Here is a 72,089-nt window from a genome sequence, read left to right as displayed (position 1 = left end):
ATATATGCATGTGTTTATGGAAGTGTGCATATACATAAATCACAAATATGGAGAAATGCAAGTACATTTATGAAAGTTGACTTCTATATATGTATTTTCATATCTATATGCATATACAATGGTCCACACAAGGAATAAAGTTTATATACATAAATGGAAGCCATATTTCGCATATGTACATGTACAAAAGTTGGGCATATATAGAAGCCATTGCTTCCATATATGTGTGCATATACAGAAGATGACCTCTATATATGCGCAACATCTATATATGAGCGTATATATGGAAGCACATATATACAAAAGATGGATTTTGTATATGCACATTTTTCATATATTTACATAGATATGGAAGCATACATATATGGAAGATGGCTTTTATATATGTACATAGATATGAAAGTGTGCATATATGAAAATCACACATATGGAGAAATGAAAGTTCATTTATGAAAGTCGGCTTCTATATATGTATATGTATATCTATAAGCATATACAAAGGTCTACTCATGGAATATGGTTTCAATATAGATATGGAAGTCATCTTTCATGTATGCGCATATATAAAAACTGCACATATACAAAATTTATCGCTTACATATACGTGTGCATATACAAAAAATGGCTTTTGTATATGCACAATTTCTGTGTATGCACATATATATAGAAGCATGAATATACGAAATATGGCTTACATATATGTGTAACTTATATATATGCACATTTTCAATATTTTCACATAGATATGGAAGCGTACATCTATAGAAAATGGATTACGTATATGTGCAAGTTTTGTATATGCACATAGATATGGAAACGTGCATATACGAAAATCAAATATATGTAGAAATACAATTGTATTTATGTAAGTCGACTTTATATATGTATTTTCATGCCTATATCCATATACAAAGGTGCACACATGGAATATGGTTTCTATATGTATATTGAAGGCATCTTTCATATAAGAACACTTCCTTATATATGTGCATATATAGAAGTTATGCATATACAGAAGATGGGTTTTGTATGTGCATATTTTGTATGCACATATACATGGAAGCATGCATATATGGAAAATGGCTTCCATATATGTGCAACTTCCATATATGAACATATATATATGGAACTCATCTTCCATATATGTGAAACTTATATATATGCACATACATACGGAAGTCATCTTCTGTATATGCACACTTCCTTATCTATGTGAATGTACAAAAGTTGTGCATATATAGAAGTTATCACTTCCATATACATGTGCATATACAAAAGATGGCTTATGTATATGTGCAACTTCTGTATATGCACGTATATGTGGAAGCGTTCATATGCACGTATATGTGGAAGCGTTCATATGTGCAACTTCTATATATGCACACATATATGGAAACGTGCATATACATAAATCACAATATGCATAAATGTAAGTGCATTTATGAAAGACGACTTCTATATATGTACTTTCATATCTTTATGCATATATAAAAGTCCACACACTAGTACAAATAGGGAAAATTTTTGACGGCTATTAGTCGTATATGCGACTTATTGGCATTGCCTATCCGACACATTGGTTCTTATCAAATCGTCACCAAAATTCTGTCGAATAATCAATAGTTTAGTTAACATTGGTTGTGCGATGGTATATATATTGATTATTTGACGCATTAAAAGATTGAAACAGTCATTAAAAAACTGACATTTATTAGTTAGTTTTGTAATGCTAAAAATTGTTAGATGTCTGATGGATAGAATGTCGAATATCCATCAGGTTGTGCACCAGTATGCAGTCAGGTATTCAGCACATAGGTCATTTTTCTGACGGAGTAAACCAATGTTGAGGTGTTAGGTAATCAACAAATAAGTCATTTTTCTGATGGAGTAAACCAATGTTGAGGTGTTAGGTAATCACCAACATAAGTAAATTGTACAATAGAAGTGTTGTCTCTCCGACGCTTTCAAGCCAATGGTGAAGCATCAAATATATGACATACGGGAGTTCTATCTGGCGGGAGTGTTAAGGTACCGATCCTTACATCTTTCGATTCTATCGTCGAGTATCCAACGAGTACTCCAACTGATAGTTATCGAATATTCGTTGGAGTCCTATTTTTTTTAAAAAGACTAGTTCGTTAAACATTTGACGGATATATGCATTTCATATATATATATATATATATATATATATAGATATATATATATATATATATATATATATATATATATATATATATATATATATCTATTACATAGTATTATTTTCAAGACTATATGAAGTGACATCAATCTGTGGTTGTCTTCCATTTCGTCTCAACTTCATTGTCTTTGTCTTTTTGTACGTGGAGATTGAGGAAGAAATGAAGCGTAAACTCAAAGATATTATGTAGAAAACAAGCATAGGTGTAAGGATCGATCCCTGATGTGTATGTACTGTATCATCTTAAGTTTAGCCCACTTGATTGGTTTATCTAGAGGATTGTAGGGTTCTATCACCGATGAAAATTCAACAGGTTATGGGTTTTTATTCACAATTATGGGTGTTAGATATGGAAGCATGCATATACGGAAGATGACTTCTATATATATGTGCATATACAGAAGTTCCATATATACAGAAGCCATATTCCGTATATGCACACTTTCATACAAAGGTCCACACATGGAATATGGTTTCTATATGGACATTGAGTCCATCTTTTGTATATGCATATTTCCTTATATATGTGCATATATAGAAGTTGCACATATACAAAAGTCGGGTTCTGTATATATATATATATATATATATATATATATATATATATATATATATATATATATATATATATATATATATATATATATATATATATATATATATATATATATATATATATATATATATACAGAACCCGACTTTTGTATATGTGCAACTTCTATATATGCACATATATAAGGAAATATGCATATACAAAAGATGGACTCAATGTCCATATAGAAACCATATTCCATGTGTGGACCTTTGTATATGGATATAGATATGTAAGTACATATACAAAAGTCAACTTTCAAAAATATACTTGTATTTATACATATGTTGAATTTTCGTATATGCATACTTTCATATCTATGTGTGTATATGGAAAATGTGCATATATATAAGTTACGCATATACATAAGCCATCTTTCGTATATGTATTCTTCCATATATATGTGCATATACAGAAAATGTGCATATACATAAGCCCTTTTCTATATATGCACACATATATGGAAGCGATAACTTCTATATATGTGCAGCTTTTGTATATGCAAATATATTAAAAATGACTTCCATATCTATATAGAAACCATATTCCATGTTTAGATTTTTGTATATGCATATAGATATGCAAGTACATATATAGAAGTTAGTGTTCATAAATGCACTTGCATTTCTCCATATGTGTGATTTCTGTATATGCACGCTTCCATATCTATGTGCATATACATAAGTTGTGCATATACGAAAGAAATCTTCCAAATATGTATGCTTTCATATCTATGTGCATATATGGAAAATGTGAATATACAAAAGTTACGTAAATATGAAAGTCATCTTCTGTATATGTGCACTTCCATATATACACTCATATATAGATGTTGCGCATATATATAAGTCATATTCAGTATATGCACACATATATATGGAAGCAATGACTTTTGTATATTCCAACTTTTGTATATGCATATATACGAAAGATGAATTCCATTTATATATAAAAACTTAATTCCATGTGTGGACCTCTGTATATGCATATAGATATGAAAATACATATATAAAAGTCAAATTTCATAAATGTACTTGAATTTCTCCATGTGTGATTCATGTATATGCACACTTCCATATCTTTGTGCATATACAAAAGTTGAAAATATATGGAAGCCATCTTCCATATATGTATGCTTCTATATATATGTGCATATATTGAAAATGTGCATATACAAAAGTTATACATATGAAAAATAAATTTTTCGTTTATGTACACTTCCATATACACATGCATATATAGAAGCTACACATATATAAAATCAATATTCTATATATGCACATATATATGTAAGCGATGACTTCTTTATATGCACAACTTTTGTATATGCACATACATATGTTAGCGTGCATATACAGAAGATGGATTCTGTATATTCAAAAAAATTGTATATGCATACCTTTCTATAGAAGTTGTACATATATAGAAAGTTGTGCATATACAAAAGTTGTGAATATATAGAATCCATCTTCTATATGTGCTTGCGGGGTAAAATCTAGTTGAATTGAAAAAGTATAGTTCATTCTCAAGGACTCTATTACAATCCACTAAACTAACGAAGGTGATAGTGAAAAAATCCAAGCATGATATGGCCTTTGATTTTCCATTTGTTGTTAACTCAAGTGGTGATGGATTTTTTGATGGCATGATGCCACAAACCTTTCTAATAAGCATGTTATCCCACATATAGTGTAAATATTCTCTAATTTGATTCGAGAAAATCTCATATTTTAGGTTTATGGAAATTTTGTGTAACAAAGTTCTTAGCTATTTTTTCTAATCTGAGCTCTAAGTTTCCATTTATTTTGTTGTTCTCCATCTACTTTTGGACCTAAAGAATGAATTTTGGAATTTGGAGATTGATTCAGAGTTTGATCTCTGGAAACAATCTTGCTATAAGAGGGAGTACTGCTCCCTCCGCTGGCATTTTCCATTAGGAAGAGCATTAGAAAAGGAAAATATTAAGTGCCACAATTAGGGTTTTTAGAATCTCGGCTAGGGTTTTGCAAATATTGCTTCTTCTCTTTGATATATTTGTTACTTAACATGGAAATGGAAATACTTTATTTATGGTTGCAACTGTTATTTTTTTTGTTATCAATATTTCTTTTTTAAATACCAAATATCAACTCTATGAGCATGGTAATAATTTCATGTCTCCATCATAGTGCATTGTAATACTAATAATATTTTAAATATCACTTGTAAAATCCATGTTTAATAGTGAAGGAATTACACCTCCCTTATATTAAAAAGTAAAAAGTATATATATATATATATATATATATATATATATATATATAATCAATCACTTTCTCTCTCTTTATATAAATTTGATGCAAATTTACCTTTCTATATACAATTTTGATGTAAATTTATGTTATTTAGGGTGGCATAAAGTATTTTATTTATGACTAATATTGACAAAAAAATATCTTATTAGTATTTATGTTTGATATTGGATTTTTTTTATTAACATTTTTTAATGTAGGTAATATTTTATTTATTTTAATTTAATGTTACAGAACATCATATCCACTATAATGGACTATAGAACACCTCTCAGGGAAATTAAAGCTTTAGATAATTTGATTTATATCAAAACATGTGTTTTAAGCATAACAAAGAATATAAATAATTGTATATTTATTCTAACAACTTTTCTATGTTAGAAAATAACTTATATTTTTCTTAAAATGAAATTAAAATATCATCCAACATATTTATAAAATAAATTATGTTTTAAGACCTTTTAATTCTTGCTATAGTTAAAATGTTTTTCCCCTATTTATTTTATTCATTCCACTCAATTAAAACTAGTACACAACAATTCAATCTAGATATTAATGGATACCACGCATACTAACTTTTCACTTCCTCTCTGTTATTTGATTAAGGGTTTCTAAATCTCATCAATATATAGATTTCTGAAATGTAGATTTTCAAGATTCATAGTTATCTTAGAACATTTTCTACATAAAACTGTGTAAATTTTTGATGAAACAAACTTAGAGTACTTGGTATAATGTGGTGTTAATTCTATTCATTTGTGTTCAAACTCTAACAGTGATAATAGCAATATTGTGTATGCTGGTAAACTTGCCTCACAACTTTATAAGGCATTGGGGTAGTTTCATTATAAAATTTCAAGGAGATTGAGGGCTTCAAGAAAGATAATAGATGCCTGCCAACAGAAGTAAACACAAAGTGAATATGGGCACAAGGAAAAGGGCTGGCCAACAATGGTTACAGAACAAGTTGCAGAGTCTATAAACCCAAATTAAGAGCCATGATCAGAGCTAGTTGAATCCATAATAATTTATAATTATTGACAAAGGAAAATGAAGGGAAATTGAAGAGGTAAAGCAGGGAAGCCCTTGACAAAAGGAAAATATTACAATCACTTTGTTGATATGCATTCAATTTTTTCTCAGAAAGATGACGGCATCTTGGGAAGAGGATGGACCCTATATTAGGTGGGCAGACCTACTTATGATTTTGTGCATGGATTTCATACATGGTTTTGGGCACGATGGTTTTTGGTCCATGCTATTTTGTAGATCTGGTCAAGGGAGCGACGATTATGTTCTAATATAGGGTTAATGGATTGGGGTTTATGGATGCTTTGGCATGTATATATATGTATTGTAACATTGAAAGGAATATAATGAAAAATCAATATGGTAGTCGTGGTTTTGGGATCTAGGAAAAAAACTCTGTGTATATCTGGTTTATGTTTTATACTCTCGCCATTGTTTATTTTCTATTTTTAGAATTTGTATGCAGGTAATTTCTATATGGGGATAAAACCTACAATTTTAGGGGTTCACTGGTTGTGGTTCAGGGTTTGTTTTTCATGGCTTGTCTCTCAATGGTTGTGGTGCACCAATGCTTGGTACAATTGTATGTTTTTTAACCTCTACTAGATTTTAGTCAATTAAACTATGGACATGGAGGTTTCGTGCTCCAGTGGTTTTTTATGAGGGTAACTTCTCTTGTGAGTGATTTTTTCATTTATTTTCACTTGGGTTAATGGTTTTTTTCGCAGTTTTTTGAAACTTTTGTGATTTCTGTTGTAGGTAAGTTTGGTTGGGTTTCCAGGTGAGGTATTGTGAGGTGGTGAGGTATTTAACACTTATTCAATGGGGTTTGTGCAACTCGGTGGCTTCATCATTGGTTGTTCGGTAGGATTTTCAATCCTACTAGCAACTAACTCTGTGTTTGTAAACACATTCAAACCATGGGAAGTATGTGCTCTTCAGTGTTTTTATACTTACGGTTCAATGTAAATTTTTCTTAGGGTTCACTGTAAATTTTTCTTGGGGTTCACTATAAATTTTTCTTACGGTTCACTATAAATTTGTCTTGGGGATCATTGTAAATTTTTCTTGGGGTTCACTATAATTTTTTTTTGGGGTTCACTGTAAGTTTTTCTTAGGGTTTTCTATAAACCAATAAATCATTGAGCTTGCACTCCTACCTGCTCATCCTGAGTCACATGAGCGTAAGATACTATAGGCTCCAAACTTAAACCTATTGCATTTTTCTGAGAAAGACTTGGATTTTTTGTTTTTTGATCTGTTAAGATGTCTGCTTTACATACTTGCAATATAATGGATTCTTTTTCTTCGTTTTTTTGGTCTTCTATGTAAAGAGAGTATTTTATCGCCAAAAGCATATGGATCTTCAATATGTTGGTTTGTAGTGCTTGGATGGGATTAGTTATGGTGTCTTTTTATTCTTCAATGATTTATTTCATTTTGGTTATTATATGTTCAAGTATATTTCATGGTTTCCCATGAAAACTTGTGCATAATTTCATGGATAATGAGTTTGTTCATTTCAACCATTTATAGTATAAACTCATTTCCAGTATTGGTATCCATGAGTTTATACAAGTTGTCTTGAAAACAAAAACAAAAAACAAACAAAAAAACCATTAAGGTGCACTGTCATGATAGTAAGGTGCTTATATAGGTTGTTTCTACACACCTATTATTCATGACATGAATTGGTATTTCTTATGGCAGTGAGACTTGTTCTACATGGACTCACTTTGGATCTATTTTCCTTCACATTATATATGTATTTTACCGCGCACGCATATATGGAAGATGGATTCTGTATATTCACAACTTTTGTATATGAGAAACATTCGATATATAATACAACTTCTATATAAAAAGTTGTGCATATACAAAATTTGTGAGTATAGAGAGTTGTGCATATACACAAGTCGTGAATATACAAAATCCATATTCTGTATATGCACACTTCCATATATATGTGCATATACATAAGTTGTGCATATAAAGAAGCAATCAATTACATATATATGTGCATATACAGAAGATGGATTTTATATATGCGTAGCTTTTGTATATGCACATTTTCCATACATGCACATATATATGCAAGCGTACATATATGGAAGATGGCTTCCTTATATGCACAAATTTTGTATGTGCACAAAGATATGGAAATGCACATATACATAAATCACACATATGCAGAAATGCAAGTGCATTTATGAAAGTCGACTTCTATATATGTATTTGTATATCTATATGCATATTTTTTCCAAAGGAAAACTTGTAATCTTTCCTTATGTAGAAAAATTACATATAGTAGATACCCAAGGCATATGCATAGTTGTTGACCCATGGCCATTTCTAAATATATATCAGTAAATAAGTTTGGCGAAAGCCAATTCCTGTACATAAATTCCTTTTAGAGGTATTCATTCTATTGAGCCATATGCGCATATATATTTTCAAAAAATAGACACACTATTTTTATGAAATATCCAAAAATAACAGTAATTTAGGGCCTTTCCACCCTATGATATTCATGATCTATATAGGGGTGGTGATGGTATTGGTACATTTCAACACCCTTCTATTCCGTCATCATCAACAAGCCTCGAGGTAGTAGCGTGGCCTCCTTGGAAAGCCTGTTAGCACTTTCATTATATTCCCCGAGGTACGTGTAGCTTTAGTTGTTTCCCTAGCTCAAGTCAACGACAGGGATGGAGGTCGCGAGGAGCTGCCAGGAGGTTGTTGAGCCTGTTGTTGGCATAGTTTTCTTGGGGGTGATTGAGGTGGTCTTGCCCATCCCACCCTCTTTTTCCAATGGCGTTTCGGGGATTTTTTGCACTAGGGAGCATTCTTTGTAGAGATTCCCAACTTTGTGACAATGATGACATTTGAATAGCATTCCCTCATAATCTAGGATTTGAATCCTTGTAAAATTTTGCCATTGTAGAGTAATCTTCTCCTCCAAGCCCTCCCGAGTATCTAGGTGCACTAGGATGCAAGCTAGAGTGTGATTTTTGGACTGGATGATAGATTTATCGTAGTCCAGAAATGTGCCCAGAGTGTTTCCAATTCGCACCAATACCTCTTCTGACTAGTACTGAAGGGGAAAGCCAGGTAAACGCACCCAAAGGGGTCCAACTCCGATTTGTTCTCTTTCTGGATCAAAGGGCTCCATCGTTTTAGCAGGACCGGGGCCATTTTCATGTGCCAATACCAGGCGAGCACCATGTTCGTATATTCTTTCAGAGCGAAGTGGAGCATGAACCATCCTCGTGGTAGGATCTATGCCTCGGGTAGCTGTATGAAGATTTTCCCCCAAATTTCTTTCACCTGTAACCCCAGATGTTCCACCGAATAGGTTCTTCCATGAACCCTTCCCACCAGGACTTTGCCTGTCATGTTTGCTACTTCTCCCATGGTGAGTCCTTCCCCAAATTTGATGGTGAAGTCCTTCCATGAGGCCTTGACACACTTAGCTTTCCTTTTCCTTGTTCTCGGTGTTGTTGGGTGTTCCAACAGTGGATTCGAAGGACTCAGGGTTTCTTGCTAAGTTTGTTGAGCTGCGGTCCTTACCCTCCTTACAGGGGTTTCAAAACATCCTGATGGAGGGGCCGTAGAGTGTGCCACTGCAGAGCTACTAGTAGTGGTGTAGCTGAATGCCTGAGTCATTTGTACCACAGGAATTTCAAGGCTCGAGGAGGAGGAAGGGTTGGTGGGGAAGAGGTGATACACATGGGGCGAGGGATCAAAGGATGGAGATGAGTAGGTGGCCAAGAGGTTTAGGGTTCCGGGAGAGATCGAGGGGAAGTCAAGGGCTAGGGAGTCAATGGAGAGAGTAGCGATGTGGACGGGGAAGTAGATAGCCCGGGGAGGGAGACAACTAGCATCGAGTTCGAGCACGATGGAGCTGCGGAGGAAGCGAGTGCTGACTTAGGGTTAGGGCGGTAGAAAATGGATTGTTTCAGGAATGGGTCAGGTGAGTAATCAACCGGTTCCAAGTCCATATCCTCCATGCTGAGCCTAGGAACGGAGACTGTAACTATCGGTTTGAGGGAGCAGGTGCAGGCGGGGGCAGTTGGTAGTAGAGGGAGCCAGGGGGATTACGGAGCCTACAGTTAACCTTAATCAAATTCATGGCTAGGGTAAGAAGCTCGGTGGAGTGCCATACTGAAATATTGACCAGGTCGCGATCTATATCTATATGCATATAAAAGGTCCACACATGGAATAAAGTTTCTATATAGAAATGGAAGCCATCTTTTGTATATGTGCATATACAAAATATGACTTCTATATATGTGCGACATTTATATATGAGTGTATATATTGAAGATGGTTTTCGTATATTCGTAACTTATATATATATGCATATTTCCATATATGGAAGTGTGCACATACGAAAATCAAACCTATGCAAAAATGCAAGTGTATTTATGAAAGTTAGATTTTATATACGTAATTGCATATATATATCCATATACAAAGATCCGCACATGGAATATAGTTTCTATATGGATATTGAAGTCATATTTCATATATGCACATTTCCTTATATATGTGTATATATAAAATTTACACATCTACATAATATGGCTTATGTATATGTGCATGTTTTGTATGCACATATATATGGAAATGTGCATATCTAGATGGTTTCTGTATATGTGCAACTTCTATATATGCACATATATATGTATCTCATCTTCCATATATGTGCAGCTTTTGTATATGCACATATATATGAAATTCATATTCCGTATATGTGTGCTTCCATATCTATGTGCATGTATAGAAGTTGCACATATACATAAATCATCAGTCCATATATATGTACATATTCATAAGTTTTGCATATACAAAAATGGCTTCCATATATGCCTAAATTTTGTATATGCCCAACTATTGTATAGGTACATATATATTGAAGTGCGCATATACAAAAATTACACATATGCAGAAATATATGTGCATTTATGGAAGAAGACTTCTATATATGTACTTGCATATCTATATGCTTATATAGAAGTCCACACATGGAATATGGTTTCTACATAGATATGGAAGCCATATTTCATATATGCATGCTTCCATACATAAGTGCATATACAAAAGATGGATTCTGTATATGTGCATATATATATGGAAGTGTGCATATACAGAAGACAACTTTCATATATGAGCAACTTCTGTATGTGCACACACACACACACACACACACACACACACACACACACACACACACATATATGGAACTCATCTTCCGTATATTCGTAGCTTCTATATATATATACATCTATACATAATCCTTATTTCATATATGCACGTTTTCGTATATATGTGTATACATACTAGTAATGAGGCTTTTGCAAGAACATGAAGTAGAACCTAATGACATTCAAAGAAGAATCAATCAACTCATTGAAGTTCAGGAGTTGAGATAAAAAGTCTATGACCAAGCACAACTATTCTAGAAAAAAAAATGAAGAAAGTATTCAATAATAAAGTGAAACAAGATAATTTTCAGGTCCATGATTTGGTACTCAAGTGGGAAGCTAGAATTGAAGACAAAGGAAAGAACAAAAAGTTTGACCACCCCTAGAATGACCCATATAAGATAGTTTCATTCCATGGTAAGAATACATTTATTCTTGATGATCTAAAATGTGAATTTATCAATGGAGGCCCTGTAAATGGGCATTTTCTGAAACCTTACCTATCTTGAAAAAACATACTTTCATTTTTCATCTGTACATATCCATTTTTATTTGAGAGAAATTGCAGGTTTGGAAAACACTTGGAAGGATTTGAAGCCAAAATTGAAGGCCCTAAGATTCAACTACTTGCAACTTGCAACCTACAAGGATAAATGTTTTACAATTCAATGTTGTGTGTGGATTTCATGGTTTTCTGTTATTGTTTGTGCATGAGGAAACCTGCAACATGAAAGGATAAACATTTTGTACAATTCAATGTTTTGAGTGCATTTCGTGGTTTCCTGTGATAGTTTGTGCATGAGTTCATGGATAATGAGTTTGTGAATTTTAATCATTTCCAATATAAACTCATTTATGGTATTGATATCCATGATTTTATACAGGTTGTCTTAGAAGAAAAAACCAGTAAGGTGCACTATCATGACAGTAAGGTGCTTATATAGGTTATTTATATACACTTATCATTCATGACATGAATTGGTAGTTCTTATGTTGGTAAGACTCTATCTATAGGGAATCACTTTGGATCTATTTGGTTTCGCACTAGATATGGATCTATGCCTTGGTCTCAATCCAGGAACACCTAGGAAAGAATTATTTGATATGCTGCCCTGATCGAGGGAGTGTTAAGTCTCTATGGCCTAGTTGTTTCATATTAAGTAGTTCATGAGAAGGAAATCCATTTATATACCAATTTCAAATGCATGTTGAATAACTCATCAATGGTTTCGGTTTTCCATTTTAAATTGTATGCCTTTGCCTTTCTCAGAAATGATTGGGATGCGTTAGTGGACATTGGTACACTTGACCTTATGCAAAACTATTGAACTGTCAAACTTCTGTTTTGAGTCAAAATCAACTTGACCTTGTCCTCCATAATTTCTAAAATGGTTTTGAACAAGAACTTCAGACGCTGATGATTATCACAACCTTTTCTGTGCTATATTACCAAAAATGATGTGGATTAAGCCCTTTCTATAACTCTGATAAACAAATTGATTCAGAACAAATCCCTCCTTCAAGCTCAATGCTAGATGGAATGTCAAATTTAGTTTGTGTCATAAGTTTTATTGATAACCAATATACCTTGAAAATACACAACCCATTTTTCACTTTCACAAGCCTTTCTAATCTCACCAGCACAAAGGAAGGGTTGTCTTGCTCCAAATTGAAGATGTTAGGGTTGAGGTGAAATCCTCCCTAATACCTTATGTAATATTGGATAACTGAAGGAGTTCAATGATTTAATTTTCTGGTTAAGGATGTTCATTCCATGTTTTAGGGTTGTTTTAACCAAGAAAGAAGATTATCTATGGTATTTTATCACTCTCTTAGGATGTCAAAAAAAATGCGAAGATATTATGTATTGTTGGTTGTTCATTCTATACAATGATTGTCCTATACTTTTCCTATTTCATATTGGATTTCATATTGTGGTTATTTATTTAATTGTTCATATAGTTTCACATTATTACTGGGTTGTAATTTCATGGTTGTAATCATTCATCTTGTACAAGAGATCTCACTTGTCCTTGCATCACTTGAAAATTTTGTTTTCAAGTAATTATGGCATAATTATGTCCTCTCCATTATATTCAAACCCTTTTGTTCCTAGATGTTGAGTCCATAGCTAATTGGCTTAGGCATTGGTCTTGGAAAGTTCCATTGCCCTTTTATTTCTAAAGGATATCATAAATGATGTTTTCTAGGGTTTCCCTCCCTTGTTCTAGAAAGGAACTAGGAATAAGGTGGGAGGAAGAGCTATTGTGGTGGCATTGCACAACCTTCCTAAGTGCCTCTATTCTTTTCCTTCTTTGAGCTACTTGAATTTCTTTGAGTGAAGGTTTGAGATAAAAATAACCATTGGATCTAAGGTCTAATCCTAATAGTCAAATTGGGTCAAAATTCAAGGTGTCATTATAGATTCACCACTCTCATTAAACAATATAGTTTAACATAATCACATGAAGAAAAAAAATTTGCAAATGGTATTGATCAATATGAACTGCAATGATATTGGCCAGAAAGATATCAATAATAGTGTGATATAATGTTAACAGTTTGTTGAGGTTTGAAATTAAGTGAAATTTTTGATTCGGTTGTTGATAATAGTCATTCGTTTGTTTATAGTAGTCATAGGAGATCAATGTTGGTTGTTTTCTTTGGATACTTTATAACACTTGTTACTCGATTTAAATTCAATGAATAGTAAGAATAATAACTAAAGTAGGAGTAAATGACGTAGAACAAAGATCGATTAGTATGTAATTTGAAATAAATATTGGTAAGCTTCAATAAGTTTGGATAAAGATCCAACATTATGATAAACTAAAAACAAATCTGTAATTAAATTATGAAAAAACTGAAACAAATAACCTAAATATACAGTAATGGTATGTCTTTGTGGTTGGTGAATAGTTTGAATGTTAAAAATGCTACTTCAACAAGGGTTGAACTTATTTTATAGTTTTTTGCACTTGAATTTGATTGGTAATAAGGATTGGCATGCATTGCAATATCTCAATTTTGAATCTATGATCTGGATTGATTTGGATGTGATCCAATGGATGGGAATTTGTTATGGTTGATCCATGTGCTTTGATATGTTTTAATTGGTTGGGAGTTATTTATTCAATTTAATGTGTTGGGTGTCATTTATTGAACATAGCGGGTTGAATTGTTGAATAACACAACAATTATGGTTGACATACATAAACTTTCTATATGTGTAGGTATGAACTGTAAGGACTCTAGACACCACATATCTCCACAATGGTATGATATTGTCCACTTTGGGCCTAAGCCCTCATGGATTTTCTCTTGGGATTTACCCCAAAAGGCCTCATACCAATGGAGATATTTGTCCATCCTTATATACCCATGATCCTCTCCACTTCTAGTCAATGTGGGACTTTGGTCGTATACCCAACAATCCTCCCCTCGAACAAAGGACCATCGAGCCTCCCCTCAAACGATTATCCATCCGTCCACTCTCTACTAACCAGGATTCTCCACTCCAATGCGTTGGAAGCACACGCCTTACATGGAGCACCACCTGCCTCGAGAGCTTGCTCTATCCTAGGTCAACTCCTCTTCACCGTGTTGGGATCAGGACACGTCCATGAAGAATCCGGAGCACACCGCCTGTCTAACCGAGTTCATCCACGGATCCCATCGTGATATTACCGGGGCCCACCACCTTCATTCGATATTCCGAGGATTCATCCACTTGGCTAACTTCGAACTTTGGCTCTGATACCACTTATAAGGACTCTAGACACCACATATCTCCACAATGGTATGATATTGTCCATTTTGAGCTAAGCCCTCATGGATTTGCTCTTGGGCTTTACCCCAAAAGGCCTCATACCAATGGAGATATTTGTCCATCCTTATATACCCACGATCCTCTCCACTTCTATTCAATGTGGGACTTTGTTCGTATACCCAACATGAACATGCATTTGGGATACATAAGTCCAATTCAATTTAGTGGGGGTTGAAGTGATGGATACCTTGTACTCATGGAATAGACCATTTTGGGAGGATTTATAGTTTTATTTGTTTCTAGTTGGGGACAAAATGTATTCTACTCTTGATATTTAAAAGACTATTTATGGACAGTTGTGGGCAGAGTCAATATTTTGGGAAATTTTGGACATAAATTAAAAGATATTTGCACTTAATGTTATATAGTTTTGTTCAAATATTAGTTACACATCTCTCAATTTTTGGTGGCTTGGTGGGACTGGTACTATAACAACTATTATCCTCTGCAAAACATTAGACATCTCTCCCCTAGACTTGGATAAAATGAGCGTCACAAATTTCACTATGAATCTCTATGTAAGACACTTGAATGCCAAATCCCTTCGTGAAAGACACATACAAAAAGGCTTGTGCCCAACGTCTTTTCCAGTTTCAACACAACATGTGCATAAGCATCACTCTTGGCGACTTGAGTTTCAACAAAACAAAATAAAATGTATATTTAAACCACAAAGACGTGTCATTTAAAATAATAATAATTAAAGTTAGGCAAGCGATATTGAAATTAATTCATTCTCAAATAAAATCCAACATAATTTCAATTTAAACATAAAACCTTCAAATAAAAGAAGAATAACCCTTTGAAATCAACTAAGGTTTAGCGTAACAATTTGATTGTTGTTATATATATTTGTTGCAAGTCAACATTATTTTATAATTAATATAATATAAATGAAATGGTGAGTCAGTGTCAGACATTAATTTACAATAGATATTAAAAAATACATCTCACATTTTATATATATAAAAGAAACAATAAGCCATAAAAATTGAATAAGTTGAATGAGCCTAATTTATATGAGTTTTTTTAATTAAATTAAAATATTGAAAAAAAATATAATTGTATTTAAAATTAAATCTAAATTTTTTTATGATTAAAAAAAAAAAAAAAATTGTTTTTGAAATTATATCTCAACTCTTTATCCTGAAAAAAACGAAAAATATAAAAATATTAAACATAAATTAAATTTTTTATTAATCCACATACTTCTCCATCTAAATATTCCAAATCAAATATAACTCCCTATTATCTTTATTACAACAAATTGATATAACTCCCTATTACCTTTATCACAACAAAGTGTTCCATAAATACAAATATCGAAATCATATTTTAAGTAGTGTAACTTTATTACTGAAACTAAACCGAATATGATACTTATAGTCATTTAAAATAATAATTTAATAAAACATTATAAAAGACTTAAAGTAACATTTTAATGCATTTTTAAAACACAATTTACAAAACAAATAATCACATATGTCAATGGTAACACTTGTTCTTCGGAAGCTCACCCTACATAGAAGGCTTCTATTCAAAACTCCACTGCGTCTGTCTTAAGAAAACCACCACCAACCGTTAAGGGGGAACAATGCATTATATGAACGCATATTTTTATAAAAATGGTAATGCAACGACGTCGACATGTTGTGAAGGAATCTTAATGATGTCGACCTTAGCTCTGTTCACATATAACAATCTTAAAGTGACGAATATGCAAGCAATGAGACTGAAATCCCATGAAATGTGTCGGGATTTTAGAAAGAATTTAGTTGTAGATTCTAAGGGTGATGAAATGAGTACAGAGAGAAGGGGCGGGGAAGGTGGGGTTTCTGTTCTGGGGGATTCAAATAGAGTGAGGTTTTAGTGCAAGAGAAAAAGCTTGGAGATTATATTTTCTACAAATTCGAGTATGGCAATTAAGTCTTCTCAATTTCGAATGTGCATGGATTAAAATACTTTTCGGTGGCATAATTTCTTATGAAGCTTGGCTTAATGGAAATTTAGGACATCGATATTCTTATTAACCTTTAAATGTAGAAAAAATTACAGAATCTAGACACTAATATGTTCTCTCAAATAATGAATGCTGAATTTATCACTCTAAGAGGAAGACCTCGATGTTACTGTGCCTCGGCTGCTAAATGCATAGAGAAGATGAATGTATCTTATACAGGTAAGAAGGTATGGAAATAGGGAAGGAGCTTTATAAGATTCACACATGTTGATGAAGTTGGTAAGTGGCCAAGAGCTTCTTCGGAGACATCTTCAGGAGCAACACTTCAAATATAGATTGGAGGTTCCAAGTATCTGAAACTAAGTAATGGTCCTTGAGAACACTTAGTAACGAATTTGAAAAAAATTATTGCTGCTCCAAATTGAATTCCTTAATAGCCTGCCACAACATCTGTATTATAGGATGATCATCACTATAACCTCCAAAATAATGAACATTTGAGTGCAACTCATTAACATTCATACCCTTACCCTCCTTTGTTGAGCCTGATATAAGAAGTTGGAGCTCATGTTCATTAAACATGTCTACCCAATCAGATTGTATCAACTGTCTAAATCATCGCAAAAAAGAATACCTTCGATTATCTATTTGATCATTAAGACAATTGTTTGCCAAAAGATAAATAAATTTGATAACATCATTTCCACCAGGTAGCATTTCTTCCTCCTTTTGTTAACCATACTCATTAATTTGACTTACAAAATAGATGCCACTTGGGAAACATCACCAACATTTCCTCCTTTTGTTCACCATACTCATTAATTTGATTTACAAAATAGGTCCCGAGTTGGGAAACATCACCATCATACTTCTCTACGAACAAAATATTCTGGTATAGTATAGTTTAGGACACAAAGAAGGAAAATCTTGCAAATAGTTATGCATTTTCTTTTAGCTAGCTCAGAAAGAATGTGACAAATGGGATGTCAACTAAAATCCCATCAAACATAGCCTTTCCAAGGATTTTTCCAAGAAACTCAAAATATTGGAGATGTTCAGAATATATTTTGGCAGATGTAGGATTTGAATAGAGAAAATGATCAACAATTTCCTTGAAAATCCCATACTATATATCAAATGTTGTTTTTGGTATGTTCTCCATAAAATATTTGAAATACCACCCCCATCAATTCTAGCCTCTTCAACTCCAAATTCATTCACAAATGTTACGTGAATTATTCCCCTAAGTTGGTCTCTTGTCAATCCATTTAATTCCATGAATGCATCCTCAACAACTCGGTCTCACCTTATCCTACTTTGGTATCACTCAAAAGACTCTATGTGAGAGCTTCTGTTTTTTTCTCTAGTTGAGGCTAACAGTGGAGTATAAATCTGAACCCTTTTTGTAAATGGCACAAACAATGGTGCTCATTTCAGTAGGTCATGAGCAATTGGATTTTTATTTCTAGCCTTATTGTAGAAGAATATTCCCTCAACTACATCACGAGCATGAAATTCATCTAATGATGTAAATTCTTTCCTACAATTCCAACCCTGCAACTATGCCAAGAGTTCAACTGCTAACATGCATATCTCTCTCCTTGTAACTAAAATCCTTTTTGAGTTGATATATATTGAACAAACTTCTCAAGATGTTTAGGAAACCTAGAGGGGATCACCCATAGCAGTGGCCAGAATGCCTCTTTCAAAATGTTAACTATCTCCTTGACATCTTGCAATGAAAGTGGCTTCTGTTGTTCATGGAACTCCTCATTATTAGTTATTTTCAACATGTGCCTACAAAATGGATAGAAAACAAACCAAAAAACCTCAAAATTTATAATGAAGATTTAAGTTTGAGAAACAAGTGTGTGCTTTGAAGAAAAATAGTCAGAATCACTAGAACATGTAACACTTTGCTAGGGGTGTGAATAAGATCTAAACATCATGGTACCATAGCTACAAGCATGCAATGGAGCATTTAGAATATGCATCTATGCAACAAACAAAATTCCCACTTCACTGACTGATACAACTGCAATAATTCAATCACTGCTGCAAGACAATGTAGTTGGATAACTCTCTTAGTAGAACAACAAAACACTTGGCAAGTCAAATCCTGATTTAAATGAATTTTTCATCAACCTCTACATAAGCTTCATAAGCATTGAGTAGCATGAGGAAGCAACATCCTGCTAAAGAAAATAAGCAAAGAAACCAGAAAATGAAGCCTCTCATGTTGTTTTAAAAATGCAAATGTTTTTTATAAGATAAAAAAGAGAATGGAATATTTTATTTCTTCCACATCCTTAAGGAGAAATACAAATTAACAAAAAAAAGGGATTTCAAGGACAATAAATATAACTACCATTCGAATAGTGTTGTTACTTGTAAGAAAAAAATCCAAGAACTGATTTTTTTTTCTTTCAAAGTACCTATAAAATACTAACATCTCAGGGTCCATTTCTTTCGTTACCATATTTTTTTCATGAATGGTAATAATGGCAAGATTCATGCTTACATTTTCCTTCTTGAAAATCACTGCAATCATTACAATAGTTTTTAACTAACTACCATCATAATGATCATGAATATAGGGAGGGATCAACTACTTGATAAATGACAAAGATGAGATGCAATAGATCAAGTCGTTGATACAATGACTCATACCTTTACAAAACAACAAACATACGAAGTCCAACCACACAAACCCCGATTATAGGGGAATGTAGTGTTCCATGGGGTTGAGCCCCCTTACCTGGGAATTGTGATTCTTCATTCCCTCATGCTCCAAGGACTTAGGGTCATCTGGGGGTTGATTCCCCATGCTCCAAAAACATGGTATTCATTGAAACTTTGAAGGGGGATGTTTCCTCAAATTTGGGGTGGTTTCCCAGGCAAAAGGGGTCGTTTCCTTAGAGAAAATCTCAATTTTTTTAATAAAACATTAAAATTTTAATTGTTATGAAGCACGGAAAGGTTTCATTGTTATGAAGTGGTGGATTGTTAAAATTTTCATTAAGTCTTGAGAGTCGTGGAAGTCGTCGAACCACTGCAAGAAATCGTCATCGCCCTCGTTGAAGTTGTGGAAGCCACCGTTGTTGCTTCTCTTCCACATTCTCTCAAATTTTCATTTATTTTCTTTAGTTTTATGATGCAGGAACCCCCGCTTTACCCATAATATGCATATAGACTATGCATAAACCATTTTCTGCCCAGGAATTTATATGACCATCAGGTCAAAGATAAATTATAACTAAACAATGGGTTAAGGCCCCTTTAATTAGAATTCATGTGGAATGATTTATTTATTAACCACATAGTCTAGCCCTTCCAATCCTTTCTATTGGGACTTAATACATCCTCATAAACCTTTATTAATTCATATGGTCGCACATATATCCAACCTCCACTTTATACCTTTGGTTCATAATTGGACTTAACCGTAAAACTCTCTATCAGCGCTTTAATTCATTATAAACCCTTTATAATAGATAACACATAAAACCACATAAATCATACCTTTTCCACCAATCCTCGGCCTTTGCACAGTTACCGATGTTACCTTTATCGGATCAATTCTCCACCATTGATTTCATTGTTTAATCCAACGGTTGACGTTACATCCGATCAACGAAACCAATCGTTGATCATGCGTCGTAGATCTTCACCTCATTCGATCCAATGCTTCACAACAATATCGACCGGATAACTAGTATGAGGATTACTCACCCGATAAAGCAGTTTCCTCTTTCTCCTTGGCTGCTATGTATCGAATGGTTAATGGAATCAGGTGCTCACCCTTTAATACCACTTACGGTTTTGAGGCCGCTCAAAATCTGCTTTCGCTTGTAAACCCGCTTTCCTTCTTTGGTTAAATCCCGATCTATTTAAAGCCTGATGATCGTAGATGTTATACCATCGACGACTGCTATGGCTTTCTGGATTCCTCATCCATTAACTCTTGCATTGATCTCTGTCGTTCACTTCTTTGTCTTTACACTGTGCGATTTAATCATGGCCGCTTATCTCCTTCAATCCCATCCGTTGATCTCCAAGATCTAATGGTTGCAGTGCAACAACTCTTCACCTTCCCTCTCTTCTCTTTGCTTATGTTTTACATTATTTCTTCAGTGTTTCTATGGTTTCGGGTTTCTTCAAGGTTCTGATCCCTTGGCTGTTTCATTGCGCACTTCCTCCTGAGCTTTGGCTTTGATCTTTCTAATGGATTCAATGATCCATTATGATCCTCCTCTTCATGTATTTCTCTGTGTAATCATCGAACTTCGCCTGCAACTCTCTGTTACATAGAATATGCTAATTCATTCATTCATCATTCAATATTTGATAACACACTTATATAAATTGGAATTTGAATCTCTGTGCATATATATATCAACAAACAATTACATAATGAGACTCTTGGTCTCTCCTCGGCCTAATCTTCTAATTAATGGCCTCTGATCATCATTTACCCGTAGGCTTACAAACACAACTAAATTTCTAACTCTCTCTATCTAACCTCTCTCTTTTTTGATCATGCCTTTTAGGCTTACATTTACACAGAGGGATTCTAAAACCAATTTCTTGCTCAGATCCATAAACTCCTCAACAAAATTCCTAAATCTCTTCCTCATTCCTAAGGATTCTCTCAAATCCACAAAATCATGAACTAACTCCTAATTTAATATTTACATTCAATTCTCAATCCTCTCATCACTCAACTATCTTAAATCTATCATAGTGTCCTACATTCGAGAACATTTACAATTATGCCTCACAATATTCAATTAATTCCTATTCTCATTAAAATCACTCAAAACATTAAATAATTACATTAATTCAATACTTAGGAAACCAACTTCCTTGAAACACAAGACCCCCTATGTCTACTAAAATACAATGATAATGTTGAGTTGAATGCTCCTACATCAGAATCCCCAAGTAAGAAAAATTATGACCTCCTGGTCATAAGTTTGGATAATTGATTCCTCCTGGATCCTAGACTTTATTTTGTAACTTGTCTTTGTTTGTCCATTGTTCTATCACTGTTGTTGTCTGCTGCTGTTCTCCAGGTCTCCATACCTTATGTTGTAATGCTCCACTTTCCCTGCTTTCATAGTTTGCTACTGTCTTCCTCTTGTTGTTACTCCTTTCCTTTCTTGTTGTTGTCTTCTTCTGAGACACTTTCATCATTAACCTTCTTATCAGTTCAATTTCTCTGTCCAGTATATCCTCAATTTGCTAACTGTTTCCATCTCTTGATTGATGAACTCTCCTTTTTTCTTATTCTTCACTTATCCTGATCGCTTCCTTTTCATCCTTACCCTCTTCTTTACTGTTATTTTGCACCTTTTCTGTTGCTGCTGCTATATTGTCTTTCAGAACAATTTCCTGCTTCTGTTTCCTGCACTTGTCAACTTCTTCTTGATTATTATTTATGACAACTTCTTTGTCATCCTTCTTCAACAATTTATCCTGAACATTTATCCTCTGCTCTTCTAACTTTCTCCTTTGAAAGTCTAACTCTCTATATAACTCAATGATTTTACTTGGAGTAAACTTTGGAAATTTTACACAATCTCCTATTTCTTCATTTGTTATTGACCCATCATCACATGGTCCTTCTTCCTCTGCTAAATCTTTCTTAACATCCTTCAGTAGATGTCCTTCCTCTTCTTCTTTCATTTGGCTATCCTCCTGTGCCAAATATGTTCCAGTTTTTGCAACAAAATCTTCAATTATAAGACAATCATCATAATAAAAAATATAAGGCTTCTGTACCTCTTCTTCCTTTGGCAACACTTCAGTATGTTGCTCTGATCTCTCTTCTTCTGTCAGCATATCAGTATGCTGATTCAAACTCAAAGAAATCTTGGGATTGTCAAATGGTCTCTCCTTCTCATCATTTATTTCAATGATGTCTTTTAGCACTTGTCCACTTAGCAAATTGATTCATTTCCAGTCTCTTTGTCATATTCTGCTCCAAAACTTTCATCTTCTGGAAGGTATTCTTTCATGTTTTTGATAGCTTTGAAAGACTGCCTATCTTCTTCCAAACCTACAATCATACACAAATCATTAATTTTAAAAATACAAGACCTTTTGGTCTCACTTGATGCTTCAGTCATCAAGTCTTCTGGCTACTTTGAATCATTCATATGATCCAACTCCTTTGACTCTTCATCACATTCAAAAATTAATGGTCCACGTTTTGGTTCACATATTGAAACTTCAACATCTTCTTTAGCATATTCCTTTTGCTGTAGCTCAACTCTTTCGAGCTTCTCTGTCTTCAATTTGAAATCTATAATCTGTTCAAATTCCCTTAACTCCTTTATTAACTACATATTCACCTGTTGTTCCCTCTTCTCTTGTAGCCTCTGCCACTTCACTCTCTTTCTCATGACATAACCATATTTCTATTTGAGCTCATTTCTCTGCAACATTTCCATTAATACTTTAAGCTGAACTGCTATCTCAGCCTTCTCCCTCTCATATTCTTCTTTACTTAACTGTCTTTGTATGCCATTTTCCTTGGCATCTCTTTTCTTCTATCCTTGGCTGTGGTTTCTTTTAGAACCTCTGTTATGATTGTCACTAGTCATCATCCTCTCCATCTCTATGAGTTCCTCACTCACTCACTATGAGTTGCACTAAAGCCTCTACAATATCAAGTTTGCCCTACTGCCACCTACCTCACCAAGCTCTCCTTTGTACTTGGTCTTTTGGCAAGCAATTGGTTCTCTCTCTCTAGAACCTGCTTTGAGCAATTATCTTTGCTCCTTCTAGGCTTCAACTCATCGGTAATTTCCAAGAACACAACTGCCCTCTTTATCCAATATCTGTTGGAATTCCTCAAGGTTCTGCCACATTTCTGCTTTCACTTAGAAACTCTTACGAGCTTCCTTTATCTCTTAGCAATTCTACCCACATCCTTTGTGGAATTGCCTTTGGGAGTTGCAATAATACTTTTGCATCAATGCAAAGACTACAACTTTCCAATCTTCAAATCCAATTAAAATAAAACCATATCATGTTACCTTCAAGATCTCTGTCTGATCTTGTCCTCCCATTCACCTGCACTTTTGAATGGACTATCCTTTCCACTGGCCTTCAGATGTATCTTCAAACTCTATTACTTCAAGAACTTACAAAGTCCCTATTATAGTTTAACTATTGTAATCCTTCTCTAATCATTCATTCAATATTTTCTAATCATTAGAAAAATTTGCATACCTTCACCTACCTTCAGGATCTCACCATTTCTGCAAATCTGTTTCAGTATATCTTTATGCTTCCACTGCACAAATTCTCAATATTCAACTAATGTCAATCAGATGTAGGATCTGATTCCTTCTTCCAATCTTTCGGCTTTATCTTGGCAAAGCTTAACTATCGGCAACAATTTCTCCATTGCTGAGTTTTCTTCCACTCAGAAATCCTTATGAGTTTCTTTCATTACTGCTTCTTAAGACTTGATCTTCTTTTGCTAAGATACTTCATTAGCTGCAACTATCAATCTTCAATCTATTTCTTTATCTAGCAAAACTCAAATCAAAGTTAAATAAAACAATACCTACATGATTTCACAAGCAGTCTCCATTCACTCTTCACATTCGAGTGAATCTCCATTCTTCAAAACATTGCTATGGATTCTTTATGTTCCTGCAATCTCATTACTCACTTGCCTCTAAGAACTTAACTATTCTTCTCCAATTTCAATTTCAAACATTTCACAATTCCTATTATACAGATTCATTGGCCATAAATCACTTGCTCTACTTTCCACAAAATATGAACGTTATATCAAAATGCAGGAACATCAAGATTAGTATTCCTCTTACCAATCTCTCAGCTTACCCTGGTCGCTTAACTGTCAGATTAAAATCTGATCTCTCTTGCTTGCATACACATCTTTCCACATGTCTCTGTTCTAAATTCTTTCAAAGAAAATTTCACACATTATTTCTTTGTTCTGCTCTGATACCAAATGACACAGGATTACCCCTGCTTTACCCACAGTATGCATATAGACCTATGCATAAACCATTTTCTGCCCAGGAATTTATATGATCATTCGGTCAAAGATTCATTATAACTGAACAATGGGTTAAGGCCCCCTTAATTAAAATTCATGTGGAATGATTTATTTATTAACCACATAGTCTAGCCCTTCCAATCATTTCTATCAGGAGTCAATACATCCTCATAAACCTTTATTAATTCCTATGGCTGCACATATATCCAACCTCCACTTTATACCTTTGGTTCATAATTGGAATTAACCGTAAAACCCTTTATTAGCACTTTAATCAATTATAAACCCTTTATAATAGATGACACATAAAACCAAATAAATCATACCTTTTCTGCCAATCCTCCGCCTTTGCACAGTTACCAATGTTACCTTTATCGGATCAATTCTCCACCATTGATTTCATTGTTTAATCCAATGGTTGATGTTACATCTGATCAACGAAACCAATCATTGATCCTGCACCATAGATATTCACATCATTCGATCCAACGCTTCACAACAATATCGGCCGAACAACTAGTACGAGAATTACCCACTCGATAAAGCAGTTTCCTCTTTCTCCTTGGTTGTTATGTGTCGAATGGTTAATGGAACCGGGTGCTCACCCTTCAATACCACTTATGATTTTTAGGCCGCCCGAAATCCACTTTCGCTTGTAAACCCACTTTCCTTCTTTGGTTAACTCCCAATCTATTTAACGCCTGATGACCATAGATGTTATACCATCGATGGCTACGACGGCTCTCCAGATTCCTCATCTGTTAACTCTTGCATTGTTCTCTGTCATTCACTTCTTTGACTTTATGTTGTGCGATTTAATCCTGGCTGCTTATCTCCTTCAATCTCGTCCACTGATCTCCAAGATCCAATGGTTGCGGTGCAACAACTCTTCACCTTCCCGCTCTTCTCTTTGCTTATGTTTTACACTATTTCTTCAATGTTTCTATGGTTCCGGGTTTCTTCAAGGTTCTAATCCCTTGGCTGTTTCACTGTGCACTTCCTCCTGAGCTTTGGCTTTGATCTTTCTAATGGATTCAACGATCCATTATGATCCTCCTCTTCATGTATTTCTCTGTGTAATCGCCAAACTTTGCCTACAACTCTCTGTTACACAGAATATGCTAATTCATTCATTCATCATTCAATATTCGATAACACACTTATATAAATTGGAATTTGAATCTTTGTGCATATATATATCAACAAATAATTACATAATGAGACTCTTGGTATCTCCTCAGCCTAATCTTTTAATTAATGGCCTCTTATCATCATTTGCCTGTAGGCTTACAAACACAACTAAATATCTAACTCTCTCTATCTAACCTCTCTCTTTTTTGATCATGCCTTTTAGGCTTACATTTCTACAAAGGGATTCTAAAACCAATTTCTGGTTCAAATCCATAAACTCTTCAACAAAATTCCTAAATGTCTTCCTCATTCCGAAGGATTCTCTCAAACCCACAAAACCATGAACTGACTCTTAATTTAATATTTACAATCAATTATCAATCCTCTCATCACTCAACTATCCTAAATCTCTCATATTCTCCTACATTCGAGAACATTTACAATTATGCCTCACAATATTCAATTAATTCATATTCTCATTAAAATCACTCAAGAACATTAAATAATTACATTAATTAAATACTTAGGAAACCAACTTCCTTGAAACACAAGACACCCTATGTCTACTAAAATACAATGATAATGTTGAGCTGAATGCTCCTGCATTGTTTTAGTTACTCATGTAGTTCTAGTAATCACTAGGAATCACTGTGTAATTTTGCATCAAAGTTTTATTAAAATTTAGTATTTATAATTTTTAAGTCAATTCAAATTGAAAACCCTTGTTGCATCCTACAATTTACAAGTTACAACTATGAGTCAGAGTTATTTTGGGAACAGTGGGAATAGTGATGACAACTAAAGTGGTAGTGAGTCACATGATGCACAAGAAGAAATTGAAAGTAGTCACATGAGGGAAAGAAATTAAAATAGGCCTTTACATGGTGTAGATTTTGAAGGCCAACCAAGAGATCTAGAAAAATTTTCAAAGGGGACATTTAATCGTCTAAAATCACTTCTAATCTATGTAACCAAACTTTCAAAAAACAATCCAAAAGTTGGTGGTGGCTCACATGATTGAGTCTACAATATTTGTGAGCATCACTTTATTAGTAGCTATTCTAGGGTGAAGCAACATATTTTGGTTACTACAGGTAAAGGGGTTAATATGTGTCCCTCAAAGAACCTGAATGCAGCTCAAAGAGAGCAACTTTGGAGGCTAGAAAAGGCAGCGAGTGGAAAAGGACTATTTTGTAGCAAAAATGTTAATCCATGCATAAATATGCCTCCATCCAGTTCTTCATAAAAAAGGCAAGGGGTTCTACTGGTGCATCTCATTCTTGTGTAATGGGTGCTATAGTGTTTGGGATGTACAATGTTCTAGATCGAGATGAAACAGATGATGCAATTTCCATATTTCTTTTTGCCAATGGAATTCCCTTCCATGTTGTTCGTACTCCATATTACAAGGAAATGGTCAAAGCAATTGCAAAAAAAGTGCCTTCATATGTACCACCCAGAGAACATAAGCTAAGAACAACAATTTTAGATAGAAAAGTGTCCAAAATTAATATGCAAAAAGAGAGAATGAGACAAACATGGTTGATTTTTGGTTGCTCTATTAATGGATGGATGGGCTAGCATCTGGAAACTCCTACTAATCAACATCATAGTGACATCTGCAGAAGATTCGTTCTTTCTTAAATTTGTTGACTTTTCTGAAAGCACAAGGATGAATCTTTCCAATTTGAACTTCTTTGAGAAGTTATAGAGGATGTTTGATCTGATAGTGTGGTGCAATTTGTGATAGATGCAACAACAGTTTGTAGCTTAGCGGGGTTATTTATTCAAAGTAGGCATCAACATATTTTTCAGACTCCTTGTTGTGTGCATGCACTCAATAATGCACTGAAGGACATTGGAAAAATTCATTGGATATCAGACTTGGTGACAAGTACTAGAGATGTGCAGATGTTTAAAAACAGCCACCACACCTCCTTAGCCATGTTCAGGGATCACACGAGGAAGGAATTTTTCAAGCCCACCGATACTAGATATGCTAGCTATTTTCTCTTATTAAAGAGGATGCTAGAGGTATAAGAACCATTACAATCCTTGGTTGTGAGTCCAGAGTGGGGAAGGTGGTATGAATAAAAGACATACTTGGGGAAGAATGTCATGCTTCAGGTGTTGGATAATGATTGGTGGGAATATTTTTCTTATTTAGTGTCATTCTTAGTCCCTATTGTGGAGGTCATTCGTTACACTGATTTAGATGCTTCTAGTTTTGGGGAAATCTATGAGACCATTGGTAGCATGTTGGGTCATGTGAAGGCATCCATTTAGCAGAGGGATCCCTCATTAGAGTTCTATACATCCCAGATTCGACCCATAATTCATCATAGGTTGGATCACATTAACACACATTTGCACATGGAAACATATGCATTAAACCCAAAATGGTATGTTTAAAGGCTTGGGAGAATGCCTCCTATTGATGATCATGAGGTAAAGAATGGCTTCCTATATGAAATTGCAAAGATGTATAGTGAGGAGGAGGGGGGAAACTTCGAAGACAGTTTGTTCAGTTTGCATCTCTTAGTGGCCCCTTAAACACACGTGGTGCTTGGGTAGATCACATAGATCTAGTCCAAGATGACCCGATTGGTTGGTGGAGAATGCATGGGGATGGTGTTCTAGAGCTCAAACATCTAGCTATGCATTTGTGGTCTCAGATTGCTAGTTCCTATGCAACAGAGAGGAATTGGTCCACATATAGCTTCATCCACTCTATAAAAGGAAAACTCTTACCTTTAGAAGAGCTGAGAAGTTAGTTGTTGTGCATAGTGCCCTATGTCTTGAGCATAGGAAGACACTTGAGTATTTGAAGGGAGCAACAACACGTTATGGGATGTTGATTAAGAGGATGATGCACAAGTAGATATGGAGGAGGGACTTGTTGAGACAGAGATGGGGTTGGTTGGTGTGACACTTAGCATGTTTGAGAATGCAAGTGATTCTGATTCAGATTGTGACATGGTTGATCCTAATTTATTCATGCAACAACTGGATGCTTTGACTAGTAGGGCATTACCTTGAGAAATTATGCTCATTTGTCATTTGATATGTTCATATGTTATTAACTTATTTTATTTTTTGCTTCATGCTTCAGTTGTAGACTTCAATTTATTTTGAATCTTGATATATGATATATTACACTTGACTCTATAAAAATTTCACTCTTGATGTATCACTGATCAGACTTGACTTTTATTTAAATATTCAGTATTCATAGTTGAAACTTCAATATGGTTTAAAACTTTAAACATTTATTTTCATTGTACATTGTTACACTTTACAGTTACAAACTTACATGTATGATGTATGATCATGCTTTTCGTTTTAAATTTGTTTCAGTTATATGAGTCATAGATTTATCATTCATGATGTAAGTGTTATATTAATAATTATATAATGATAAAGATAGTTAAATTATAAAATTTCAATGATATATCATATATTTTATATCTATAAGTTTTTAGTATTTTTCGTATGTCAGGGTCGCTTCTGTTAAATACCCCGACATCACCCCATGTTTCCTAAAAATTGGTGGAGATCGTTTGCATAGGCCACTCTTACATATCCCCGATCCCCCATCCCCACATCTTGGAAACATGGTGGAACTTTGTAAAAAAGAGAATTGAGTATTTTATCTCTTCCACAACCTTAAAGAGAAATACAAATTTAAAAAAATGGATTTTAGTGACAATCCATAGAAATACCATTCGAACAATGTTGTCACTTGTAAGAACAAATCCAATAAATATATTTTTTTCAAAGTACCTGTCAAAGACTAACATCGTAGGGTCCATTTCTTTTATTGTCATATTTTTTCATGAATAGTAAAAATGGCAAGATTCATGCTTACATTTTCTTGGTTGAAAATCGTTGCAAACAGTCACATAGTTGTCAACTACTTGTCATCATAACGATCATGAATATACGTAGGGATCAATTACTTGATAGATGAACAAAGCTAAGATGCAATAGATCAATTCATTGAAACCATGACTCAAACCTTTACACAACAACAAAGATATCAAGTCCAAGCATACAAACCCTGGTTGCAAGGGAAATGTTTCCAAGGCCTCCGTAAATGACCACCTTTGGCTCAAGTGACTTAGAACAGAAAATACTGATATGCAATTTGAGTTAAACAAATCCAAGGGAAGTATTAAGGATTTGGTCAAGAAAATTTAAGAAGTTTGTTGCTTGTGGGTTTCTGAAAAGAGTAATCTGGAAGGCATTGTTGCAAAGTTGTAGAAATAACTTGATTTGATGGTGTCCTCAGTGTGAGAAAAGAAAGATGTAGTTGTAGAAATTTGAGTTAGTTGGCCTTTAGATACTCAAAATCCTTATGAAATGAAGCTATAACAACTAACTTTTTAACTGAGAATGGAATGCTAGTCTTACAGAGACCTTAAGCCTCCATGAATTTAGAAACATAAACAAAAAGGGAAAAAAACATGAATGACTTGAGGATGGCATGTCCAACTTAACGCCTCCATTAATGTGGCATTGCCAAAGCTAAAAAATTAGCATTATAATTATCATGCAGGGGACTAAATATTGATATTTACATGCTCAAATAGTAATATGACCCAAAATCCTTGTATCAATTACCATTTCTTACCTTATTTATGCTTGCACATTGTTGGTAGTATAGGAATTATAAATTCATGATGCCTTTTTGTGTATCAATATATCTATATATGGTACGTAAACCTGGCAACTAGAGAATGTAAATCATATCTAACATAATGGAACCAAAATCAGACTTGTGGTCAATTCGATAAAAGACTTCAGCCACAACATTATTGTTGTCGATCATGCACACAACACATTTCACCTTGGCAAGGTCTCCCTTATGCACAACTATTAAAATTTAAAACCTCTAAGTAAGGAAGGACGTCGCTGAAAACAACACAAAAGACTAGAAACACTATAGTGAACCCAACTAAGAGTACTATGCATTTTCACCGCGAAATATCCCAAGGAATGTATAACTTTGCATGGACATCATGCAACGTCCAACAAGGCATGCACACCATGAAAATTCCCATAAGGTATGTGAATCGATTTCCATTCTACAAACAATTGGCAGATATATTGTACATAGAACAAAATGTTACCTTTCCAGAGCTATATGAGACCCCTATATTTCAAGTAGCTTGAAGTCTTACCTCTCTACCATAAAATTAAATTATGTCCATGTCAGGCTCTCGGTCAAGTATAATGAACTTGGAAGATGGAATAGCCATCACATATTCCATTTAGACATAAAAAATCCTAGGATTCAAAATAGTTTCTAGCAAAACAATTCAGAGGCTAGCTCTTCTTTTCCATTTCAATGATTCTTACTCATCCATAATTGAGAGAGTCAAAATGGTTGCAAGCAAGGCCAACTTGAACAAGTCTAATCAATCAATCCATAAAGTCATGCTCATGTAAATTGTGTTTCCATGCTCATGAGTTAAGCATGCACTGCATGTATCACCCTAAATCATACGATTATGCATCTCAATCTGGAAGGAAAGCTTCAACAAGTATAAACAATCAATCAATAAAGTTATGCTTATGTATAGTGTGTTGCAATGATTATGAGTCAAGCATGCCATACAATAAAAACCCCAAGTCATATGTATATGCAATATATAAGTGTAAATTTTCCTAGCGTCTACAGGGTAACATTGTAATGTACTCTCGTCTTTGTCATCAACAGTAAGTTTTCTAACACTTTAGTTAGGCCGTTATCTTGGAAGTATAAACTATTTATATGTATCTAATAGTAGAAGGAACCAAAAATATGCAAGAATATATTGAAATGTCCAATAACAAACTATTCCAACCCACAAGCAACTCATATAATCACAAAAAATTCTTAAAAATCCTAATATCCATTTCACAATTAAGAGATTGGAAATACTATTCTCCTTATAGTTAACACGTGATATAATAGGTTACTATAGCCTCATTCAAATTGGCATCAAGCACATATGTAGGAGAAAAAAAATAAAAAGAAAAAACCCAAACTCAATTCATATCTAATCTAATAACAAATAAATTACAGTGACAAAGCCATTAGCTTGTAAGTTGTTAGTGAATTGAAACTAAAGATCTTCAAAAATGCTCTTACACCTCATATTCTAATAACTAAATATCAATGCTTAGATCCATACCATCTCTAGACGTCTTTGCAAAGTGGCTTCAATATTTTTTAAATATTGTTATGGATATAAATTATATAAAATAAAAATAAATAATGTAAATATTAAATAATCGAAATAATACTTATGCTAAGTGGTCATTAAGTTAAGTGAAAAGGCATGTCTAAAAGACATGCCCTGTCATGAAAGGACACATGCTTAGGTATATAATCATGGCCTCATTGTAACATTCAACATCCTTGTACACACACACACACACACACATATATATATATAATTATAAATACCTTTTGTGTAGTTTTACATTAAAGCCGACAATATATAAGTTTTGTTGCTTCTTGGCCAAAGATTTGTTGGGTTGTGTTATATTCTTTCCATGACTAGCCCACATAGTTAACCAGGGGGGTTAGAAGGGGGGTAGAGCCCCCCCTTCGTTGTGCCGATTGCATAGGCGAGGGGGGTGGGTCACAGGGGGTTTGAGGGGTGCAGGTAACCCCACTCTATGGGGTCCAGGGCAGCGCCCCAGAAAATTTTATTTTTGGACCCTATATTACGTTTGGTGGACCTACATATGGTTTTGTGCATGATTTTTCGCACATGGTTTGGACGCGATGGTTTTCGGTCCATGGTTTTGGACGTGATGGTTTTTGGTCCATGGTATTGGATGCTTCAACATGTATAAATATGTATTGTAACATTGAAAGGAACATAATGAAAAATCAAGCTAGTAGTCTCGATTTTGGGATCCAGGGGAAAATCTTTGTGTATATGTCTTTTATGTGTTATGCTCTCGCATTGTTTATTTTTTGTGTTTTAGAATTCGTATGCAGGTAATTTTTGTACATGGTTAAAACCTATAAGATTTAAAAAAAAGTTACAATTTTCTGCCTACTAGAAAATTTATTCAACCTAAGGAATCTATGCAAACATAGTCTGTGAAGTCTGAGAATGATTCAAATGATGATGTTACCTTACACATGAGGTTTCAAGTAAAACAGTCGACAAAACAACCTAGTAAAGGTTCCCCTATGCATGGTGTTGACTCCAAGGATGAGAATGATATTCGAATTACATAGTACTTGCAGAAAACTAAATTTCCAAATCCATCACCTTGTTTAGTAAATCCATCACCTTCTTTAGCAAAGCCATCACCTTCTATATCAAATCCAAAGGCTTTCAAGAAGAAGGTGCTACCCGTTAAGAGCATAACAATCAGTGCAAAAAAGTTGAAAGCGGGGGAATTTCCTCCTGGACCTAGAGAAGGTCAGAAGTGGACAACTTTGTAGCATAAGGGAGTGATTTTCCCTCTTCCTTACAAGCCTCATGTAGTCAAGCTTCTTTATAATGGAAAACTAGTTGATCTAACTCCTGAAGAAGAGGAAATTTCCTCTATGTTTTTTATCATGAAAAACACTGACTATGCAAGAAAGCCAAAATTCATAGAGAACTTTTGGCATGATTGGAAGAAAATTCTTAGGCCAGAGCATGTTAGTCAAAAGTTTGAACTCTGCAATTTTACACCAAAATATGATTGGCATCTCAAGAAAAAGAGAAGAAGAAATAAATGAGTGCAAAGGAAAAGAAAGATTTGAAAGAATAAAAGCTAAAGCAAGAGGAAAAATGCTTGTGGCCTAAGGATATCGAGTCTTAGTGGGTGAACTGCAAGGAAATTTCATGATGGAAAGACTATTTACATGACACATGAAATTCAGTTCTTCCAACTATGCAAGATAAATGGGCCTCACTCAATCCAAAATTAGGCATTGTTTGCTAGTATGGTGATGTGGACCTCAGTATACAATTTGAACAATGTAATGGATTTCATTTCTTATGCACAGATGCTGGGGGTAAGCACCATAACACCAAGGAAAAATATGGAGTTTAGAATAAACTTATAACTTTTATACGTGGAATAGGAATCCCTTCACTTTTAAAGGTGGTGGTTCATGAGGCAATATTTTATAACTCATTAACTCGATTCTTCCTTATGCTCAAAGATGTCTGTACTAAATGTGTCCTAAAGTATACTGTGCACTAAAGGACAATATATTTAACAATCAATTAAATCAATTGTGGTTTTTGGGGGTTGAGGAATTATTTTATAGGCACACTTTACAAGGTTGTCACATTGTTTCAAACAAAAGGCATGAGTGTAGTTGTCTCTTGTAGGGAAGTACCTTATATGTATCTCAAAGGGCTAATTTTTAGGTATGTACTCAAAATTATCACGTATTTTCTTCAATGGATGCGTGGATCTTCAACTAGAATTTTTTTTTCATCTGATAACTATCATGGACAAATCTAGGTCCACTGAGGAACATACAAAATCCTTTACTTTGAATGCCCAAAAATTATTCAAAATTGACATGAGAAAACCTTCAAACTTACACCCTGTGGAGGTCTTATAAACATTGAATAAGCTTCAGGAGAAACTCATGGTTATCCTTGGTGATGACCAAATCAACATTGAGGCTAAGAAGAATGCCACCCTCTTCTTCAATATCTTGCTTCGCAGCACATTGGCTAGTAAACGAGTGTTGAAGGAACACCATCTCACAAAGGAGGCACTTGAATGGGTAGTGGGGGAGAGCAAATGTTGATTCCTTCAAGCCATGGTAAATCTAGGTGAGATGATTGGTTGTGTCACAACTTAGTCCATTGGTGAACTAGCCACCTAGATGACCTTGAACACTTTCCACTATGCTAGTGTTAGTGCCAAGAATGTTACCCCTCAATGTTACTTGTCTCAAGGAGCTTATCAACATTGCCAAGAACATAAAAACACCCTCTCTAATAATGTATGTGTTGCCTGAGATTGCCACATCTAAAGAGAAAACCAAGACTATCCAGTGTGCTCTGGAGTATACAACCCTCAGAAGTGTTACAGAGGCAACTGAAGTATGGTATGATCATAATCCAATGGATAATGTCATAGAGGATGGATATTTTGGTGTGGAGTTTCGTGTCATGCCCATACGTACAAAGATTAACATTCCTCTACACGCATAGGTGTTGTTATGAAACCAACTCACAAAAAGATAGAAAAGATAGATCAACAACTTATAAATCAACTTCTTCGAGGGGGCAACCTCCTTTACATTACATAAATGAACAATTCTCGGATGATACAAATGAAAAAACCTCCTTTCTATATATAGAAGTCTAAGGGGTCACAATATAACGAAAGCCGACATAACAATAATAATATAAGGGCACAAAAATAACAATAGTGGGATTTTATGGGGCATAATAATAACAATATGGAGACAATAGGGGCACAACAATAATAATAAGGGCTACAATGGCAATAGTAATGGGGGAATCACTAGTATTATAGGTACCTAAGAGGTGGAATAGTTGCAGGAACATGTTATAATATAATATGACCCAGATATTCCACCTCTTGTACTCCAAAGAAACATTTGGAGCTTTTTTCATATAATTGTTTCTCCTCCAATAGTTTGAGCACCCTGTCAACATGTTGAGCATGATCCTTCCAAGACTTGTTGTAGATTAGTATATCATCAAAAAATACTAACACAAATTTTCTAAGGAAGGGTTTGAAAATGGAATCATCAAACCTTGAAATGTAGAAGGTGCATTGGTAAGGCCAAAAGGCATGACCAAAAATTCATAATGACCCTCATGAGTTCTAAATTTTGTTTTCGGAATGTCTTCAGTCTTCATTCTGATTTGATGATATCCTAAACGAAGATCCAACTTGGTGAAGTAAATTGATCCATGCAATTCATCCAATAATTTATCAATGAAAAGAATGGGAAATTTATATTTAATAGTGAGCTTGTTGAGCTCCCTATAATATGGAGACATGTGCCATGATCCATCCTTCTTGTGAACCAATACCACTGGAGCAGAGAAAGAACTTTGACTAGGTTGAATTATACTAGCCTCTAGCATTTCTGCAACCATATGTTCAATTTCACTCTTTTGGGCATAGGGATATTTGTAAGGCCTTATGTTTGGATGAACACTTCTTGGAATCAAATGAATAGCATGATCATGATAACGAATAGGTGGGAGGCCTTTGGGAGTCTCAAATACCTTGGAACGATTGTCTAAAACTTTTTGGAGATCTTGAGAAATAGATGATTTCGATGTGGGAACCTCTAGTGAACATAATTGTGCAATTATTCCTCATTGTTCTTTCTTTAGAAGATTTGTCATTCTGTTAGAGCTGATTACATTTCCTGGTTTCCCTGCAATACCCCTTACTTCAACTTCCTTTCCTTCTGAATAAAATTTCATGAACAGTTCTTGAAAATTAAAATCTATTGTACCCAAGGATTGTAGCCATTGGACTACTAGTACAACATCAACACCACCCATTGGAATGGAAAGCAATGGGCCATTCAATACATATTCTCCCATGGATAGCTTGATATTATGGTACTTTCTAGAGAAATTTATGGTTCCTCCACTTCTAGCCATCACTTGACACTCTTGTGCTAGATATAGGAATTAATTCAATTCCTTGGCTATCTTACAATGAATAAAATTATGGGTATTTCCCAAATCAATCAACAATATTATCTTTTTCTTCTTGATATGTCCTTCTATCTTGATAGTTTGATGAGTGGTAATTCCATCCAATGCATTACAAGATATGGTTAGATTCATTTCTTCTTTCTCTAGGGTTTTCTCCTAGTGTATATCCTCTTCTTTTGACATTTCTTGTTCCTTTTCTTCCTCCTCTTCACAATCTATGTAAAAATAATTTCTTCTTAGCACACTTATGACCTTTAGTGTGTTTTCTATCACAACTGTAACAAAGCCCTTTTGCTCTTTTTTCTTCCAATTGTTGTGGTGTCAACCTTGTAGGTTGTTGAAGGCTAGGGGCAACAACACTTCCATCTTTATAATTGTGAGTGGTAGGCTTCCTTGTTGCCATAATTTTTCTTTCCAACTTGAATTCCTTCTCCAATGAATCAGGTCCCCAAAGACAAACCTCATGTTGGATGTTATCCTTTAAAGTCCCTATGAACACATCAATCCTATGCTCCTCTGGAATATATTTTACCCTTATATTCAATTTTTGGAAGTCCTCAATGTGCTACATCATTGAACCCTTTTGTTTGAGATTTATCAGTTGGCTAAAAAAATTGTTTCTTTTTGTATCCTCATAATGTGCTATCATTTCATCCATAAAAAATGCCCAAGTGACAATTTGTTTACGAGAGCAATGTCATCGATACCATACAAACTGATTTGGTTCCAAATATAAAGTTGCAATGCATACCTTTTGTGTGTTTTTCACATTATGGATATTGAAATATTTCTCCAGCTATAATATCCATGTTACGGGATCCTTGCCATCAAACTTCCTCATATCGATCTTTAGAACATGGTGGGTCTTCAATCCAATGTTAGAGTCTATGAAATCATGATTAACATTTATTTTATTCTCATCATGAGTTTCCTTTACTACCCTTTCGCCATTAGTAAGCATTTCTTGTAGAAACTTTGTCAAATCTATCTTCAAATCTTCCATCTTAGCTTCCATGCCTTTCTTTAAACCATCCATCTTAGCTCCTATGCCATCCATCTTAGCTTCCATGCCTTTTTTTAAACCGTCCATATTAGTTCCCATGCCATCCATCTTAGCTTCCAAGTCATTCATCTTAGCCTGCACGTCATTCATCTTAGATTTTATGTATTTCCTTAAACCATCCATCTTAGCTTCCACGCCCTTTTTAAACCATCCATCTTAGCTTCCATGCCATCCATCGTAGCCTCTATGTCTTTCTTTAAACCACCCATATTAGCTTCTGTTAATTTTTGTGAGAGTGAATTTTGTTGCATTTGGTCTCGTAATTTTGATATATCATGTTGCATGTCTTGCTCTTCTTCATGAGTCATGCTATAGATTTCAGGATGCTTACAAGGTGTTTCCATTTTCTTTCTTTGGGGCATTAATTAATGATAATTATGCCTCACTATGCCCTTTTAATTCCTTCAAACTAATTTTTCAAACCAAACTTATGCAAAATTTAAAAAAAAACTACACACCTTTTTTCACTTTGTAGGAACTCGATATTGTATATGGTGTATCTCTGAAATTTCGGATCTCCAATGTTTGAAATTATGCAATGTGGTATCCCTCTGAGTCCTCTTTCCAACACCACAATTCTGATCGAAATTGGATTCTCCAAGAAAGAGTTATGTCTAATCTTCCAACATGATCTGATTATACAATTGTTTCAGTATAGCGAACTTGTACGAAGTTCCATGTGTCCCTGTTTCAACCTTTGGCCCTGAAAACGATGCAAAGAAAGCTACAATCTGTCCTCTTTTTTAAATTATTATGAAATTTCAATCTAATACTTAGAGAGAAAGTTATGACGATTTTCCCAAGGTCACCTGTTTGAGATGTAATTCGGGAGCCTGCAAAAACCCTAACTTCCTTGGATCATATCTCCGAAACTATAGTGAGACAAGGTCTAAACTCTAGACCCAAGGATAATCGAGATGTCGAATCAAATGGATTTTGTTTTTCTCTTTGGAAATGTTGTATAAAAAAAGTTATAGTGAAAATTCCATGATGACTTGTTTTGGATCAGCGAAACCCTAGAATCCAAAGCTCTGATACAAAATGTTATGAAACCAGCTCACAAAAAGATAGTAAAGATAGATCAACAACTTAGAAATCAGCCTCTTCGAGGGAGAAACCTCCTTTAAATTACACAAATGAACAATTCTTGGATGATACAAATGAAAAAACCTCCTTTCTATATATAGGAGTCTAAGGGGTCACAATATAACCAAAGCCGACATAACAATTATAATATAAGGGCACAAAAATAACAATAGTGGGTTTCTATGGGGCACAATAATAACAATATGGGGACAATAGGGGCACAAAAACAACAATAAGTGCTACAATTACAATAGTAATGGTGGAATCACTAGTATTATAGGGACCTAACATGCGTTAAAACAAAGGTTGTCCCTGTTGAAAATAGCAACAAGAAATTCTAAAAATAGAAGTTCTAAAATATCACTGCTATAAATAGCAATTTGGGTACCAGTGCTAGATTGAGCAATAGGGAATGAAATATGGAAGTGCTAAAAATAGTATTTCTATTTTTAGCAGTTTGGGATGGATTCCAATTTTAGTCAGTCCTTGGACTAAATAGGAAGTAAAATTCGAATTTGAACTTAACAGCTGTTTGAAAATAAATTAATTAATTCACCATGAGTTAATTAGTTGTGAAAAATCAAACATGAAGTCTATGTGAGGACATGCAACAGTTTCTCCATTAATTGAGGAATTTATCCATCAGTTAAAGAGATAAGGATGAGTTCTAATTTGAGTTGTAATTAGTTGGCTCAGTTAACTGAGTCAAGTCCAGTTAGATTGATTTAAACAACTTGTTTAAATTAATGTAAGTTCAGTTAGTTAATGCATGCTTGCATATAACTGTTGTTCTTCAAATAACTGAATATTCTCTCATGAATAACTCATGCATGTTAGTTCAAACAGAGACCCAGTTGAGATCAGAGGAGGGACAATGTACTATCATTTGGATAGATTTTTCCTATAAAGGAAGCTTATCCATGGAGAAGGATTTATCTCCTTCAGGATTGCGCAGTTAGATCAGAGGTTAGTGAGTGTGTGAAGAGGCCAATTCACACAAGTGGTTGCACTGGACCCCAAGGAAAATTGCGCAAAGAAATAGGAGGCTCGGAGGGTAGAGGAGAAGGTTTGTGAGAGGCCTTTGACTGTTTATGAGTAACAGAGGGATTATACTGAGAGCTGGTTGGCTTCCAAGCTAAGGCTTCGTGTAATTCTGTGACTATTTTCCACTTGTATGATAATACAGAGTTGGGGTTTTAGGCTGAGGCTTTCCCTGGGTTATTTCTTCTGTGTTATGTGCGATTGCTTCTCATTCTCAGTTATAGGTGTTCTCATTGATTGCGCTCAAATTGATTAAGCTTCCACAAAGTGTTGTAGAAGTAGATATTATGTTGTGTTTTAGTATATTGGATAATTTTTTGATCTACAGTGAGAATTTCTACATGGTATCGGAGCAAAGGTGATCAAAGCAGAGAACAATATACTAGAGGAGATTTCGAAGTTTTGAGTTTTAGGCCGCGAGTTTTCAGAGCAGATCTAAAAATTTTTGTGCAAAATTTTTAGAAACAAATAGCAGATCTAGATTCATTGCGGAAAAAATACCCAAAATCAAAAACAAAATCGGCTGAATCGGAGTTCAGATGAGGGAGATATCGTTGATTTAAAATTAGCTCTTTTTCAAGAAATTTCATGACGGTGGAAAAGATCAAACATTGTTATGAAACCAGCTCAAGAAAAGATAGAAAAGATAGATCAACGCCTTAGAATTCAGCCTTTTCGAGGGGGAAACCTCCTTTACATTACATAAATGAAAAATTCTTGGATGATTCAAATGACAAAACCTCCTTTCTATATAGGAGTCTAAGGAGTCACAATATAATCCAGCCGACCTAACAATAATAATATAAAGCCACAAAAATAACAATAGAGGGATTCTATGGGGCACAGTAATAACAATATGGGGGCAATAGGGGCACAAAAATATTAATAAGGGGTATAACTACAATAGTAATGGGGTAATAACTAGTATTATAGGGACCCAACATGCCCCTCTCCTTCAAAAAAGTGTTGTCCTCAACGCTTGAGTAGTTCTGGATACTTTTGCATAAAATTCTCATCCTCCCATGTGGAATCTTCAGCGGATAAGTTCTTCCACTTGATAAGATACTCTGAAATTGATCGATTTCGTAGCTGTCGAGTTCTTGTTTCTGTGACTGCTTCCAGTTCCAATATAATTTTTCCTTCCTTGTCAAGTTCTGGCAATATTGTTTGAACTGGGAGCTTGTCACCTATAACCTTCTTTAAACATGAAACATGGAAAACTGGGTGCATCGAGAAGCTGCAGGAAGCTCCAATTTGTATGCCATAGTACCAATCTTTTGCAACACCTTGTACGGACCATAATACTTTGGTGATAATTTATTTTCCTTCTTAGCTTGCTTGAGGGACATTTTCTTATATGGTTGTAGCCGTAGGAATACCCAATCACCTACATCAAAACTTCTTTCACTGCGATGTTGATCTGCCTGTTGTTTCATTCTATTCTGTGCCAACACGAGGTTATCCTTTAGGAGTTGGAGGACTTGTTGTTGATGTTCGATGTGATGTTCCACTGCCCGAACCTTAGAATTTTCTCTTAAATATGATGTGATGGATGGTGGTTGATACCCATAAAGTGCCATAAATGGGGTCATTTTTGTTGCTGTATGGAAGGAAGTGTTATACCACCATTCAGCCAGAGGCAACCATTTGACCCATTGTGTCTGTTTATCAGATACAAAGCAACGAAGATATCCTTCCAAACATTTGTTCACTATCTCAGTTTGCCCATCAGATTGAGGATGATAAGATGAGCTATGAGCTAACTGAGTACCAAGACAAGAAAATAATTATGTCCAAAAATTTCCAGTGAAAATGGGATCTCTATCACTTACAATAATCTTTGGGTTTCCATGTAGCTTTTGAATTGTTTCCATAAATGCAGTAGAAACTGTACTGGCTTTAAATGGATGTGATAATGCACAAAAGTGTGCATACTTGGTAAGTCTGTCAACTACCACCATGATGACACTTTTTCCCTCAGACTTGGGTAAACCTGTGATAAAATCCATTGAGACCTCCTCCCAATGTTGGCTTGGAATGGATAAAGGTTGTAATAGACTCGGTGCCTTAATTGTTTCAACTTTATTTTGTTGGAAAACCAAACATTCTGCCACAAACTTTTGAATATCTGATTTAAGGCCATCCCAAAAAAATTCCTTCTTAACCCTGTGGTAATTTTTTAAAAATCCTGAGTGCCCTCCTAAGGGAGAAGTGTGCAATTCCATAAGAATATTTTGTTTTAGCTGGGAATTCTTACAGAGGTATAAGCGATCTTTGTACCATAACGAATCATTTTGCCTGCTAAATGTATCAGATGTACTGGAATCTTGTTGTAACTTTCGAATAAGTGCCCCCACTTCTTCGTCATTCTTCCATTCCTCCTTTGCTTCGTTTATCCAATCTGGTTGGATAATAGAAATGGCGCACAACAATGCTTCAACATCCTCATCCTTTCTTGAGAGTGCATCTGCCACCACATTTTCCTTCCCTTTTTTGCAGTTGATTTTAAAGTCATAACCCAACATCTTTGTGACCCACTTTTGTTGCTCTTCAGAGGATAATCTTTGTTCTAAAAATTATTTAAGGGTATCATGATCCGTTTTTACCTTGAAGTGTCTTCCCATTAGGTAGGGTCACCATTTCTTAAGTGCATGGAGTATTGCCAACATTTCCTTCTCATAAATAGCTTTTCTTAAAAACTTTCCCTTGATTGGATGACTTTCAAAAGCAATGGGTCTTTCATCTTGCATTAGAACAGCACCAATTCCATTTCCTAAAGCATCACATTCCACAATAAAGGTTTTTGTGAAGTCCGGTGTAGCTAAGACCAGTGCTTGGCACATTGCCTCTTTAAGATATTCAAAGGCCTTTGTTGCTTCCGGAGTGTTGTGGGGAAAATTATCCGATGCAGATGACCCTATCCCTACTCTAAAGGTGACAGTCTTTAGCAACAACTGAAAGTAAAGCTTTGATGTTTTCCTTTATGAAAGTACAGAGAGAAGGAAGAAAAGATTAACCAACCTGGTGTCTTGCGCTTAGTCGATCCTTATCCTCTCTCTTTGTTTCTTGTTCCCAGCTCCTTGCTCTCTTTGCCGGTCCAGTTACACACAGATCCTGCACAAAACAAGAGAGGAAACTACAAGATACATGTACTCATAACTGATGCATGGATTACAGTGAATCAAATATACATGTAAATACAATACATCAATGCAATACAAGTATATAGGAGAACATGCAAAACTTTATTGATAGAAGTAACAGGGTTCTGAGAAGGTTACAACCAATGATGGCTCCAATCCAGCAGCACCTACCCAGCAGCAAGAACTCTCCTCTTCACCTCTAGTAAAACAATCACCCAATAGCTCTAACTGTAAACCAACAGCACCTCCTTGCTTTACACAAAATTCCAGCCTCCTTAGACCTCATAGAAGAGCTCTATATATAGGAGAGAAGAAGAGAGGATGAGTAAGCTTGAGACTGACATGAAGCTGCCTTGTGTCCTCTCCCTCTTCAGTTAATCTTCAGTTCTTGAGTCCACTTGGAGATCCTTGCTTACACATGGTGATCAAGTACCTCTTACTCATCACAGGGCGAATCTCATGAACCAAGTGTCAGTTTGGAAGCTTCCTGGGCAGTTGACACCTTGCAGGATGACTGTGCCACTTGGCCAATCTCGCCCAGCGCAGGTAGCCTTCATTAATCTTGACTTCCAGCGTAGGTACAAGGAGGGACAATTGCATTCCAGCGCAGAAGCTCAGTGGAGCAGTTGACATGATCCAAAATAAGCCTGTTTTGAAGTGTTTTCAGGTGGAGAATTGATTGGAAGTGCTGTTGTTTGATGACCTTGTTCTTTTAGGGGTAAGAACAACATGTTTAGGGACTGAGGATCCCTGTAATTATCGACATTTCATGCTCCATGATGCGAGGCACAAAAATGTCTATAACAGTTTCCCCCTAAAGTATGAGGCCGTTTATCGGGTGAAATGCTTTATCTAGAGGGTCCGAAGTTCGTTCCAGTGCTGAGGAGGTGCCCTGTAATACAATACAATACAATACATTATTTTTCATTCTATTTTCATGATCTGGCTGAGGCGGGCATTCCCATGCTCAGCTTTTATAAATACATTTCTGTACATATGACAGACGATCGTCTGAAGATAGACTGATAATTTTCTGCTGAAATTATCATCCTTTGAATAGGATGATCATCTGCTGCAATGATGTACATGGCAAATGCTTTTATATTTCCTGAATACATATCGCAGCCCGGATGGATGAAACTAGATCCGGGGTCTTCAAACTCATTCGATCTTCACTCTAAGTACAAGTCGATCCATGTGAGAATTTCGCTGAAGTCGAACATGGAAAGACATCGCTTGATTACCGGTCAATAATGAAAACCGTTAACAAGCGCGAGAGGAATCACCAATAATGACGATGACCCTCAAGGTACTGCAGTACAATTCACGTGGCGTGAATAAAGGACTTGGCGTCGAACGCCACGCAAAATATTCTGGTCGAAGGTCATTGATGTATACCTGTCGCCGGATGTGAGAAACTTGCCATTGAGGCATGCAAGCTTCAAAGTACTGATGGGGGGTGTTCCTAGATCAACTTCTTGGATAATGAGCTGAAGTCGACAAGAAGTGATCCATCAAAGGAGGGCCTTAATGAATCCCACATCAATGACACGGAACGGAGCTAATGATTTTAGTGGAGGTGAAAACAAACTGTGACATATGATTCAGGGTGGCGATCATGAATGGATGAAGGATAATGTATGGCAGTGGATGGGACACGGTTGACACTTTCAGAATGACCCCTCTTGAACATATAACGACACTGATGCGATGGATCGGTAGCATTACCCCAAATGTGGATGGTGTGGCGAGGACCATGGTGATGAGACCGGTGAATGAAACAACCCAACCCGATGTGATACGGAGGAAAAGTGTCATGTTCAAGAGTGACTTGCTACCATTAAACTTTGATGTTCTCCCAATTTTTCCCCAGTCATTTCTGACCAGTACCTCTTTATTTTTGTCAAGCTTGAGGAGGATAACATATGCTTGTTCTATAACCTGCCCTTCGGGCAAGCCCATCGCTATGATTTAACGAGCCTAGCGATAGGGAAACTCGTTCTCGTCTAAAGACAAGTTTGTCGCTATTTAATCATTTTAACGAGTCTAACGACAAGGAAAACTCGGTCCTTTTCATTTTTAGAGAGTCTGAAAAGGTACAAAAAGTTAACTCCATAATTCCTTTTTCGTCAGCTAATCCCTTAAGTCCGAAAAAGTATAAAACAATATAGAAGGGATGGATGTTCGGTACTTTTAACGAGCCGAACAAGACAAGCGCTCGATCCTTTTGTGCAATAATCCCTCAGGTCCAAAAAGATTAAAATTTAGAGGAGGGATAGCGTTCCGGTCATTTAACGAGCTGGAAGGCCAAAACTCGGCAAAATTTTCATATTTTACGAGTCAGTGAAAAGAGCTCAAAGAAGACTCGTCTTTTGAGGAACGAGTGATAAACAGGGATAGCAGCAGATTCCAGGTACAGGTTGGAATTTTCCAATCACAGCAGTGTCACAAGGACGGCTAGGTGAAATCACTCTTCGCAGCTGTTTCTCAAAAGAGGTAAACACACAAATGGAAGTGAATGATCGGCCAAATGAACAGTGGAGGTGATGGATGAAAACACGATCAAGGTTCTTATGGCTAATGAATTTACGATCTCAAAAGGTTATTTACCGGTTCATTTTTTCCATGAGCTTGAACTCTGGGGGAAACTTTTGCTCACACTTTTCTATTTTTTAACGAGCATAAATTCAGTCATAAAACTGCTCGAATTTTGCGTTTATTTTTTAACGAGCATGAACTATATGCTAAAACTGCTCGATATACCAGTCATAATAAGAACGCCTCCTATGAGATAACTATTTTTTAAGGAGCTTTATCTCACAAAGCTATGCTCCAATTTTGGCAAATTTTACTTTTGCCCCACAGGCTTTCTTCATGCAAGGTCGGAAACGGCTAATCCTACGAGTTTAAAGGGTTAGACCTACAGGTTTAAAGGGAGGACCTAAAAATTTAAAAAAATAAATAGTCGTCCCTTGCTTGCATTCCAAAAGTTTGCATGCCCCCAGGTATAGGATAGAATTTCGAGACTGCCCCTTTTTCAACGAGGTTTGCCTCTTTCTTATTATCCAAAGACGGTTCTATTCGCTGCCGCAAATCAATCTCTTTCTTCGGCGGTGTCTATCATTGGGTTGTCCAAAGATGGTTACCCTCTGTCACAACAATATAGTCTCCTACTTTGTAGGCTGCCCCTGCTTATCCTTCAAAACATATGTTTCGATGGGCGAGGCTTGAATTCAAAGATGGTTACTATTCGTCACGATAAGGGAATTCCTACTTGGGCATTGCCCACTTTTTTAGACAAAGGTGAATGACTCTTGTCAAACACATAACTTTAACAAAAGATTATTATTCCAGAACAACCCCACTTCCTTCCACGGACGGGGTACGGACTAGTCATATTCTTCTGCGGAAATTCTTCCTTATACCCGGAGTTTCTTCTGCCCGAAGCAGACCAGGGTGCATGCCCCCTGGGTCCTAGTCTTTCTTTCCGAATCACTCGCATTCATCGGGAAGGAGGACTGGGGGCGGAGGTGTATCTTGAGTGAACAGACCATTTAGGATTGGTATTTGACTATTTGCGATGCGAGATCCCGGAAATGAAAGTTGGTCTACGAGCTTGACCATCCTTCCTTCGTGTGGAAAACACATTACTCTAAAGAGTGAGGAGACTATCGCTCCCATGCAATAAATATAGTCGCGTCCAAGGAGTAGGTTATAATCCAAGGGTCCTTGAACTACCAACACGTTCATCCTGACGGTCTTCCCCTTCAATGTAACAGGTACATTGGGGAGGATCCCTAATGGTCGACTGGTTCCTTTATCAAAACCTGAGAGATTTCTCAACTCAGGTAAAAGCACTGGGGAACCCAGTGCTTTCCAAGCAATAGAGGAAAGGATACTCACAGACGCCCCTTCATCAATGATAGTACCAGCCATAATCATTTTATAGATCTGGACAATGATTCTGAATGGTATACTGGCTGGTAACCGGGGTCTGCCTAGTTGATTCCAATCAAAGGATACAACCAGGTTGCTTGGTGGTGGGACCGAATATACGGCCGGATATGACTCTGATGATGTTCCTTCCTGCAATAAAGGAATGGGCGCATCACCCTGATGCTCATCGGAGTCGGTGCTGATGAAAAGAACCTGGATGGTGTCATCCTTATTCTCTTCAGTGAGGGTGTCGCAAGAAGATGACTCTTCGGCGACGGTGTCATTTGAAGACGGATCTTCAATGACGGAGTCATTGGACGATAGAACCTCTGAAGGAAGAACCGGGTCAACTGCCGTTTCGACCTTTAGACTTTCGTCTGGTCTGGATTCAGTAGGTTCATTCTCAATGACCGACACTTCAGCTGACCACTTGAGTGGTTCAACTGGATTTTCAACTATCGAGGGATTAGGCGCGAGTTTTCGGTATCCAGGAGGAAGTTGCAACGGTGAAACCGGGCGATCTTCCAAAACTCTCTTTGCCTCATCTAAGAATGGACATTTGTGGATGGCATGATTGCCTTCACACAATAGACAGGGTGATCTTGGTCCCCTTCTTCGTCCTTCACTCTCGCTAGTTGAGGGAATGCAATCAACATGACAACCAGAGGTTGATGCTACCGGATTGTGCAACCTTGGGGACCAGTCCCTTAGTATCCGGGGAATACAAGGACAATCACGATGGAAATGGATCCCTTTGCAAATGACACATGGCGATTTAGGCCCGGTCGGTGCAGTGTGTGGGTTTTTGTCAGTTTTCTTCTGCTTGCCCCCAGTCGCCTTCGCCAGAGGCTCCTTCTGCTTCTTTTCTCTCTTCTTCTTTTCTTTCTTCTCCTTGGGAGGCTGACTTTTGCCGGCTCTACCTTGCGAAGATGAAGGATCAGAGGAAGTATCATAAGAAGTGGAAGGTTGGTGGGTAGTTCTAGATTTTTCTGACTGTTGATTCGACTGCTCAGGATTAGTGGCGATCTGTACTACATTAGTTGAAAAGAGCCATACAGGGAGGCCGATTGTCAATCCTGGAAGTGACAATGTAGCCATATGAGGCACACCAACATCTCCCCAAGAGGAGAAGGGATTTGGACTTCCGCCAAGGTTACTTCCTTGGTTGGTGGGCTCCATACTTTTCAACTGAAAGATCAACGTGGGAATAACAGGTGATTATGTTCCGCTTAAAATAAATTTTATTAACGACGCTTTTAGACACAAACTTGCTTTTTCATGTTTTAAGAGTCGAGAAAAAGCTAAAGATGACTCTAGTCGCCTTCGATGTATTAACGAGCCCAGGTGACAAATGCTCGGTTGGACTTTTTTAGTTATAGAGTTTGAAAAAGGCCAAAAGAAACTGCTCTGGAGATCTAGGCAGAGGGTGTGCAAAACCTTTCGTGAAACCACAGAATACGTTTTACGGTACGGGTGGTCGATCTTCGTGAATGCTGTGTTCACTGCATCGCGATCAGTAGGGCGGCCGACACGGTTTCCTAAGGATAAAGGATAAAAGCCTATAGGGGTCTCCCAATATACGTGACGGTACGCGGGAGCTCAAGTCCGTGTTAGTGCCACCGACCCTCAGGAGGAATCACCCACTTTCGTAGAGATCGACAGTCACTATGTTTAACGACGCCGGAACACGTCTATACCTAGACCTCTAGATGTTTGCGTTAAATTCCAAAGCGTTGTTATGTAAATTGAGTTTATTTTAATGTTGATCTTTCTTAACAGTTTTCCTTTCAGGTTCGCCACGAGATGTATATATACAACTTCCTATATGCAATCTAAGATGAGAAGCAAATCTTTTCAATCTTTCAACTTTGAAAACCTTAATCTACTGAGGGAAAAGAAAGACACAACTTTTTCCACAGATCATAGAACACACACTAAAATGCACATTTTCCTAAATCGTCAAGCACACAGTCAAATGCAAAATGCACAATGCATGTATTTCTTTTCGTTATCCTTAATGTTGATGCTAGACAAAAAGGAAACTGTTGTATAATTTTGAATCTAATTTCAAGTAGAAATAAACAAGCTTGTCCACAATCAAAAAGACACCTTATGATAGACTTGTTTAAACAAAGGAAATGTATAGATTCAAACCATAAAATGAAGAGCAAACAAACTCAAACAGCCATGAACAGTAATAAAACTAACTCATAAGATCACAAAGAAACTTTTACAGTTCAGGATCTAAGAGGCCACAGCTATACTGGTTCGCTTTTCACAATGGGAAACTGTAACTGAAACAAGAAATACTGAAAGAACATTCACAGTTTCATCACACAACTGAGGCGGAATAATGTCAAGGAGAAGTGGTTTACAATAAGTACAATGACCAGCAAGCAATCAGCAAAAATCAGTGAAAACAAGGCCAAGACACAAAGGGAAAGCTGAGCAAGACAATGGCTAACTGGACCAGCGCAGGTTCTAGTCTGCCAGTTTGACTCTCAGCGCAGTTCCCGAAGGGAGCACCTGCGCTGTAATGCAGACTGCCTGTGGACAGCCTGCACTGACACACGAGAGTTTTGTCTACAAAGTTTTCTAGGTCATAAAAAGCTCAAAAATGCACTGTTTTTGCTGAAATAAAAAGCTATAGGTAAAGTACAGGCTAAGGGATGATCAAGAGGATGAAGATCTATCACAAAGAGTAAAGAGTCTTTTGTAGATTAGCTCTTTAAATCTTGAATTTGCTCAGCAAATGAGCAAGAGTAGCAGGCCCTCTACTTCGCTTTTGATATAGTCAAAAGCTTTTCGATTTTGTACTCTTTTCTTCAAGAAATGAATAGCAAAATACTACAAACACCAACAAGATACTAGGGTCCCCAGCGGAGTCGCCAGTTTGTTGTGGGAAAAGTATCCGATGCGGATGACCCTATCCCTACTCTAAAGGTGACAGTCTTTAGCAACAACTGAAAGTAAAGCTTTGATGTTTTCCTTTATGAAAGTACAGAGAGAAGGAAGAAAAGATTAACCAACCTGGTGTCTTGCGCTTAGTCGATCCTTATCCTCTCTCTTTGTCTCTTGTTCCCAGCTCCTTGCTCTCTTTGCTGGTCCAGCTACACACAGATCTTGCACAAAACAAGAGAGGAAACTACAAGATACATGTACTCATAACTGATGCATGGATTAGAGTGAATCAAATATACATGTAAATACAATACATCAATGCAATACAAGTATATAGGAGAACATGCAAAACTTTATTGATAGAAGTAACAGGGTTCTGAGAAGGTTACAACCAATGATGGCTCCAATCCAGCAGCACCTACCCAGCAGCAAGAACTCTCCTCTTCACCTCTAGTAAAACAATCACCCAATAGCTCTAACTGTAAACCAACAACACCTCCTTGCTTTACACAAAATTCCAGCCTCCTTAGACCTCATAGAAGAGCTCTATATATAGGAGAGAAGAAGAGAGGATGAGTCAGCTTGAGACTGACATGAAGCTGCCTTGTGTCCTCTCCCTCTTCAGTTAATCTTCAGTTCTTGAGTCCACTTGGAGATCCTTGCTTACACATGGTGATCAAGTACCTCTTACTCATCACAGGGCGAATCTCATGAACCAAGTGTCAGTTTGGAAGCTTCCTGGGCAGTTGACACCTTGCAGGATGACTGTGCCACTTGGCCAATCTCGCCCAGCACAAGTAGCCTTCATTAATTTTGACTTCCAGCGCAGGTACAAGGAGGGACAGTTGCATTCCAGCGCAGAAGCTCAGTGGAGCAGCTGGCATGATCCAAAATAAGCCTGTTTTGAAGTGTTTTCAGGTGGAGAACTGATTGGAAGTGCTGTTGTTTGATGACCTTGTTCTTTTAGGGGTAAGAACAACGTGTTTAGGGACTGAGGATCCCTGTAATTATCGACATTTCATGCTCCATGATGCGAGGCACAAAAATGTCTATAGCACGGAGTCCATGAAAATGCATCTTTCTTCAATAATGTTGTTAGAGGTGCTGCTATTCTCCCATAATTCTTAACAAACTTGCGATAATACCCTGTCAACCCAAGAAATCCTCGCATATGCTTTATGGATGTGGGGATTTTCCATTCCTTAATGGCTTTAATCTTGCTAGGGTCTACCTTAACTCCTTCATGAGATACAATATGACCCAGATATTCCACCTCCTGGACTCCAAAGAAACATTTGGATCTTTTTGCATATAATTGTTTCTCCTCCAATAGTTATAGCACCCTGTCAACATGTTCAACATGATCCTTCCAAGACTTGCTATAGATTAGTATATCATCAAAAAATACTAACACAAATTTTCTAAGGAATGGTTTGAAAATTGAATTCATCAAACCTTGAAATGTTGAAGGTGCATTGGTAAGGCAAGAAGGCATGACCAAAAATTCATAATGACCTTCATGAGTTCTAAATGCTATTTTCAGAATGTCTTCAGTCTTCATTCTGATTTGATGATATCCTGAACAAAGATCCAACTTGGTGAAGTAAATTAATCCATGCAATTCATCCAGTAATTCATCAATGACAGGAATGGGGAACTTATCTTTAATAGTGAGCTTGTTGAGCTCCCTATAATCTGGACACATGTGCCATGATCCATTCTTCTTGTGCACCAATACTACTGGAGCAGAGAAATAACTTTGACTTGGTTGAATTATACCAGCCTCTAGCATTTCTGCAACCATACGTTCAATTTCACTCTTTTGGACATAGGGATATCTGTATGGCCTGATGTTTGGAGTAACACTTCCTGGAATCAGATGAATAGCATGATCATGATCACGCCTAGGTGGGAGACCTTTGGGAGTCTCAAATACCTTGGAATGATTGCCCAGGACTTTTTGGAGATCTGGAGAAATAGATGATTCCGATGTGGAAACATCTAGCGAACATAATTGTGCAATTACATCTCTTTGCTCCTTTTTTAGAAGCTTTGTCATACCATTAGAGTTGATTATCTTTCCTGGTTTCCTTGCAATACCCCTTAATTCGACTTCCTTTCATTCCGTAGAAAATTTGATGAAAAGTTCTTGAAAATTAAAAGCTATGGTACCCAAGGATTGTAGCCATTGGACTCCTAGTACAACATCAACACCTCCCATTGGAATGGAAAGCATTGGGCTAGTCAATACATATTCTCTCATGGATAGCTTGATATTATGGCACTTTCCAGAGCAATTTATTGTTCCTCAATTTACAATCATCACTTGACACTCTGGTGCTGGATATAGGAAGCAATTCAATTCTTTTGCTACCTTACAATGAATAAAATTGTGGGTGTTTCCTGAATCGATCAACACTATTACCTTTTTCTTCTTGATTTGTCCTTCTATCATGATGGTTTGAGGAGTGGTAATTCCCACCAATGCATTACAAGATGTGGTCGGATTTATTTGTTCTTCATCTAGGCTTTGTTCCTGGAGTATATCCTCTTCTTTTAACCTTTCTTGCTCCTTTTCTTCTTCCTCTTCACAATCTATGTAGAATAATTTCTTCTCAACACACTTATGACCTTTAGTGTATTTGCTATCACAACTATAACAAAGCCCTTTTGCTCTTTTTTCTTTCAATTGTTGTGGTGTCAACCTTATAGGTTGTGGAAGACTAGGGGCAACAACACTTCTGTCTTTATAGTTGTGAGTGGTATGCTTCCTGGTTGCCATAATTTTTCTTTCCATTTTTCTTGCTAACCTGAATGCCTTCTCTAATGAATCAGGTTCCCAAAGGCGAACATCATGTTGAATATTATCTTTTAAAGACCCTATGAACACATCAATCCTATGCTCCTCTGGAATATCTTTTACCCTTATGTTCAATTTTTGGAAGTCCTCAATGTGCTCCATTATTGAACCCTTTTGTTTGAGACTTATCAATTGGCTAAAAAAAGTGTTGCTTTTTGTATCCTCATAATGTGCTATCAATTCTTCCGTAAAAAATGCCCAAGTGATAAATTGTTTATGAGAGCAAAGCCATTGATACCATACAAACTGATTTGGTTCCAAATATAAAGTTGCCATACGTACCTTTTGTGTGTTTTGCACATTATTGAGATCGAAGAATTGCTCCATCTGTAATATCCATGTAGCGGGATCCTTGCCATAAAACTTCCTCATATCGATTTTTGGAATATGGTGGGTCTTTGATCCAACATTAGAGTCTATGGAATCATGATTAACATTTCTTTTGTTGTCATCATGAGTTTTCTTTACTACCCTTTCACCATTAGTGACCATTTCTTGTAGCAACTTATTCATATTTATCTTCAATTCGTCCATGTCTGTCTTCAAATCTATCTTCAAATTGTCCATCTTAGCTTCTACACCTTTCTTTAAACCATCCATCTTAGCTTCTACATCTTTCTTTAAACCATCCATCTTAGATTCTGTTCCTTTTTGTGCAAGTGACAATTGTTGCACTTGGTCTCGTAATTTTGATATATCATGTTGCGTTTCTTCCTCTTCTTCATGGGTCATGCTAGAGCTTTCAGGTTGCCTACTAGGTGTTTGCATTTTCTTTCCTCAGGGCATCAATTACCAATAATAATGCTTTACTATGCCCTTTGAATTCCTTCAAACTAATTTTTCAAACCAATCTTATGCAAAAATTTAAAAAAAAATACACACCTTTTTTCACTTTGTAGGAGCCTGATATTGAATCTGATGTATCTCTGTAATTTCAGATCATCCAGTTCTAAATTTGTGACCTACAGTAACCCTCTGTGTCCTCTTTCCAATGCCACAAGTCTGACCCAAATTTGATTCTCCAAGGAAGAATTATGCGAAATCTCCCACAGTGACTTGATTATAGACTAGTTCAGTAGAGCAAACTTGTACGACATGCCACGAGTCACTGTTTCGACCTTTGGATCTGAAAAATGAATAAAAGAAACTATAGTCCGTCTTCTTTCTGTACCTTCTTACAAAATTTCAATCTGATCCCTAGAGAGAAAGGTATGACGATTTTCCCCAGGTCACCTGTTTGGAATGTAATTCAGGAGTCTGCAAAAATACCAACGTCCTCAGACCATATCTCCACAAATGTAGCGCAAAAAGCTCTGAAATTCGGACCCTAGGTCTAGCGTGATCTCTTCTCAAATGGGTTATGTTTTTCAACTTCTGAAATGTCGCAAAAAAAAAGTTATAGCGAAAATGCCACGATGACCTGTTTGGGGCAGCGAAACCCTAGATCCAAAGCTCCGATACCAAATGTTATGAAACCAGCTCAAGAAAAAATAGAAAAGATAGATCAACGCCTTAGAATTCAGCCTCTTCGAGGGGGAAACCTCCTTTACATTACATAAATGAACAATTCTTGGATGATTCAAATGACAAAACCTCCTTTCTATATATAGGAGTTTAAGGAGTCACAATATAATCCAGCCGACCTAACAATAATAATATAAAGCCACAAAAATAAAAATAGAGGGATTCTATGGGGCATAGTAATAACAATACGGGGGCAATAGGGGCACAAAAATATTAATAAGGGGTATAACTACAATAGTAATGGGGTAATCACTAGTATTATAGGGACCCAACAAACATACTGGTGTGCCAGAAGAAGTCTCAGACAATTCTGGAGGAGCCACAATTGGTGAAGCAGCTTCAGGAGGTTGTGGAGCAGCCAAAACTAGAGAAGCCAAGAGGAGATCGAGTAGAGACATCTACTCATGCAGAGACCTCCAGTAGGGGGAAATTTCAAGCCAAGTTGGCAGAGGCATCACATGCATTCATACCTCTAGGTAGGAGGTGGGGCGATGTGGAGTGATAGTCCCAAGAAGGATAGATTAGGGGCAGGATCATTAAGGTACCCAAACTCTTTGATTATACCTTGCTACAGGAGCCCCACAAGGAGTAGTAGGACTAGATAAGTGGGTAGAGATAGATGCAGATGGAGCGGTAGAGAGAGCTACAGTGTAGGAATCCCAAGACAGTGCAGAGCTAGCAGGCTGCAACAATGCGAGAGGCACAGGAGTGTTGCACCAGTGCAGGATGGCACAGAGAGGTGTGCAACAGTGCGAGATGCATGGAGTGTTGCAGCAGCTCAGAGGTCATAGAGGGAGCACTTGTCAGTGGTAGAGGAAGCTTCAGCATCAGAGGATGTTTCTAGCCCAACAGGGAGGTCAGTTGGGAGTTTTTTTTGTTTCTAGAGTTGTTGGAGCATAACACTTGGGAGAAGTATTACATGTAGAACTTTCCAAAGGTTCAGGATTGGGTTCGAGTTGAATGCCTTTCTTGTTGAGAGGGAGTGTTGAAAATAGCAAAAAGAAATGCTAAAAATAGATGTGCTAAAAATAGCACTGCTATAAATAGCAGTTTGGGTACGAGTGCTGGATTGAACAACAGGGAATGAAAAATGGAAGTGATAAAAATAGCATTGCTATTTTTAGCAGTTCGAGATGGATTCCAATTTTAGTCAGTCCCTAGACTAAAATAGGAAGTAAAATTCGAATTTGAACTTAATAGCTGTTTGAAAATAAATTAATTAATTCACCGTGCGTTAATTAGTTGTGAAAAATCAAACATGAAGTCTATGTGAGGACATGCAATAGTTTCTCCATTAATTGAGGAATTTATCCATCATTTAAAGAGATAAGGATGAGTTCTAATTTGAGTTATAATTAGTTGGCTCAGTTAATTGAGTCAAGTCCAATTAGATTGATTTAAACAGTTTGTTTAAATTAATGTAAGTTCAGTTAGTTAATGCATGTTTGGATATAACTGTTTTTCTTCAGATAACTGAATATTCTCTCATGAATAACTCATGCATGTCAGTTCAGACAGAGACCTAGTTGAGATCAAAGGAGGGACAATGTACTATCAATTGGATGGATTTTTCCTATAAAGGAAGCTTATCCATGGAGAAGGATTTATCTCCTTTAGGATTGCGCAGTTAGATTAGAGGTTAGTGAGTGTGTGAAGAGGCCAATTCACACAAGTGGCTACATTGGACCCCAAGGAAAATTGTGCAAAGAAATAGGAGGCTTGGAGGGTAGAGGAGAAGGTTTGTGAGAGGCCTTTGACTGTCTATGAGCAATAGAAGGATTATACTGAGAGCTGGTTAGCTTCTAAGCTAAGGCTTTGTGTAATTCTGTGACTATTTCCACTTGTATGAAAATACAGAGTTGGGGTTTTGGGATGAGGCTTTCCCCAGGTTATTTATTCAGTGTTATTTGTCATTGCTTTTCATTCTCAGTTATATGTGTTCTCATTGATCGTGCTCAAATTGATTAAGCTTCTGCAAAGTTTTGTAGAAGTAGATCTTGTATTGTGTTTTAGTATATTGGATAATCTGTTGATCTACAGTGAAAATTTCTACATGGTATCAGAGAAAAGGTGATCAAAGCAGAGAACAATATACTAGATATTTCAAAGTTTTGAGTTTTAGGCTGCGAGTTTTCAGAGCAGATCTAAAAAATTTTGTGCAAAATTTTTAGAAACAAATAGTAGATCTGGATTCATTGCGGAAAAAATACCCAAAATCAAAAACAAAATCGGTTGAATCGGAGTTCGTATGAGGGAGATATCGTTGATTTAAAATTAGCTCTTTTTCAAGAAAATTTCATGACGGTGGAAAAGATGAAACATATTGGTGTGCTAGCCAAGAACCTTTATGCACTTGAGGTTCAAGATGCATGCACAGCCTTGAGGATCAAGGCAAATGTTGGAGACTTGGTGGTTGAGAGGGAGAGTACATTACCTCTCAACATGCAGTGCCAGAAGAATTCTCAGACAATTGTGGAGGAGCCACAATTGGTGAAGCAGCTTCAGGAGGTTGTGGAGCAGCCACAACTAGAGAAGCTGAGAGGAGATCAAGTAGAGAAATCTACTCGTACAAAGACCTCTAGTAGGGGGAAATTTCAAGCCAAGTGGGTAGAGGGATCACATGCATCCATACCTCCAGGTTGAGGTGGGGCAATGTGCAGTGACAGTCCCAAGAAGGTTGGATTAGGGGCAAGATCATTGAGGTACCCAACCTCTTTGATTAGACCTTGCTACGGGAGCCCCGACGAGGAGTAGCAGGATTAGCTGAGTGGGTAGAGACAGATGCGGATGGAGTGACAGAGAGAGCTACAGTGCAAGAATCCCAAGACAGTGCAGAGCTAGAAGGCTGCAACAATGCGAGAGACACAGGAGTGTTGCACCAGTGCAGGATGGCATAGAGAGGTGTTCAATGGTGCGAGATGCATGGAGTGTTGCAGTAGCTCAGAGGTCACATAGGGAGCACTTGCCAGCGGTAGTGGAAGCTTCAGCATCAGAGGATGTTTCTAGCCCAACAGGGAGGTCAGCTAGGAGTTTTTTTTGTTTCTAGAGTTGTTGGAGCAATAACACTTGGGAGAAGTGTTGCATGTAGAACATTCCAAAGGTTCAGGAACGGGTTCGAGTTGAATGCCTTTCTTGTTGAGAGGGAGTGTTGAAAATAGCAATAAAAAAATGCTAAAAATAGAATTGCTAAAAATAGCACTGCTATAAATAGCAGTTTGGGTACGAGTGCTGGATTGAACAACAGGGAATGAAAAATGGATTTGCTCAAAATAGCATTGCTATTTTTAGCATTTCGGGATGGATTCCAATTTTAGTCAGTCCCTAGACTAAAATAGGAAGTAAAATTCGAATTTGAACTTAACAGCTGTTTGAAAATAAATTAATTAATTCACCATGAGTTAATTAGTTGTGAAAAATAAAACATGAAGTCTATGTGAGGACATGCAACAGTTTCTCCATTAATTGAGGAATTTATCCATCAGTTAAAGAGATAAGGATGAGTTCTAATTTGAGTTGTAATTAGTAGGCTCAGTTAACTGAGTCAAGTCCAGTTAGATTGATTTAAACAATTTGTTTAAATTAATGTAAGTTCAGTTAGTTAATGCATGCTTGCATATAACTGTTGTTCTTCAGATAATTGAATATTCTCTCATCAATAACTCATGCATGTCAATTCAAACAGAGACCCAGTTGAGATTAGAGGAGGGACAATGCACTATCAGTTGGATGGATTTTTCCTATAAAGAAAGCTTATCCATGGAGAAGGATTTATCTCCTTCAGGATTGCGCAGTTAGATCAAAGGTTAGTGAGTGTGTGAAGACGCCAATTCACATAAGTGGCTGCACTGGACCGCAAGGAAAATTGCGCAAAGAAATAGGAAGCTTGGATGGTAGAGGAGAAGGTTTGTGAGAGGCCTTTGACTATCTATGAGAAGCAGCGGGATTATACTGAGAGCTGGTTGGCTTCCAAGCTAAGGCTTTGTGTAATTCTATGACTATTTTCCACTTGTATGATAATACAGAGTTGGGGTTTTAGGCTGAGGCTTTCCCCGGGTTATTTCTTCTGTGTTATGTGTGGTTGCTTCTCATTCTCAGTTATATGTTTTCTCATTGATCGTGCTGAAATTGATTAAGCTTCTGCAGAGTGTTGTAGAAGTAGATCTTGTATTGTGTTTTAGTATATTGCATAATCTGTTGATCTACAGTGAGAATTTCTACAGGGTAAGTTCCACAGGGTAAGTTCCACAGAAAGAATACCAAAAGGACACCACTCACAACCAGATCTCAAATTAATACACCATTATTTTTGACGTGGTTAAAACCCTCAGAGTGCAAGGAGGGAAACAGTCCACGGCCTGTCCCAACGTGGGTACTACAGGCAATTTATTAATCAAAGAATGAAAATTTACATAAGCTTCTCTCATGCACGGATTACCCGAACAATGACCCTCCATGCGCTTTAAATAGAACTCATGGACCAATCGGGTGTCAAGCCACGGATCAAGTGTCGGTAATACCGAGGTGAGAGTGAACCGTCGGATCACTACATATCGTGACCGTCGGATTGTAAGTTACAAAATGTACAACGGTAAAGAAACACACTTTACCTAACTCTAACCTAACTCTATACTAGACCAAGTTGAACTTAACTATATCCTATGTGTCGGAATATCCTAACATCCCCCCTTAAGAACAACTTGGGATAGGATTGAAGGATTTACAAATATGACACAATAGGAGAAGGAAGGAGGCACTAGAGCCTATCCCCCCTTAGTGACAACTTCCTGAACTCCAAGCATATATCGAAGTTTAGTGAACTTCGCCTCTGTGAGAGCCTTTGTGAAGATGTCTGCAACCTGATCATCTGTTGGACAATATTGCACTTCAAGAACATGGTCATGAATGAGCTTTCTGATGAAGTGCATGTGTAGTTCAATGTGTTTGCTGCGCTGATGCTGGACTGGATCTTTGCATAGCTGAATGGCACTTTGATTATCACACCAAAGTGTGGTTGGATGCTGCTGCTCAAAGCCAAACTCTGATAGGATCTGACGAAGCCACAAGGCTTCCTTACTAGCTTCCACGGCACCACGATACTCTGCTTCTGCTGACGAAAGAGAAATGGCAGCCTGTTTCTTACAAGCCCATGTAATAGGTCCTGAACCAAGAGTGAAGACATAACTGGCAGTAGACTTCCGATCATCAAGGTCACCAGCCCAATCAGAATCAGTGAAACCAACTAACAGAGGAGCTGCTTTGGCACTGTAATGAATCCCAAACTGTACTGTACCTCGAACATAACGAAGTATTCTTTTAGCTGCTTTCCAATGACTTTCACGGGGATTTTGCATAAAACGAGCAACAAGGCCAACAGCAAAGGAAAGATCAGGACGAGTATGGGTTAAATACAAGAGTTTTCCGACAAGTTGACGGTATAAGGTAGCATCAACTTCAGGAGAAGTACAAGAGACTGAAAGTTTGACTCCAGACTGAAAGGGAGAAGGGGCTGGCTTACAGTCTTCCATGTGAAAATGACGAAGAATATCACAAGCATACTTGGACTGGGAAAGGAAAATACCCTCTTGGGATTGCAAGACTTGAAGACCGAGAAAATAGTGTAAGTGTCCTAAGTCTGTCATTTCAAATTTCTTTTTAAGGCTGGACTTCACATGGTTTATAAGGTTGGGATCACTACCAGTAAGAATAAGATCATCAACATAAAGAACAAGGATGATAAAAGAGTTTCCCACTTTCTTGGTGTAGACAGTATTGTCAGAATGACACCTAGAAAAACCAGATTCTAAAAGAAAGCTATCCATTTTGGCATACCAAGCCCGAGGAGCTTGCTTGAGGCCATAAAGGGATTTCTTAAGTCGACAAACGAGGCTGGAGTCTGTTTGTATGAAGCCAATGGGTTGTTCCATATAGATTTCTTCCTGCAAGTCCCCATGCAAGAAGGCAGATTTAACATCCATTTGATGGACTTCCCATTTTAAAGAGGCAGCAAGGGAAAGAACAAGGTGGATAGAGTTCATTTTGGCAACTGGAGAGAAGGTTTTAGTGTAGTCAATGCCTTCAACCTGTGAAAAGCCCTTAGCAACTAGACGAGCTTTATGTTTATCAACTTTCCCATCTGGTCCATACTTGGTTCTGTAAACCCATTTGCATCTAACAAGTTTGCGTCCCTTTGGTAGAGGAACAAGATCCCATGTATCATTTGTCATCAATGAATGATATTCTTCATTCATAGCTGCTTCCCAATGTGGATGGCCTGAAGCTTCTGCAAAAGTGTCAGGATCATGATTTACTGGAGCTTGAGCCAGTAAAGAAGAGGCTCTTTCAAACTGAGAACGTGTACGTCGCTGATCTGTAGGATCACCGGCAAGATCACCTGCTGCATCCCGAGTAGCACGGACCCATCTTGGAAGTTGAGGATCCTGAGAAGGTGGGGGAGGATTATCATCCTCGCTTTCATCATCAGAAGAAGAAATGTTCTCAAAGATAGAAGAGATAGGAAGAGGTGGCACATCCGCCGGACTAGGCTCGCAGGCCGATTTATTTTCATCAAATTTTACATCTCTTCTAATGATAACATTTTTGGACTTAAATGGAATAAGTCTATAACCTTTTACATCTTCAGAATATCCAACAAAAGTACATTTCTCACTCTTAGGTTCTAAAGCTTTATGCTTTTCATCTGGAATATGGGCCCATGCTTCACTTCCAAACACACGAAAGTGACTTACATCTGGTTTAATGGAACTCCAAGCTTCTTCTGGAGTGATATTCTCTAGAACCTTAGTAGGAGTGCGATTGATTATATAATTTGCACAATTAATTGCTTCGGCCCAAAAACTAAGACTGAGTCCTTTAGATTGCAGCATACAATTAGCCATTTCCTTTAAGGTGCGATTTTTCCTTTCAGCTACACCATTTTGTTGTGGAGTGTATGGAACAGTATGTTGCATTTGAATTCCATTTTCAGTGCAAAAGTTGATGAATGCGTTTTTAACATATTCTCCACCATTATCAGTTCTTAGCTTAAGAATTTGATGTCCATATTGTTTTTCAACAAATGCTCTGAAGGCCAAAAAAGTGCTAAATACTTCGCTCTTGAGTTTTAAGAAGTATACCCAAGTGCGTCTAGAGAAATCATCAATGAAAGTTAAGAAGTACTTGCAGCCAGAGAATGAAGCAACAGGAAGAGGACCACATAAATCACTGTGCACAAGCTGTAAAGGGGCTGAGGCGTGCCAAGAGGCACGTTTGTCAAAACTATCCTGATGATGTTTTCCGAGTACACATCCGGAACAAACACCATCTTTGCAAGATACCATAGGAAGACCTGTCACCATATTTTCTTTACATAGATGCTGAAGGGAGCGATAGTTTAAGTGACCAAACCGCTCATGCCAAAGTTTGCTCACTTCATCATTATGAGCAACAAACACTGAGGGAAGATGGGATGACCCAAAGTTGTGAAACTTATACAACCTTTTGGAATCATCAGCAAGACCAGTAGCTAGGATCTGTTTAGGATCTTTTAGATCCTTGATTACAACATCATGAGGTGAAAATTCAACAATTTTACCTTCACCTGAATGAGTTATCTGATAGACAGATAGAAGGTTGCAGGATAAGTTTGGAACACATAATACATCATTGAACTGACCATTGTCTAGATGAACAGTTCCAGTCCCTACAACATTAAGAGATCTATCATCACCAACATATATATTTTTGGTGTTACAATCATTTAAAGAAGAAAACATGGCTTGGTTTTTGGCCATGTGACAAGAGGCTCCAGAATCAATGAGCCACTCATGAGAATGAGAAGAAGAAGAAGATACATTTAATGCATAACTAGACTGAGATGATTGACGATGACATGCAGAAAATGCCGTTCCGGAAGTTGAAGTTGAAGTAGGCTCCAGATGGATGTTATGTTTCTTCATTGCGGCTTCCAAGGCTTCCATCTTCTTAAAGCATTTAGATTCTAAGTGGCCATCTCGATTACAAAAGTTACAATGTCTATCAGTCTTCTTCCATTTGTTTTTATTGGGCTTATCATTTTGCTGAAATGATCTTTCATTTTGAGGCTGAGATGGTTTAGGACCATTCTTTTGAGGATATGACTTCTTAAGATTCTTTGAATTTGGGTGCTGCTGGGCGGCTAACGCTTTTGTGGAAGAGTTTCCAAGATTAAGAAGACCAAGGTGTAAGAGTTTTTCTTGTTCTCTTATTAAGGAATCACAAAAGGAGTCAAAGGAAGGGGCCTTGTATTCTTGTCCTTGACAAATGAAAGCTTCTCTTGTAGAATGGAAAGTGGAAACAAATACATAGTAGGCTGGTCCTAACTTAGTAAGGATGGAATAAATAAGGTTACCATCATCTTTCTTAACTTTAACACCTTCCAAGAGATATCTAAGGGTCTTGAATTTTGACAAGAAATCTTCAATGCAAGAAAAATTATTAGGATCCAAAGTAAGCAGCTCATTTTCAAGTTGATGGGATCTAATTTCATTTTTAATCCCAAAAACTTTAGCAAGTTTTTCTAATGCTTCATGAGGAGTCTCAAGTCCTGCAATGTGGAATCTAAGATCAGGAGAAATAGACATCCCTATCAAACCACGTGCTTGATCTTGTCTATTTTCCCATTTTGCCGCCTTGTCTTCATCTTTGGGTTTCTTCTCTTGGTTTGTGGCTATTCTGAAGAGACCTTTACTTCTAAGTAAATCTTCCATGTATTCTACCCATTGGAAGTAGTTAGTACTGTCAAGAATGACTTGGCATGGAATTTCCATTTTTTTTTAAAACACTAAAGCTGAAGATGCTGAAAGTAAGTGTACCAATGTATAGATCTCGAAAAAATAGGCGGTTTTAAAAAAAACGGCTCTGAAAAAGGCTTCCGGATGAAGAAGTTATGGATTTTTGAAAAAAAACTTGTTGACGTTGCCGGCAAAGTGCGCGAATGTGCGGGAATGAAAAAATCCGCCCCCACAAAATGGAGACTTGAACCCAAGACCTCTACTCTCTAAAAATAGCTTTGAACCAATTGATCTATACAAAAAATTTGAGAGAGAGAGAGAGAGAGAGAGAGAGAGAGAGAGAGGGGGGGGGGGGGGCGCTCGATTTGCGTGCTTGCCTTGAGAAAGCTATTTTTCCCTACAAAACACAAAAAACAAAACCCAACACGAATATGCAAAGAAAAACGAACCTTACGGCTCAAAGTTAGCTTTAGTCAAAAAACTAGAAATTTTAAAAAAAATCTCAAAGTTAGCTTTATCCGAAAAACTAAATATTTTTCTCAATGTTTCTGATTTTCCGAGATCACACTAAGGTGCAGGGAAAAGAGCATACGCATGAGAAAAATCCTTCCTTTCTGTTTCTGATTTGCCCAGATCGCACAGAGTCGCAGGAGAAAGAGCATACGCAGAAATGAAAGGTATAGATCCGGTTAAAAAAAAAGCTAAATAAACTGAGACCGAAATAAGCAGAGAGAAATTAACAATAAACTGCAAAAAACACTGTATACCTCCCGATCTAAAAAATGACGCAGCTAGGGCTACCGGAAACCTTTTCGCATGAAACGAAAGGGGTTCCTCACTGGAACAGATGCTCCGAACGCAACAGAGCAGTCCTCTCGGCCCGAAAGCAGTCAGAAACAACAGATCTAGGAAACGACAACCGCATGCAGTTCTACCGGCTTCAGATTTGGATCACCAACGGACGCGGCCCTCAAATAGCTCTGATACCATGTAGGAATTTACAGGGTAAGTTCCACAGAAAGAATACCAAAAGGACACTGCTCACAACCAGATCTCAAATCAATACACCAGTATTTTTGACGTGGTTAAAACCCTCAGAGTGCAAGGAGGGAAACAGTCCACGGCCTGTCCCAACGTGGGTACTACAGGCAATTTATTAATCAAAGAATGAAAATTTACATAAGCTTCTCTCATGCACGGATTACCCGAACAATGACCCTCCATGCGCTTTAAATAGAACTCATGGACCAATCGGGTGTCAAGCCACGGATCAAGTGTCGGTAATACCGAGGTGAGAGTGAACCGTCGGATCACTACATATCGTGACCGTCGGATTGTAAGTTACAAAATGTACAACGGTAAAGAAACACACTTTACCTAACTCTAACCTAACTCTATACTAGACCAAGTTGAACTTAACTATAACCTATGTGTCGGAATATCCTAACACTGTCAAGTGGCGTGCCTTGGTTGTTCCCAAGAATCGATAGATTGTACTCCTCATTGGTTTTCAAACAACATGGGCATACCAGATATTGACTTTTGATGGTATGCTACTGTTCAAGATTTCTAAGGTAGTCCATAGTGAAATTCCTTGTTTATTACAAAACCATTTAATCCTAGTTTGTGTAGACAAAAGAAAAAATGATGGTCTTAATCCAGTAAGGGTAAGGGAAAGAGGTGCTATGTGTCTAAAGACCTATGACATTGTAACTGCATAATTGTTGGGAATTGTATATTCGATTTATCCAAATGTTTTTGAACCAAAATAACGACGCAATGAAGGACAACTCTGTTACAACTATGTCATATCAATTACAACCCAAAAACTCATCAAATTTACACCATCAAACTCGGTCGGAACAAACTCGGAATATGGTCAAATAAATAATTACTAACTAAATCGACAACCTTCCACATCACAATACAACCTTCGACGTCATCACCTTCTTGTTGTCCGACATTCATCGCCCCATGTCCAACTGTCAAATAACATGTCCACATCCTATCTATGGCCAAGCGTTACGTCTCCACACTCCACCATGAAGGCTCATCGTTAGTCAACTTGTTACATAAATTAATTAATTTAATTAATTTAAATTATTTAATGTATAATAATAATAATAATAATTTAATTATTATTTAAAAATTAAATAAAAATAAAATCTGAAGGAGAAACAAAAAAAACTTGATTTCATAATAATAGTATCAATGACTTACACATACTAGAAAGACGTGGCAAGGAAGGAATTATTAGCAAATAAGCTTTGAGGAAAAATCTTTTTGAAGAGGAAGGTAATGTTATGAATATAAATAATATAAAATAAAAATAAATAATGTAAATATTAAATAATCAAAATAATGATTATGCTAAGTAGTCATTAAGTTAAGTGAAAAAACATTTCTAAAAGACATGCCCTGTCATGAAAGGACATCTGCCTAGGTATATATGTAGGGCCTCATTGAAACATTCAACATCTTTGTATATTTTTATATATATTAATAAATTATTATTACAAATAATTTTTTTGTATTTTTACATTAAATCCAATAGGCTATAAGTTATGTTGTTTCAAATACAGACTTATTAATTCTCTAAATTTACCAACATAATAAAATTGAATAGCAAATCCAAACATTGTTCGAAAACTAACCTTCAGAAATGGATCAATCACATGACCAAAATACGTGAATTTGAACAAAATTACAAACTGCTCAAGTTCACCTTTCTAGACAACTTCACTCTCAAGCTAGTAATCTATAGTCTAAAAGGTCATGTTATTAAAATTTTCTCCATAAACAAACATTGTAATAGTTAAAAATTACCATATACAACATTGTAACAGTGAAACCTTATACATTTTTTTTTTGTTGCAGGGATTTCTTCAAAAGATTTTGCCAAGAGTAACTTTGTTAATTTTAATATGTGGTTTCCATATCTCTCTTAAGATTGAGATACTTAAAGTTGCTGTATTGAGGCTGTTAGTCTCCTATACCAATAGGGTTTCATTTTTCATGATTGACAGTGGAAGTGCCAAAAATGTTCATCTTTGATGATACAAAGGTTCTATTTTTGTGAAGGAAACAGACAGTTAAAAAATGTAAAGAGGGTATGCCTTAAAAGAATAATCAAAAGGCAAGAAAATGAATTGGTCAGAAAAAATAATTGAAATGAACCCCAAAGAAAGACCAGGAAAGTGGCCAACCAAAATGCCACTGCTATCTTGATGGATGGCCCAACAGTTCAAGCTGGGCCATGCCATGTTTTAAATTGCCTGTTCTAGACTAGAGAAAGAAAATCTGTCCAAACAGTTTAAGCTTGGCAGATTAGTAGTTAGGTAGAGAACAAAGGCGCCCAACTGCTTAATCTGGGCCCTTGGAAGTGATAAGGGTAGTTTTAGATAGCAAATCATTTGAAAAGAAAAAGAAAAGATCAATTGAGGGTTTGCAAGTCTAAGTGCACCCTCCCTGAAGTAACAAAAAATGCTAGGTACTAAGATGGGTAGGTAGACAGGGGTTGCCGAAGCCTGATTTTCTTCATGAGTTAGCTTGACAAAGAAAATTTATATCAGCAAGAACAGAACTGTTTATTCAGCATTTTGATAACAAAATATGGAAGCATGTCTAACTTCCCCTGTTTTCCCAGGAAATCTTTTTCTAACATCCCTCTAATGGACCTTGGAATTCGCTCAACAAGTCCTAGCATCACTTTATCTTTTGTGAAATATTAAGCCAAGGTGTTGGTTTCCATCACACAAGAAAGCCACATTTCTTGTGTAAAATCATTTCTCACTCTCATCTGCTTCTAAATCTAAGTTTACTCCTTAAACTTAGCTCCCTGTTCCTCTTTCACATCTCAAACTCATATTCACTTCTAACCTTATTATTTAACTCCCTAAGTGTTCCCCTCCCCCTACTATTATCATATTTTATGTAAAAATCCCAAAAATATGTACATATCCTCCCCTTGGGCAATTTAGCCATATATCCCTAAAGTGTGAAAGTATAATGCTCTGATGTAAATTGATGTTCATATTGTATTCGGGGATTAAATTAACACTTGGTTGATTTAATAACCCTTACCCATCATACAAATGGTAAATTCATGTGTTTCCCAATTGTTTTATAAATTTTTGCAAAAACCCACTCTAGCCATTTACCCAAGGTTTCATATCTCGGCGCACTTTACCAAAAAAAAAATATAATTAAAAAGTCGCTGGGTCCCGCCGTATAGCGCTGACATTTTCGCTGTCCGTCATCCGTCGGATCCGGGCCCTACCATCCGACAGTCCTCGGCGATTTCGGACCACCTCCTCCGTCCGTCCGTTAGCGCCCGAAAACTGTCAGAGGATGACGTAGGGCCAGGGACACGTGCCCGTTTTTTATTGTGTCAGGCGGCCTCTGACCATTACCGGGCTCGTACTAAAAGCGGTCCGATAATACCGCTTACCACCGTTTCTTACCGCCTTTCCGTCCTCGTCCACATCAGCAGTTACGTCACCCGCCATTTCACTCTCTATCTGACATGGCCGCCGCGTCATCCCTCCACGTCAGCCCAGTCACGCGTCGCCACGTCATCCCGCCGCACCCGGGCCCGACCAGTTACGTCATGCCAACGTCATTTATTAAAAGGCGCCAAAAATCTCACTTTCACCATATTTTATGCAAAAGTCGTGTTTTTTCTCATTTTTCATTTGAGGAGCTTTTTGCCGCCTGCATGCCATTTTACGTTGTTTGCGCCAACCTCCAAAAATTTGAACTCCTGAGCTGTTGCCGCCGCGGATTCACCACGGTCAGCACCCCACCAGCTGCGTAATTACCAGGTATTTACCATTCCTCTACGCAACCTGGTTTTTAGTCCTCCACTGTTAAAAAATTCAAATTTAACCAGTCAATTTCCTTGTAACTCCAAAACCAAACTAAATCAGAGGGGCGTCCCGGCTCTAAACCCGTTCAATTCCCGCACTCACTGCACCATTTTGGCTCAGACCCTTTGTCAAGCATTCCCCACTTCGCAAGGCGATCCACTGCATTATATATTCATCCTTTTCGCCTCTCTCAGCAGCATTTTACCTCTGTTTCACCCAATTTACCCCTTTTTTCTCTGCAAATTACTTTATCCATCAAAATTCACTGCTCAGTGTTACCATCTATTACCTTCCACAAGTGAATGTATTTCCAGACTTCATCCATCAGTGTTGTGAACACTATGAACCCTCTCAAAGAGCAGTTTTGGCTCCATCTGGGACTGTTTTATTTCACATCACTCCTCAATCCATAAATGAGATGCTAAGCTTTGAGCCAACTAAACCTCTGGTGCCCCTTTCTATGAATTTTCTGCTCAAACAAGGTGCCAAGCTGTCCAGCTCAGAGATCACAAGGATTGGCCAATTGTTCATGCTCCCAGATTACTAGCCCCAACAGCCTCCTCCTTATCTACATGTCTGGTTCAATGAAACAGGGAGACTTCTAGTAGACATGATATCCTGCATTTTAGGATTCAATACCAGTGAGTTTGTGGATGAAACAGTCTTGGTAATGCTATCCATGTTCACTCCAGGACAGCCCCCTGCTGTCCAGTATGATTATGCCACATTCATTGCTAATAGAATTCATGAGAAATTCATGAATCTGGAGAGAGAGAGGGTATTCAAATATACCTCATACATGTATCATTTGATACTATACAATCAGCCTGACAGTTTCCCTGTTTTTCTCAAAAAGCTGGGTGCAAAAGGAAGCAGGAGGTCAGTGATATACTGGACACCAGTCTGTCACCATATCTTTTACTCTCCATACAACTACTGTGAGTTCATTGATCTGTTCATCCATCCGGCCTTGTCCCTGCTGCAGAGTTCTCCTCCTCCCAGACTCACCGATGACATACAGAATATCCTCCAACTTTCAAAGAATTATAGCATTGGAGATTGGTACTTCTACCAAGACCACACAGTAATGAGAGTATATGGCTGTGAGCTAGCCCCATACAGACTACCAAAGTACGTTCCCATGAGACTTTTTGCTTTAGAATACTTCCGGTAGTTTGGCAATGCAGACATGATCCACTTTCATAGAAGAAATAAGAAAGCACAACTGAAAATTAAGCACCAACTGGGTCCATTCATCTTTAACAAGAGGGAAGAAGCTTGGGGAGAGGCAGACAAGATTCTAAAAAGCCTCCAGCTCAAAAAAAGCTTCTATTGGGCACCATATGACCCTAACCATTTCATAAGCCTCAGAAGAATCAAGTATAGGCTTGCTACCTATGATCACTTTAGCATTCCAGAAATTGAAAAACATGCTAACCAACTAGAGTGGAGAGAAGGCACATTAGTGGAGGATTATTCTGAAGAAGAATTAGCAGAAAGAGCAATTAAGAATTTAGAAAAAGCAGTTGACTTGGAATATTTTGGACAGGTTTGGTCTCCAGCCCCTCGGCATCTTGGAGAAAGTGCCTCATCCTCCACTGTTCCACAGCAGTCTGCCAAAGCAACTGGTCAAACAACAAATAAATCTAAAGGCAAAGAAGTACAACAAGAGGGGTCACTTCCCAATTTGGAGCAGAAAGCAGAGCATCAAGAAAAAATGGCCGAAGCACCTGCCTCTACAGAGCAGCAAACCCAAGAGCAAATCCCTCCAAGGCAGGAGGTAACAGTTGAAACTACAGTTTTACAGACACCTGCAAATGAAGAAAGAATGAGGAAAAGAGATAGGCAAGAGGAAACTCCTCTCACTACTTCAACAGATCAGCAAGGTGAGAAAAGACAGAGGCTAAATCCCTTCTCGGAGGAGGAGATGCCGGAAAGACCAACTGATACTATACTCCCTCCTAGCATCGAAACATCGGCCAACTCCTTACAACAAGAGCAAGAACTGCAACAAGGAACATAAGTAAGTTCTTCAAGGCGGCGAACCAAGGCAGAATCTAGTATCAAAAAGCAGTTCTCAGATATAAAAGCAAGAAATGAGCCGGTTAGATACCAGCTCTATAACCAGCTGCTCAGAATGGTGCCAACCAATCAAGAAAGGCTCATGTCAGCTTATGATATTCAAGAAGGAAAAATGACTCTTAGTCATTTTAGGCCTACTATGCAGCAACCTGAATCAGCTGCTGACTATATTAGAACCAATTTGGAGGTGTTTGCCAAAGACATCCACCCCATGGACCAGATCGAGCTACACAAGCAAACAGGGGAGATGCTCTATTCTACGTTGGCGGATAAAACTCTATTAGCACACCGACTGCAAAATTCTCTACATAACACTACTGCCCAGTTAGAATTAGAGAAGGCTTCATCTCAAGCCAAGGACAACAGAATCAAGTCCTTGGAAGAAATTATTATAGAGCTGGGACATGATCCAAAGGACCCTAAGGGTGTGCAGGCACTATTGAAGAAAAGAGATGAAGACATAGCGGCTTTGAGAAATAAAATTAAGCTAGCACCTACCCTTCACCCTTAGGTTGAAGAGGTTGCAGAACAAAAGAAAGATCAAGATGTGGTTGCTCTACTCTTGACCTTACATAAGCGATTGGTGGAAACAGAGGGTGCCTTGGAGGCGGCATTAAAGGCAAAACAAGGAGAATTACCAACTCAGCCAGCACAGACTTCTACAACCATTGAAGATGTACCTCTTGTAACTACTTCAGCAAGTCCTCCCACTGGACAAACATCAGAGGCAGGCCCTTCAGGCTCAGCACCAGCTCCAGAAGCGACAGCACCAGCAACAACATCAGAACAGGTGCCCAGCCTCAGCATGCAGAATATGATGAAGGAGCTTGAAGCTCTAGAAGTACAGATGGCTGAACTGAATGAGACTAAAGAGAAATTGGCTGCGCTTGAAGAAAAATATGATAAATCAAAGCAAAACATAGCTGAGAGGACAAGAGAGGTAAGGGCTCTTGAAAAAAGGATAAAGGAGTTAGAAAAAGAGCTTACTCTGGACAAAGTTATAAGTGAAGTCAAGAAGATTCTGTGGGCCAACATTGGGCAATCCATTACAGACCAATGGCAGTCCATCGAAACTATCCATGAGCAAATGGATCTCCTAGGCAGGGCAAAAGCAGAAAATCAAAGAGCCTGGGCATCCCTAGGGAGTATGCCTGAAATAGCCAACAGAATGATTCAAGTGCTTAACAATCGCACTGGCCTTCAGCTAGCAGGAATGGGTATCAGAAACAGGACTGATACCATTTTACTAATAAAGAGGGTGCTTACCTTGAGGAATTATGTGCAGACATTGGATAGAAGGTGTCAAGAAATGCAAACCGAGATAAATGAATTTGTTGCAAAAATCACAGCATTGCATAACAGAGGTCTTCCCAGCCTGGTAACTAGTACAGGTAGGTTACTGTCACATGAAAATTATGCCAAGAGGCTCAAAAATTATGCAACAAATCAAATAACAGCATCCACAAGCAGTCCAAAGGAAACAGGGCCCCCATCTGGGCAGACTCTCTACGAGAAGCTATAAAATTTGGTTTTTATTGAGCATGAGATCAAGCACCTTTTTGAAACACCTCCAAATTACTACAAATATACTGAAGCCGATGAGACTCTGATTAAAATACAGAGACACCAATTGCCTACTGAAGATTGGTGGAGAGGCATGATTGAAACATTACTTTGATAAATCAAATTTTGTTTGAAGTCTTTGATCAATCTCGAGTCAGAATTTTAAAATGACTCGCATGTTCGACCTACCTGGGCGGCAATAGGGAGAGCAGCTGAATGACAAAGATGATGACTAGGCACCAATGGATGATTACAAATGATGCAACCACAACAGCAGCGTCGTGACAAGGCAACA

At 37.0% G+C, this 72,089-nt stretch overlaps 1 pseudogene; it reads right to left on the bottom strand.

Moving 5' to 3' along the window:
* Positions 1-17,325: 17,325 nt before the first annotated feature.
* Positions 17,326-67,789, bottom strand: LOC149173362 (E3 ubiquitin-protein ligase UPL6 pseudogene; annotated as a pseudogene).
* Positions 67,790-72,089: the final 4,300 nt, after the last annotated feature.

The sequence above is a fragment of the Pinus tabuliformis genome, chromosome 4_2, assembly GCF_031772625.1.
Source record: "Pinus tabuliformis cultivar Carrire ecotype Pingquan chromosome 4_2, CPIR1, whole genome shotgun sequence".
Lineage (NCBI taxonomy): Eukaryota > Viridiplantae > Streptophyta > Pinopsida > Pinales > Pinaceae > Pinus > Pinus tabuliformis.
This window is presented reverse-complemented; position numbering and strand designations above follow the sequence as displayed.